The sequence below is a fragment of the Ursus maritimus genome, unplaced genomic scaffold (assembly GCF_017311325.1).
Source record: "Ursus maritimus isolate PB19 unplaced genomic scaffold, ASM1731132v1 scaffold_23, whole genome shotgun sequence".
Lineage (NCBI taxonomy): Eukaryota > Metazoa > Chordata > Mammalia > Carnivora > Ursidae > Ursus > Ursus maritimus.
The window spans coordinates 170,967-242,264 of record NW_024424786.1 but is presented as its reverse complement, the minus strand read 5'-3'; the positions used below and the strand labels follow the sequence as shown (position 1 = coordinate 242,264).

At 41.6% G+C, this 71,298-nt stretch overlaps 2 protein-coding genes and 1 non-coding gene across 3 annotated transcripts in view; 2 read left to right on the top strand and 1 right to left on the bottom strand.

Moving 5' to 3' along the window:
* EIF4G2 (eukaryotic translation initiation factor 4 gamma 2) overlaps nucleotides 1-8,379 on the top strand; it is an 11,465-nt gene extending 3,086 nt beyond the window's left edge. Inside the window, exons 6-23 of the mRNA XM_040639794.1 lie at nucleotides 533-635; nucleotides 1,390-1,521; nucleotides 1,609-1,675; nucleotides 1,762-1,913; nucleotides 2,285-2,395; nucleotides 2,573-2,656; nucleotides 2,741-2,839; nucleotides 3,103-3,244; nucleotides 3,341-3,501; nucleotides 3,855-3,968; nucleotides 4,514-4,639; nucleotides 4,788-4,892; nucleotides 4,979-5,194; nucleotides 5,295-5,553; nucleotides 5,853-6,057; nucleotides 6,179-6,390; nucleotides 6,472-6,593; nucleotides 7,552-8,379. Coding sequence (XP_040495728.1) covers nucleotides 533-635; nucleotides 1,390-1,521; nucleotides 1,609-1,675; nucleotides 1,762-1,913; nucleotides 2,285-2,395; nucleotides 2,573-2,656; nucleotides 2,741-2,839; nucleotides 3,103-3,244; nucleotides 3,341-3,501; nucleotides 3,855-3,968; nucleotides 4,514-4,639; nucleotides 4,788-4,892; nucleotides 4,979-5,194; nucleotides 5,295-5,553; nucleotides 5,853-6,057; nucleotides 6,179-6,390; nucleotides 6,472-6,593; nucleotides 7,552-7,617 — 2,476 coding nt within the window. The 3' untranslated portion in view covers nucleotides 7,618-8,379. The remainder of the gene's footprint in view (nucleotides 1-532; nucleotides 636-1,389; nucleotides 1,522-1,608; nucleotides 1,676-1,761; nucleotides 1,914-2,284; nucleotides 2,396-2,572; nucleotides 2,657-2,740; nucleotides 2,840-3,102; nucleotides 3,245-3,340; nucleotides 3,502-3,854; nucleotides 3,969-4,513; nucleotides 4,640-4,787; nucleotides 4,893-4,978; nucleotides 5,195-5,294; nucleotides 5,554-5,852; nucleotides 6,058-6,178; nucleotides 6,391-6,471; nucleotides 6,594-7,551) is intronic.
* Nucleotides 4,021-4,160, top strand: LOC121104880. The gene has a single exon (XR_005837254.1). It is a non-coding gene; the product is annotated as a small nucleolar RNA SNORD97 (small nucleolar RNA).
* Nucleotides 8,380-25,356: 16,977 nt separating the features above from the next.
* CTR9 (CTR9 homolog, Paf1/RNA polymerase II complex component) lies at nucleotides 25,357-54,001 on the bottom strand. The gene is made up of 25 exons (XM_008711941.2): nucleotides 53,788-54,001; nucleotides 52,459-52,557; nucleotides 50,257-50,496; nucleotides 48,906-49,023; nucleotides 48,353-48,442; nucleotides 44,926-45,074; nucleotides 43,505-43,612; nucleotides 39,726-39,833; nucleotides 39,350-39,586; nucleotides 39,023-39,112; nucleotides 38,781-38,909; nucleotides 38,490-38,673; nucleotides 37,028-37,116; nucleotides 36,355-36,540; nucleotides 36,157-36,244; nucleotides 35,829-35,977; nucleotides 33,954-34,070; nucleotides 33,643-33,788; nucleotides 32,310-32,381; nucleotides 31,693-31,828; nucleotides 31,396-31,542; nucleotides 30,834-30,991; nucleotides 29,670-29,766; nucleotides 29,325-29,437; nucleotides 25,357-26,434 (listed from the first exon to the last, which is right to left on the bottom strand). The coding sequence occupies exons 1-25, from the start codon at nucleotides 53,830-53,832 to the stop codon at nucleotides 26,008-26,010; spliced, it is 3,522 nt and encodes a 1,173-aa protein (XP_008710163.1). The 5' UTR covers nucleotides 53,833-54,001; the 3' UTR covers nucleotides 25,357-26,007.
* Nucleotides 54,002-71,298: the final 17,297 nt, after the last annotated feature.

Below are 71,298 nucleotides of genomic sequence, written 5' to 3'. Positions count from 1 at the left end.
AAGGAGGCGGGGAAGAATGGGTTGTCTATGTTTTTCTTGTGTATGTGCTATATTATCTAGAAGGCAATGTTCATGTCCAAAGTGTATATTTTAATAAATACCAGTGTTGGCAGTTTTATCTTAAATTGAAGATGGAAACATATAGGTATTTTGAGGCTTAAGAGTTGCTTGTAGTCATGGGATTAAAATCCACAAGCCTTTTGTCCTGATGTTTCCCATGCCTGGTGTGTAACCCACTGAAGCATGGAACATAATGGTCTTAGTTCCTGGATTTTAGTAAGGAGATTCTTGTTCTCTGGGTTTTGAGGTAGTGAGAGAGATAGTCAAACAGCTGGGGATTCCTAAGCAGGTACAGACAGGATCTAAATAATAGTGAGAGGTTTATTTTAACATATTCTTGGCTAGATGGGTAGGAGGATAGGTCTTAGATACTCAGTGATGGAAGAAAAAATCTTACATAATTTAAAAGTAGTTTTTCAACTCTGATTCTTTGTGTGTTGCCTGACACTTAGTGTGATTCCTTTCTCCCCAGCATACTAAATAAGCTTACTCCTGAAAAGTTTGACAAGCTATGCCTTGAGCTCCTCAATGTGGGTGTAGAGTCTAAACTCATCCTTAAAGGGGTCATACTGCTGGTAAGTTAAAAGTTAGCTTAACTGAAAGAGTAAAGTAGTTAAACCCAAGGTTTTTTCCGCACACTTGTATTGATGCTTAAAACTCAGGTGTGAGCTAGATACGTGTATCTTTGAATTGTGATGGTGATTTTTAAAAAGAACCACTAACTTTCAGCAGCATCAGACTTTGGAGGTGGGTGTTTATTTTTATATTGAAGTATAGTTTGACATACAATGTTACATTAGTTTCAGGTGTATAATATAGTGATTTGATAATTGGACACATTACACAGTGCTTACCGCAAGTATGGTTGTCCTCTGTCATAAAAGGTGCATTTTAAATTGTTCATACTAAAAAAAATACATGTTCATACTACGCTTGCAGAGTTAGGGGCCTAGCACAGGCTAGTCAGGTTTTGGGGTTTTATGTTGTTCTTTCTGTGGAAAGCCTATTTTGGTGTTGGAAATGAATCATAGACTAGTTGATAGTGAGATTCCAGTGTCCGTTTATAGTTTCAATATCCAAGATACTTTCAGCCCTTGGTGGTGGGGGATGACTCGTATGAGATCTGTACTATCTTCAAGCTAATATTTAAGCGCTTGTATTCTCCCAGGCTGTGTGCTAATCATTTTACATGTATATAAGGCCAAGATTTTGTCAGAAGGTTATCAAAAGATTTAAGATCCTTAAGACTTGCAAGGAAGTATTAAGTTAAAGCAAGGGTTCTTTCAAAAAGTTGTCATATTCAGTTTAAAAAAATGCCATTTTCTGCAGATTGTGGACAAAGCCCTAGAAGAGCCAAAGTATAGCTCCCTGTATGCTCAGCTATGTCTGCGATTGGCAGAAGATGCACCAAACTTTGATGGCCCAGCAGCAGAGGGTCAGCCAGGGCAGAAGCAAAGCACAGTAAGTACTGGTGTTTGCTTACTTACTTTAAAATTGATTTGAAAGATTTCATTAACAAAATCTGCCAAATGTCTTTGTTTCCTATAGACATTCAGACGCCTCCTAATTTCCAAATTACAAGATGAATTTGAAAATCGAACCAGAAATGTTGATGGTGAGAGTTTATATTTGATACTTACGTAGTCTGTGTATTTTCAACTTTATTTTGAAAGTTGACTTTTTTCTGCTGTGTATTTTCAGTCTATGATAAGCGTGAAAATCCCCTCCTCCCCGAGGAGGAGGAACAGAGAGCCATTGCTAAGATCAAGATGTTGGGGAACATCAAATTCATTGGAGAACTTGGAAAGCTTGATCTTATTCATGAATCTATCCTTCATAAGTGCATCAAAACAGTAAGTATGGGAATTAGGTTTAGATCAGTCACTGGGTACATCTTTATTTGGGGGAAAGTTCCATTATAATTGCTTCATGCCATCAGAAAATGTTGGTAGGCTCATTAAATAATTCAAAGGGCTAGCAAAACTTACTTAAATGTTATAAATAGGTACTTAAAGTACACAGTGCATTTTGTAAAGTGTGGGTAGAATTACCTGTCTCTGTTAAAATTGCGTAATTTGGAAGGATTTCTTCTATACACACCGAATAGTACTGTACTTAGTGCTGTATATGAGGGTGCTCTCCATCACTGCAAACATAAGGACAAGTGTTAGAACTATAAACCAAGTAAGATTTTGTCAACCTGTAGCATTTACTTCTTTGGTAGCTTTTGGAAAAGAAGAAGAGAGTCCAACTCAAAGATATGGGAGAGGATTTGGAGTGCCTCTGTCAGATAATGAGGACAGTGGGACCTAGATTAGACCACGAACGAGCCAAGGTATGTGTATTGCTGACAAAAATGGTATGAGTAGCTTGTCTTAATTTTATTTAAATGACTTGTTTTAGGTGATTGTCCTATTCTTGATTATAAACCAGGAAGTCTTAAAAGATTTAAATAACTGTATATATTTGCCATAGCAATTGTTTCTAATTAGGTATTTTTTTATTTTACTAGTCCTTAATGGATCAGTACTTTGCCCGAATGTGCTCCTTGATGTTAAGTAAGGAATTGCCAGCGAGGATTCGTTTCCTGCTGCAGGTGAAACTGATTTAAATATGCTGATAAGCTGATTTCTTCTCTTTGGGAATATTAAAAGTTACTAAAACTGTTTTTAAATTACAGGATACCGTAGAGTTGCGAGAACACCATTGGGTTCCTCGCAAGGCTTTTCTTGACAATGGACCAAAGACGATCAATCAAATCCGTCAAGATGCAGTAAAAGTAAGATGCTGGTGGTTTTTTTGTTTTTTAATCGAGTGTTTTTTAAGTTTATCAAACTGCGAAGATCTTGTTAACATTTGAGACTCCTCTTACTGGTGGAGCTTAATGTTTTTAGTTTCTTGTATAACATGGAAAGAAATTATATGTAGAAATTACATAATTAGCACTCTAGTAGCCTAGAAGTAGTTTTTCTCAGTATGACGATTTTAGTTTTATGTAAGGTAGTATCTAGAATCAGATGTTTATACACTTTATTTTTAAAGGATCTAGGAGTGTTTATTCCTGCTCCTATGGCTCAAGGGATGAGAAGTGACTTCTTTCTGGAGGGACCGTTCATGCCACCTAGGATGAAAATGGATAGGGACCCACTTGGAGGACTTGCTGATATGTTTGGACAAATGCCAGGTGATTTGACTGAAACTGTTACCAATTTAAAAAAAATTCAACATTTTAATAGTAGCAGAGTTGTAAAGAATTCTTTGTTCGTGTGTGTATTTTAAGGTAGCGGAATTGGTACTGGTCCAGGAGTTATCCAGGATAGATTTTCACCCACCATGGGGCGTCATCGCTCGAATCAACTGTTCAATGGCCATGGGGGACACATCATGCCTCCCACACAGTCGCAGTTTGGAGAGATGGGAGGCAAGTTCATGAAAAGCCAGGTATGAAAACATTGAGAATTCTTAGGTAACAAGTATCAAATCCAGGAATGTGAATTACTTTTTGCTTTCTTAAAACAAATATTTTAGGGTCATGTGTGTTTTTCTAAACCAAATTTATATCTGACAGTTAACTTAAAACTGGGTAAGATGCTTATCCTTAATATTAATAAAATCACAGCACTTTATTTGACAGTTAGTCTAGATTTTTATTCTTCCCTTGTTTCATCTTTTACTTCCTCTGGGCAAATTCAGTTTAAACTTTCCTTGTGGCTTGGCTCATCCCTTTGGTACTTGATTACCATAATTTGTGGACCCCTTTTTATCTAGACTTTCTTTCTCCCTTTCTAAAATAGGGGCTAAGCCAGCTCTACCATAACCAGAGTCAGGGACTCTTATCCCAGCTGCAAGGACAGTCGAAGGATATGCCACCTCGGTTTTCTAAGAAAGGACAGCTTAATGCAGATGAGGTACATTCGCCTATGTTACTTCTATGCCAAAGTTTGTCAATTTAGAAATCTACTGCCCGATGATTATAAATAAGACGCGTTATTAAGAGGACTTAATGCTGGAGCTCTTCACCTTCTTCTTTTCTGTACTTCCTTTTTCTTTCTTTGGATGTCCAGCGTCCTGTGAGCGAAGATTATGAGATATGAGGGCAAGTCTCTTAAAGTCTTCAGTTAGAGCAAAGAAAATGGTTGTCAAGATTTTGATTGTGATTTTCCTGTAAATAAACTGATTTTCTGGTTTTTAACATTTCAGTGATGCATCTCCTAGGAGAATTCTAGTACAAATACAAAATTTGTAACAGTATCTTATTTTTGTGTGGGTCAGATCTTTAGTTTTCTTGCCTGAAGTTATGTTAACATGGAGCAACTTTTTCAGCCATCAGTTCTCAAATTTCTGCCTTAGGTTCTAGGATGTTTGTATGCTGATTTAGTAATTGTAGGATGTTGGATCTAATGTTTGCCAACTGCATGGTGTCGATTTTGTTTTGATTTGTTTTCAATTCTAGATTAGCCTGAGGCCTGCTCAGTCGTTCCTAATGAATAAAAATCAAGTGCCAAAGCTTCAGCCCCAGATAACTATGATTCCTCCTAGTGCACAACCACCACGCACTCAAACACCGCCTCTGGGACAGGTATGACTGTAGTATGACAACATTTTCTCTTGTTAGAGTACTTTGGAAGATTTTTTTAGTGTCTGTCTTTTAACTTGATGAGTTGTTTTTTGTTTTGTTTTTTAGTTAAACATTTGTACCTGGTTTTTGTGTTTTTGGTTTTTTTTAGACACCTCAGCTTGGTCTCAAAACTAATCCACCACTTATCCAGGAAAAGCCTGCTAAGACCAGTAAAAAGCCACCACCATCAAAGGAAGAACTACTTAAACTAACTGTAAGTTTCAAATAATCACAGTCTAATTCACGGAGTCTATCTGAGATGGGAAAACACTAAAGATACTTGGATTGTGTTCTTTTCAGGAAACTGTTGTGACTGAGTATCTAAATAGTGGGAATGCAAATGAAGCTGTCAGTGGCGTAAGAGAAATGAGGGCTCCTAAACACTTTCTTCCTGAAATGTTAAGCAAAGTAATTATCCTGTCACTAGATAGAAGTGATGAAGATAAAGAAAAAGCAAGTTCTCTGATCAGTTTGCTCAAACAGGAAGGGATAGCCACAAGTGACAACTTCATGCAGGTACAACACTTGTCTGATTCTGTGAGGGGTTTTTTGTTTTTGTTTTTTTTTTTGCATTCCTATTTTGAGAGCTAATAAACTGTTACCTATTCCTTCAAAGGCTTTCCTGAATGTATTGGACCAGTGCCCCAAACTGGAGGTTGACATCCCCTTGGTGAAATCATATTTAGCACAGTTTGCAGCTCGTGCCATCATTTCAGAGCTGGTGAGCATTTCAGAACTAGCTCAACCACTGGAAAGTGGCACCCATTTTCCTCTCTTCTTACTTTGTCTTCAGCAGTTAGCTAAATTACAAGATCGAGAATGGTTAACAGAACTTTTTCAACAAAGCAAGGTCAATATGCAGAAAATGCTCCCAGGTAAGAGAATGCTGGGGACTTTGTTATTTTGTTTTGAATAGTAAGTCTAGAGAGGCTTAGTACCTTGAGTGGATTTATGTAAATCATCACACTGTGTGATGATCCTGTCCAGATAGTGATAAGCATCACCTTTTATAACAAGTGATTGATTTACTAACTTCATTTGATCCTTTGCTGGGTTCTTTATTCTTCTACATTAGTCTCATACATTTGGGAAATAATTTGTGAAGCTGTTCTCTAGACAGGCCAACTGGCTAAAATGAACAGCCTGATGATGGAGATGGTTTTTGTCTCTTCAGAAATTGATCAGAATAAGGACCGCATGTTGGAGATTTTGGAAGGAAAGGGACTGAGTTTCTTATTCCCACTTCTCAAATTGGAGAAGGAACTGTTGAAGCAGATAAAGTTGGATCCATCCCCTCAAACGATATATAAATGGATTAAAGATAACATCTCCCCCAAACTTCATGTAGATAAAGGATTTGTGAACATCTTAATGACTAGGTAAGATAAAGTCCAGAGTTCATGCTTTATATTAGAAAAAGGTCTAAAGCAAGGACTAAGAATTATCTTTCTTGAGCTGGAAAATGTTGCTTTTGGATTCTAACAAGATCTTTCTTTGCAGCTTCTTACAGTATATTTCTAGTGAAGTAAACCCACCCAGTGATGAGACAGATTCTTCCTCTGCTCCTTCCAAAGAACAGTTAGAGCAGGAGAAACAACTGCTGCTTTCTTTCAAGCCGGTAATGCAGAAGTTCCTTCATGACCACGTTGACCTGCAAGTCAGTGCCCTGTATGCTCTTCAGGTGCACTGCTACAACAGCAACTTCCCCAAAGGTGAGCGGGAGGAGGGCGGGTGAGCGGGCGCGGCATCTGCCAGCAGCGCACTGGATCATGGGATTGCATGTTGTCTTGTAGGCATGTTACTCCGCTTTTTTGTTCACTTTTATGACATGGAAATTATTGAAGAAGAAGCTTTCTTGGCTTGGAAAGAAGATATAACCCAAGAGTTTCCTGGGAAAGGCAAGGCTTTGTTCCAGGTAAATCTTTAGTTAGAGGAATTTTAGTCTGCTTTTTTCAATTTACTTGGTATTTTGTGTCCTGTATTTGTTTTAAAGGTTCTTCCTTAGATGCTTGGTGTTATCTGTACCTCTCCTCCTGCACTGTTAGAAGCTGCGGTAAAGTAGGCAGTTAGCACAGGGACGTAAAGCCATGAAGTGATGAAAGGCTTCAGTCTAGTGATAGGTAAGGGGTTATTGATGGCTAGCATTTTGTAGAAAGCTGCTTACAAAGGTTGAATGATGGCGTAAGATTGGATTTAAGCTTTTTTTAAAAAAAGGAGAGATTGCTTCTGATTTTTCACACCTTAATTTTAGATCTTACAGAGTGGACTTCTAGCCCTAGGGGAAGAACTTCATACTTCTGGGGATTTTAAAACCACAGTACATATATCACACACAGTGGTTTAAAAGCAGGTTTCAGAGTTCGATTTAGTGGGTCTGTGGTTTCCCAGGGGACCAGGGTTTGAGAAATACTGGTCTCTAGTGTCTTTTTGTGAGGAACATCCATGAAGCATTTACCATTAGCCCTGTCCTTGGGGAATCTGCTTGGGCAGTTTCGGAGCAGGGCTGGAAGTCTACATTAGGAACCATTCTCCCCTCTTTCCCCATTCCTGCTAAACCTGTCTTAGGTTCGGGAGGAGCCCGTCCCGCTCAGAAATGAGCCTGAGCGGTAACGGAGTAGTGTCACGGACCGACGCCCGGGCTCCCTGGCTGTAAAACTGCTTCCCAAATCCAACTGCCCACACCTTTTACAATAACTTGTAGCCGACAGTATCAGCAGTATGGTCTGAAGGCTGCTGCAGTCATGAAAGGGATCTGCTACCTAAAACTTGTCTCCTTCGGTGGGTTTGCCAGCTCAATCCTAAATCAAGACTATTGGGTAGAGTTTTTGTATCTTCTGTAAGTGCGGCTTAATTCTGTGGAATGACATTCACAGGTGAATCAGTGGCTAACCTGGCTAGAAACTGCTGAAGAAGAAGAGTCCGAGGAAGAAGCTGACTAAAGAACCAGCCAAAGCCTTAAATTGTGCAAAACATACTGTTGCTATGACGTAACTGCATCTGACCTAACCACTGCGAAAATTCATTCCGCTGTAATGTTTTCACAATATTTAAAGCAGAAGCACGTCAGTTAGGATTTCCTTCTGCATAAGGTTTTTTTTGTAGTGTAATGTCTTAATCATAGTCTACCATCAAATATTTTAGGAGTATCTTTAATGTTTAGATAGTATATTAGCAGCATGCAATAATTACATCCTAAGTTCTCAAGCAGAGGCAGTCTATTGCAAGGACCTTCTTTGCTGCCAGTTATCATAGGCTGTTTTAAGTTAGAAAACTGAATAGCAACACTGAATACTGTAGAAATGCACTTTGCTCAGTAATACTTGAGTTGTTGCAATATTTGATTATCCATTTGGTTGTTACAGAAAAATTCTTAACTGTAATTGATGGTTGTTGCCGTAATAGTATATTGCCTGTATTTCTACCTCTAGTAATGGGCTTTATGTGCTAGATTTTAATATCCTTGAGCCTGGGCAAGTGCACAAGTCTTTTTAAAAGAAACATGGTTTACTTGCACAAAACTGATCAGTTTTGAGAGATCGTTAATGCCCTTGAAGTGGTTTTGTGGGTGTGAAACAAATGGTGAGAATTTGAATTGGTCCCTCTTATTATAGTATTGAAATTAAGTCTACTTAATTTATCAAGTCATGTTCATGCCCTGATTTTATATACTTGTATCTATCAATAAACATTGTGATACTTGATAGAGTTGTGTGTGACTTTTACGTAGCAGCCACAAATTTATGAAGAATTACTCTCTTAGATTTTGAAGATTCAGAGGTCTCATGAATTTAGATGCGTAGCAACAAACTTTACATTTGCCTAGGTAGATTTCTAAGTCAAAACACTAGCCTTGGTCTACACTGCCCTACAGCTGATCTAGTCGGCGCTCCTGGCCTTATCCAACACCCTGTTAATCTGATGAAATTTCCTGCAACTTTTGCCTTTACTCATTCTGCTCCTGCCTCCCGGGACATGCCATGCATTCCTCTCCCCCCCCATAGCTAGAGGACTGCCCCCCTCCCCGAGTCTGGGTTGAAAAGTCAGGTTAATTAGTAAGGGCCCCACCGTCTGTCTGCCCTCTTGAAAAACTTAACAACACATCCTTGCTCTGCCTCTTACCCTTTTACACACTGCCACACCCGCCGGTGAGACTTACTGCATGTTTATATCTGACTCCCTCCAGCATGTGAGATTGAAGTGTTCTGTTCACTGCTGTTTACCCAGCACCTTTTAGAACAGGACTTACACACAGTAAGCATATTTATTGAACCAAATCACAAATTTATCCTACATGGCAGGATCTGGCCATAGAAGGAAGTAGCGGAAGGAATCCAAGAGTTAAGAGAGCATTCATCCCTACTACTACTACTGAGCAGTGTGAGCTAGGCAAGATACTCTGCCTCATTCCTCTGAGTTGATTTCTTTTGAAAATGGGGCTAAGGCCATGATCACTAAAGGCAATATAAATGTCCCTAGCAAGAGAGCCTCGTAGGTAAGAAGGCCTTTGATACATGTGAATTCTTGCTCTACCTTCTCAGTAGCTTTTCCAACTCAGGAAGAGCTGCTTCCATCCTGAGCTGCCAATCAGCAGATAAATCCAAGGGGCCTTTCTCAGTCTTCACTGACCTATCAAAAGCATTCAACAGCTGGTTATTTCTTACCTTCAGGCTTCTTAAGGCTTGGCTCTAGCCTGCCTCATGCATGTTACTGTTTCCTGCTCCCCACCCCCCAGCCCTCCTTCCCAACTGGTCCACACATTCTGTCCATCTTCCATGATTACTATCTGAAGCCCTTGACTTCAACCCCATCCCCATTGTACCACCCTAGTCCAGGCCCCACTGTCTCATGCCAGAGCTATTGCAATGACTTAAGGGTCATCCTCCAGTTCATGTTGCTCTCCTTCCAGTCCCTTCTTCACATCAGTGGTTCTAAAGCTCTGGTCCTTCCTCTGCCCTTCAGTGGCCCCAAGTTTTCCTCCGAAGAAAATTCAAATTCCTTAATTTAATAGTGGAGTTAGCTGCTGTTGGCCCCTTTACATTTTTCCCCCCTTCCGTCTCCTGTCTGTGGGCCTCTCATAGGCTGTTTTCCTCTTCCTGGAACATGGCTCTCCTTAACTCTTTACACCTCCGTCCATCTAGCTTATTCTTACTCATCCCTTCAGGTATTAGCATAAATGCCCCACATTTGGAAAACTTGCCTTCTGCCAAGATTGAGGAGTTTGGACCAATCAAGAGCTCTTGGTTGCAAAGAGAAACATACCGCGGACAAACTATAAATTTATTGGCATCCCGTTTAAGGGATGCAAAGGAAGCCCAGAGAAGCAGGCTTAGAAATGAAGGGGGAAGAAGGGACACTGGGTAGCTTGAACCACAGAACTTGCCTGGCTAGGGCAGTGCTGTGAGCATCCCCATCGAACCCCCGAGCCTTCTGTGCTGGGACACCAGGTCCAGGTGCAGAGCCTCAGGCAGAAGCCCCCAGCGGCCTGGGCTTGGATCTCTGTGCTCACCTGTTGCTGCCTTTGCTTTAGTAGAGCACCAGTCGGCCTTTGCAGCCCCTGCTGTGTCAGGCAGGCGCTGACCCCACAAAGACCGACCTTGTAGGAGGGAAGGAAGAACTCTGGAAGGGAACTTGGGTAGACAACCAAAACAGTTGTCTGCTGTGAGGCCTCTCTACTCCAGCTCCCAATCTAGCACTTACCACGCTGCCTTGTGACCACCTGCTTACTGCCTGACTTTCCACACTGTGCTGAGAAGCGCTCCTGGGGGCGGGGGTGGGGGGTGGGGAGGGAGTGTCTCGTTCATTCCTGTTCCCAGGGCTTAACACAGTGCTGGACACAAGTACCAATAAATAGGTATGGAATGCAACAATGAATTCGGGTTTTGTGGAACCTGAATTTTCTATAATTGGGGCATGAGGAAGAAGGTCCAATTAGAAGGCAAGCCTGTCCACTGTGGTGCTAACCAGCTGAAGTTTGCCTGAAGCCTTCGGTCTGTTGCAGAGGAGTGAGCTGGACACCACTATGCGGCTCACAGAGTCTTGAATCCTTACTGGGTTGGCGAAGAGTCCACATACAAATTCTTTGAGGTTATCCTATTGATCCATTCCATAAAGCTCTCAGAAGAAGTCCTGACACTCAGTGGATCACCAAACCAGTCCACAAGCACAGGGAGATGCGGGGGGTGGGGGTGGGGGGGTCCTGCAGGCCGCAAGAGCCAAGTTCCACCGCACTACTGGTTCTCGCTGAGCGGCCTGGAGAAGACGCGATACTCTCCAGCTCCAGCGTTACTGCTGATGTAAGTAATGTTTGTAGAGTTATTACCTAATAAACAATTGAGGACAGTTAAAAAAATTAAAAAGGTGCAACTCAAAGAATACAAACTATAAACTTGGGGTCAGGGTCCAGATAGATCCCTGTGTAAGAGGCCGGTTTCGGACTTAACCTCATTGACTACAGGGCAACTCTAGGAAGAAGTGACTGTAGGTGATACCCTAAGCACAATAATTCTTGTCCCGTTCTGTACCAGACCTGCTTCCAATCCGATTACAAAGCACAGCTCCCCACATGTATTCATTCAGACGTTCGGAAGTGAGCACCTGATCACCGCGGGCCTTGTGCTCCGCCGGGACCCAGCAGGAGTAAGACACCATCGCTCCTCCCCACAAGCGCCCACGGGCCAGCGGGGGAGACGGCCAGGAGTGGAGCATGCTGCCATGGGCAGGTGATGGGCCGCCCGAGCCCAGAGGAGGACACTCGCTGGAAAAGCTGGGACTTCAAGGAAGAGTCACTCCTGACGAACGTTTGCGGGAGGGCTCTCCAGGCAGAGGCAGGGAACCCGGCATCACCTTCCTTCTGGCTCCACAGAGCCCCCATCTCCCTTCTCTGCAGAGCCCACCGACACTTCTGAGGGGACATCGGCTGGAGGTGGCAGAGCACGGCAGCTTCGGGTACCAGCTCTGTGATGGGGCCAGGAAGACGGAGACTCCCAAAGCTCCCTCACCTCACTAGATTTAGAGACAGCCTTCCAGGGGTGTCCTCCAAGGAAACCCCGGGCTCTGGTCAAGGAGATGTCTGAGCACAGGGCAGGGAGGAGCAGAAAGAGGACCCTGAAGCCATACAGGCTGCCCAGACCCCTAGACTGTCCTCCCACCCCCACCTCGGCTGGGGTTAGTCCCGCAGGAGGGGTCAGAATCACAATCGGGCTTCCTGTCTCCATCGCGCCCTCTGCAGGGCTCCCAGGAGAAGACACCCCACCCCTCCTCCTCTCGGGAGGAGGATACAAGGGTACTTGTCTTGAACATCCCAAGAGAAAAGAGGCCCAAAACCTACTGGACATGCTCATCAAGGGGGTAGGGGAGAGTTAGAACTGGCTCTGGGTTGGTGCCCCTGTCCACTGCAGACGACGCAATAGTGTGACCGAGAAGCAGTGAATCCTCAAGGGCTGCTCATGCCTGCATGGGACTCAGAGCCTGGTCTGGTCTGTGACTCTAATTACTAATTACCTGGGAATCCCAGCTTCCCAAGTAATTAGTCCCATGAGCTTAGGCCAATTGCTTCACCTCTCTGGGCTTCATCTGCCTTATCTGTGAAATAATCCTTGGTTTGGCCCCCTCCTAGGGCCATCGCAGGAAGCCAGACAGGTCATGAAAAACCGTGTTCGACAGGTGTGGGGTTGCTCTACGGGACCATTCATCTCAGAAATATTTATGGAGTTCCAACTACATGCTGGGACTACCCCAGCGCTGAGCATGTGGCCATGAACGAGGCAAAGGCTTTTTATGGAGCACACATTCTGGCTGATAGAGAAGAAACAAGTATACCAGGTCCATCAGAAAGTGCTACACATAGAGAAATGAAACAGGGAGTCATGTGAATGCTCGCTGAAGCAGGGCATTCAGGGAAGGCCTTCTGTGCTGTGCCCCTACAGCAAAGAACTACATAAAGTGAGGGAGTGAAAGATGCAGGTATCTGAAGGAAGAACCTTCCAGGCACTAGGGGAAGCAAAGCCAAGGGCCCTGAGATGGAAACACACATGGGCGTCTGAGGAACAGTGCGGGAGCACGTGCAGCTGGGCAGAGAGCAGGGGCTGAGGCTGGAGAGTGGCCAGGGGGCACGTGAACGAGCCAGACACAGTGAGGACTGTGGCTTTTATTCTGAGTGGGGTGGGCTGCCTTTGGAGGATTGCTAGTATTATTTATTAATAACATTAATCACTCATTAGTACGACACATGCTTTGCTATGGCATATTATTGTGACTATTCTCACTAACATTGCTTGAGCATGTGGTACACGCAGGCTGGATTAGGCCCATTCAGCATCCTGTTTAATCTTCCCAACCTCTTTGAGGCAGGGACTTTATTATCCCCATTTTATTGATGAGGAAACCGACTCTCAGAAAAAATGAAGGAGCTTGCCTAAGGTCTTTCGTTTACTCAACAAGTAGTGGTGAGCACCTTCTGGGTGCTCCTTTGAGGAGCTAGGACACAGCGTTGTCACGGGTTACCATTCACACCTTGCACTGCATTTCAGAAGCCCGTACTCATCATGGGTAAGCCTGATGTGGGGACAGAAGGAAAGGAAAGAAAGGAAAAGATTCACCCAGAGGCAGCGAGCTTCTCCTTCCTGGGAGTGTGCGATCAAAGGGAGCAAGCCCCTGGATTAGCAGGTGCCGCGGAAGGCTGGGCCGTCGGACCTGAGGTGAGGAACAGTCAGCCTCCAAATCCCCCTGGTACTGGCTGTGTCCCACCCTAAAGATACGCTGAAGTCCTAACTGCAGGCAGCTGTGAATGTAACCTTCCCCGGAAACCGGGTCATGATCAGAAGTAATCAAGATGAGGCCGTTAGGGTGGATCCCAATCCAACAGGATGCTGTCCTTACCCGAAAAGAGACACAGAGACACAGGGAGGCCACAGGATGGCAGAGCTGGAGCGGAGTGATGTCTCCACGCAAGCCAAGGGAGGCCACGGACCGCAGCAACACCAGAGGCTAAGAGAACAGCCTGGAACACATTCTCCCCTACAGATTTCAGGTGTCCCGCCAACATCGTGAGGTCAGACTCCCAGCCTCCGGAACTAGGAGAGAATGCGTTTCTGTTGTTTTACGGCACTCGGTTTCAGCCCTAGGCAACGAATGCGCTGCACCTGCTGTAACAGCACCCCCACCCCCGCCCCCATGATGCCTTCCAGTCCCCCCTTCCGGTCCCCCCTTTCCAGTCCCCTCCCCAGAACCTGCTTCACTGCTCAGCTGGGTGCAGAAGAGGGAAGCACTTGGATGAACAAATGAACGAACAGTGGAGCTCTATTTAGTTCTGAGAAAACTCAGCTCTGAAGACAATGACTAAACTGGTCATCCATTTTAGCACTGAAAACTTAGAAAATAAAAATAAGGGAAGAGATATAAAGTTAATCATATCAAAGGTTTTCTAATTTGGGGCAAGGTGGTCATTCTAAGCATGATATCGGTGGCAGGTCCAGATTTTGTGCGGCCTGAAGTTTAAATCATTTGAGGGGCCCTTTTAGGAAAAAGAATCCAAAATTACAAATACAGAATTAGGTACAGGGCCCAAGGAGATGGGGGACCCTGAAGCATAAGCTTCTTCAACTTCATGGAAAATCCACGTCTGCACGAAAAAAAAAAAATCCAGAAACCACAAAGGAAAGTGTTGATGGATTTGTCTAATTAACCTGTTTTTCCCCAAAACAAAGGACAAACTAAGAAAAATAGTTGCCATACTTACAATAAAAGGTTAACCACAAAAAGCTCTTAGAAATCAATAAGAAAAAGGCTAACTCTGGGGAGCCCAACTGTGTGCCTGGCGCAGGGCTTACATTATTGCACTGGAGTCTCAGAGCAGTCCTGGGATGCAGACATTGTTACCCCAGTTTAATCAGTAGGAAATCAGGGCTAAGGGACATGAAGCCACCATTGAATTGAAGCCACCGTCCAAAGTCATATAGTTCGTCGTTGAAAGAATAATCTAAAGCTCATATGTTTTCCATCAGATATGGTCAAAATTGGAGCTGATTTCCAAAGGGGGGCGAATAAAAGATGGCGGCCCTGCAGTCTTTCATACCCAAATTACCCCCGAGAGAGGGACCGGCCTGACGTTTTAGTGCTAATGATTTATTTCCAATGATACGAGACCCTCTCAGTTACTGTTTGTGCACGAGGATGTACTGTTTGGGGATGACGCATGAATCCGAAATGGTCCAACCAATGCTAGTTTTCCACATGTATGGAGATCCCCCATTGGGCTCAGTGAAGAAGACAAAACAAAACCGAAAAAGCACAGAGAAATTTAATGCAGATTTAATCATTATTCCTGGGGACATGATCACACAATCCAAAGCGGGGAGCCTGCTTTTCCCTCTCCCTCTGCCCCCTGCTCATGCTCTGTCTCTTGCTATCTCTCTCTCTTAAATAAATAAAATCTTCAAAGATAAATGAAAACCGGTACGCTAAATCAGGACGACACACACCTAGTAGACAAACAGAACAGCCAAAAGGCTTAATGAGACGTAAGTGAGCACATTTCCAGCCAAACACAGATTCTCAGGCCTGGACCACAACCAATGCCAAGGAAGGGAAGGCTACATTCTCTTAAAAACCACGGTGGGCACGGCTGGACACCAAGGCCCTGGTCAAAAATCTTTGTGATGAATCTGAGTAAAATTATTTTATGAAGTGTGAATGGAGAAAAGCATAGCTGGTTGGTTTTTTTTTTTTTAAGATTTTATTTATTTATTTATTTATTTAATTTATTTATTTATGTATTTATTTGACAGAGAGAGAGAGAGAGCGAGCGTACAAGCAGGGGGAGAGGGAGAGGGAAAAGGAGACTCCCCACCAAGCAGGGAGCCCGATGCAGGACTCGATCGCAGGACCCTGGGATCATGACCTGAGCCAACAGCAGAGGCTTAACCAACTGAGCCACCCAGGCGCCCCGAAAAGCACTACTTCTTAATCAATGTTTTGTTTTATATGCAGTTTTAAATGTTTGTAATAAATATATTAAATATTATTAATAGACATTGAACTATTTCACCTATATACCAAAAGTCTATAAACTTAAGTTAATTAAAAACCTTTTGAGCAGGGGCGCCTGGGTGGCACAGTCAGTTAAGCGTCTGAATCTTGGTTGTTTTGGCTCAGGTCATGATCAGGGTCCTGAGATCAAGCCCCCCAATTAGACTCCCTGTTCAGTGGGGAGTCTGCTTTTCTCCTCCCTCTCCCTCTGCTCCACCCGCCCCCATACACACACACTCTCTCAAATAAATAAATAAAACCTTAAAAAAAAAACTTTGAGCAGTGAAACAACCTCAAAAGTGGGAATGGAGTTACACTGTAACTCAGGCTACCTTATATCTGGGCATATATGGTATTTGGGACTCAAAACACAATTATCGCTTTAACTTTGGAAATGCTGAGCAGGGAATCCTGTCACCAGTGCAAAGTGGACCTGCATTGCCTAACCACATGGCTTTTAAAAAGTGACATCAGTAATAACGTGCCATGGAGACAAGGTCACTGCCACACGCCTCCTGCCCAGAGCCAGTGCAACAGCCCCTTGGGAAGAGGCACCCCAGCCTCCAGGTCCAGGAGTGACATTGATCCTGTAGTTCCTATGCCCCTCCCCTCCCCCAGCTTCCTCCAAGGACGCCAGCCTGTCTGGAGCTGCCGGAGACCATACTCTTGCTCTATGCAGCCTAAACTGCGCACCTTTCTTCCCATCCTGCCTCACTCCCACCCCAGCCCTCTAAAATCCCGAGGGCCCCTGGCCCTCCACCCTGGCCCCTCACCCCCCAACTTTTCTGTATATATGCTAATCTGTCCCAATTCCCTACCCCTGCTCTCTCATACCCTTCCTTCACACCCTCTGGGTCCCACAATCATCACCAGCAAATGTCTCCATATCCCCAGTCTCTCTCTGAACATTACACTTATCTTGCTCTGAAGGAACACAGGCTATTCCCTGAGCCCATCACATCCCCTGCTGTTTTTCCTCTCATGCCAGTAGCCACCTTGCTTCCCACCAGCACTTTCCAGCCACCTCTGTCCTCTTTCCTTCCAAGGACCCACACCCTTAGACACTGACACCATCGGGCTTACTACTCCCAGGTATGCGCTCTCCTGCTCTTCAAAACCACAGTTTCCTCTCTTCTGTTTCCCTAAGCCTTCCTGGACTCTTCCCTCCCCCCTCCAGGTCTCTCCATACCACAGCCCCCATGAAACCACAGTGGGTGTTCCTCCGGTGCAGTGTACAAGGGTACACTTGTCATGATGTACGACCTGGCTACTCAAATTGTTGTCTTTGCAGTACCGTCTGGGAGCTTGTTAGAACTGCAACATACCTGGTCTCGCTCCAGACCTCCTGGAATCTCTAGGTGATCTGTGAGCCCATTAAAGTTCGATAAGCCCTGATTCACAGCATAACACAGGCTCCCTTGCTGACCACCAAGGATGGTACTGTGTCCCCGGGTGTGGTGGCCTGGGACTCAGCTTCTACTTCACGGAGGAGCAATTCTATCTCCCAGGCCTTCCTACCTTCGGAAAGACCAACTTGCCAACAACGGCCATCCCCTCCTTTTACTATGGATGGAGTTCCAGCTCTTTCCAAAGGCCAAACCCTTTCCCCATTCTCAGACCCCATTCCCTGGGGCCAAAGAACTGTAAAGCACTTGCCTTCCCCATGACAGGGCGAAAACGTCAGGGTCAGTGGCCACAGCACAGAGGTCACTGGGAGTCAATGGGAGGCCATGCCAGCTCATAGGACAACTGAGAGCCTCCAATCTGCCTTGAATTGAGGTTTTTGACAAGATCAGCTGTTTGCAATGTGAGATTCCAGCAGGAAGAGTCTCTGAGTCTTCCTGGAGGGTGGGACGGGTGAAAGAAAGCTCAGCTCTGTGATTTCTGTGAGCTGTGCAAAGGAAGGGTGTGCACGATCCGAGGCCAGGGTGTTCAGGGTAGACCAACAAGAGGGCCGCCAGCGCTGAAGCAAGGCTTTACCGTTCTTCACACCACCCCCAGCATTCATCCCTCACTTAATTGCTCAAGGTTAAGGACTATGGTGATGTTCCCTTTCCACACCTCCTTGGTCCAAGAGCGCTCCCTCACTTCGCTTCGCTTCTGCTGCCCCTTCAAGCTGGAAACAGCAGGAGGAGAGGTAGGGAGGAGTGTGTCTACACACAAGCCGGCCAGGACAATCCAGCAGCGGGTGAAGGCAGGAAATGAAGTCTCCCCTTCTCTCCAGCGACGTACCTTGGAGCACTAGCTCTCATTGGAGAAACCAAAGCAGTATTGTTCCCAAGAACAAAACAGTCCAGGAGAGAACAAAGGTTTTGGCCTCGATCCCTCTCAGGCAGAAGATGCTATCAGAGGCGCTCCACCCTACTCAGAGAAAGGCCGCCTGTCTGGCACTAGGACCAAGGCACAGGTTCATTTATTAGGATCAGGCTCAAGAGTAGTGACCTTTCAGCAGTTTGACGAACACTCAGTACCTTCACTGTTGTAAAAATGAGAACAAAATCTGCGTGCTGGGCGGCGGCCGCCACGCCGGTGAGGGGCACCTGGACTCAGACCCAAGGGCTGCCAGTGGCAGGTCAAAGGGACACAGGACTCCCAACAAAATGAATTTGCTGAAATTCTCGTAGGGGAGGAATAATGGAAGCTACCAGAGACCTCAGTCCTTTCCTGCAACACCCAGTTTTAGATAAGAGATTGAATTTTAAGAACAAAAATATAAATGAGTACCTACTTTTTGCCAAGTCTTAGGTTTGGCTCTTGGAAAATAGATGAAAAAGACAGAACCCCTGCCCTTGAGTTCACTCGCTCGTGGGGACCTACGAAGAGATTACTTCAGTCCATATAGTCTGAGGTCGTTTGGGGCAAAGATGGGGAGTCTGATGTACCTCACTTTCTGTAAGAGCCCACGACAATAAGCAGTGTTTGAATCATGACCCTGGATCATCAAAAGAGGGGTACACACCTCATATGCGGGGTGGAGTGGGGTACAATTGAGGAAGAGTATCCAGGCAGCCTGTGAGGGGCAGAGGTACGGTATACGTTCATATTTATTACAGCTTCTTCTGTATGCGTGATCAAATGAATCAATGAAGCGGAATTTTTGACAATCCTGTCTTTGGATTGAACTGTCCCTTCCTCCTCCCACCCCCACACGTCCAGCACAGGACACAATCATCTTAATTTTTAAATCAGTTTGAAATAGCGTTTTCTGTGGTTTATCACCAAAAGCATCCTAACTGCAAAGGACTATGGAATTCACCATTTTCCTCACTTATTTGGCTAGAGAATTCGTTTTTAAGAAGTCTATTTTGGGACTAGTGTTTTGGGGACATCATGCTGGGGAGATACACTAGATTAGAGATTAAGGAGACAGAACTGATAAGAAGGTGAATTTACTAATTTAGCGATTTCCGGATAAGACACTTCAAAATCTAGCCCCGATGTCTTGCACCCAGTAACCGTCCTCTTCACCACTTAGCTGCGGACCGCATGAACAAGTATGGATCCGCCCCTGGAGGCTACAGTAGTGGCAATGTAGAATAGATCAGCCAGGTCAAGGAAAAGGCATAAAATGTTGAGATATTTTCTAAAACTCAATATGTCCAGAAGGACAAATGTTACAAAAACATTTTGGCTGTAGTAAACAGAATAAAGAAAAGCAAAAATCAAGTGAATATATATAGTTCATATACAAAAAATATAATCAATCTGTATCTATGGAAAAACTAGGCTTGAAACAGCAGACATCATTTCCAATTCCTTGGAACAGAAAAGCCTCAAGTTACCCAGGCCGTTGCAGTAGACTAGACAGTCTATTCAAAGTTCTATGCAATGACCCTAGAATGCTTAACTTAAAAGAATCTCAAACAACCTCAAACAAGCTATAAAGCTGGGGATACTGAGGCTGAAAAGTGAAGTGCTTCATCCCAACAGTGTGTGTCAGAGTCGGGCTGGAAGCCAGGGCCTCACGCCAAGTGAGGCCCCATGACAGTCTGTTGGTTTGCTCCTCCCAAATCAGTGGATACACCGAGGTCTAGATGAACTTGATTTTCCGGCAGCGTATACCCCTCCCCGTGTTCCAGCGAGCATTGCCACGGATCTGTAGAGTGCTAACACTACCCAAAGAAACTACCTTTAGGGAAAAAAACCAAACCAAACAACCAAAAACACCACACTGGGCTGTGCTCCAGATTCTGGTTTTAGAAGCAGATACTAGTCTCCTTTAAAAGGTCTATCTTGACTCTATTGGGTACTTACTCTCCCAGGGAAGAAACTGTTTGTTAGTAGAATCAAAACAAGGGATACTTAGAAAGCTCCAGGAAAGTCACATTTCCTGGAGATTAAAAATATTTTTCTCCAGGGGCGCCTGGGTGGCTCAGTCTGTTAAGTGCCTAACTCCTGATTTCAGCTCATGTCATGATCTCGGGGTCCTGGAATCTAGCCCTGCATCGGGCTCCACGCACAGCCCCATTCTCCCTCTGCCCCTCCCCCTGCTTATGCTCGCTCTCTAGTAAATCAATAAAATCTTTAAAACAAATATTTGTTTCCAGAGGAACTAGGCAGAGTCAAGAATTTTTTTTTTTTAAAGAATGATCTATGAAAGAGTAACTGACCTAGTCCTCACTCAGCCTACACAAGGACCACCGAGCTTGGCAAACACTGCCAGACGTTCAGACCCGATCCAGTCACAGGAAGGACTTTCCTGGGAGCCCGTCACAGGCTCCTCACTGAACCTGCTTCACAATGCTCACAGCCATCCCAGGAGCCTTTCCTACAATGGAAGAGTTGCCCACTTCGGAACACTCATGCTATAAAAACAGCAATTTCAGCAGAGGAAGTGATTGAGTTTCAGTCAGAATAACAAAGTAGGTTTCCTTGCCTAAACGTAAGCAAAGTTTATTTAAAAGTTTAATAGCTCCAAAAGTTGTGGTACTTGGTCTAGTTCTGAATTAACTGCAGAGCCAACGCAAATCACCTTCTCTAACTGTGACAGATCACCTGAGGCTCTCAAAACCTAGGGTGTAGGAGAGGGGTGCCTGCGCAGCGCCGCCGGTGAGGTGTCTGACTTTCGATTTTGCCTCGGCTTATGGTCTCAGGGTCATGAGATCGAGCCCTATGTTGGGGGCCTTGCCATGAGCACCGGGCAGGGAGCCTGCTTGAGATTCTCTCTGCCTCTCCCCCTCCCTCTCCCCACCACACACGCTCTCTCTCAAATAAATAAATCTTAAACAAAGTATGGTGTAGAAATGGCTTGTTTTATAAAAAGGAGAGTGACCTAACTAGGGAAGTAACTTGCTCGAGGCCACATGGCTTGTCGGCGTCACAAAGCGAGATTCCCTTCGAGGACGCCTGGGTTCCAGTGTCTCTGCCGGTGCCCAGCACCCCCTGCTCCTCTCGTGCCAACAGCCACCCCACTGAGCGCGAGGCTGACGTGCGTGGTCAAGATGGCGACGTGGGAGGCTCCCGACCCCACGGGTCCACTGAATCCACAGTTACTCATGGAGCAGCGTGCTCTGAAAAACCCCAAACGAGCAGAGCTACCCCTTCACATCCAGCACATGAGCGGGGAAAAAAAATCATCCCATCAAAGTGGGTAGGAAAGGCTGAGAAACCCCTCACCGTTAACCCCGCACCCCCCACCCTCTCACCTCCCCATCCCCCACCCTCTCACCTGCCAGCCCCCTCGCCCCTCACCCGCAACCCCCTCTACCCCCACTCCTCACCCTCTCACCCCCCAAGCCCCTCACCTCCCACCCCTCAACAGCAACCGACAACTGGGAGGAGACTCAGAAACCCAGAACTTCTCCCTGAGTTGGTACCCCATATTGGGCACCCCAACTTTAAGATCCGCTCCTGAAAGACAAGCCGCCCCCCCCCTCAAAAAAAACCCAGCCAGCTTTGGAAACCAACGAGGCTCAAGCCCACACACCCCGGACGGCCGCGGCACACAGAAACAGCCCCTGGAGAGCTCGCACGTGGGCTCACTCACCGCGCGGCCGGCGCAGAAGCGGCCTCTGAGCGCTCGGTCCCCTGCGGGGCAGCGCATTTACGGCGTGGGGCGGCCGGGGCCTGCGGGATACTCCCCACCGGAAGCCGCGGGCGCGCTCTCTCGCCGCCTCCTGGGCATCTTGGGCGCCATCTTCGCGCCCCGCTCTGCTCTGCTCCCCGGAGACGAGCTTCTGCGCACATCGGGGGTCTGGTCTTTACGGTGACCCAGTTTGGGGGCCGGTAGCCCAGGGGACGCCCCTTGATCTCCTGCTCTGGGCGCCAGGGGGGCCTGCGTTCCGGATCCCACGGGACTAGGCTTCGGACACGTTCTGGCCGCTGCAGAGGCAGCACGGTGTCGCATGACCCCGTCTTTCTGAGCCAGAGGCCCGCTGGCGTGTTCGGTAGCTTGGGCCTGGCCACCAGTTGGGGTCTACGGAGCTGCGTTCAAGGAATGGAGGCCGGTGGAAGCAATCTTTGTCCCCTCTGCCTGGCTGCAGCTGTCTGATAAATAGCTACCACCCTCAGGGCACAGCAACAGGCAGTGAACCCAGAACTCAGTCTTCCTGTGAAAGGGACCTATTAGCTAGTCATCATGGCTGCTGCCCGAGGCTCTGCTTCCAATCGGCCTGAACCGAGGTGTCGTCTGGGATCAACCCCTTCAGGACACGGACACGTCTTGACAAACCCTCAAATACTGGGAGCTATGAAAAATGAAATAGGCTGCTTGGATAATCACAAAGCTTTGAGAACCAAGAACTAGGGCAGGATTGAATGAGTTTCAAGAGTCACTGTGCATAGTTACATTTTTTTCTTGTGATTGTAACTTTTAAGATAGATACATTCTCTTGCTGGCTTTCAAATATGCATTACAGTATTATTATTTTTATTTTTTTAATTTTTTAAAAAAAGATTTTGTCAGAGAGAGATCGAGAAAGCACACAAGTGGGGAGAACAGCAGGCAGAGGGAGAGGGAGAAGCAGGCTCCCCGCTGAGCAGGGAGCCCAATGCTGGGCTGGATCCTAGGACCCTGGGATCATGACCTGAGCCGAAGGCAGACGCTTAACCGACTGAGCCACCCAGGCACCCTTATTACCCCATGATTTATTTTATAACTGTAAGTGTATACCTTTTGAGCCCCATCACCTATTCCCCCCAGCCCCCTACCTCCAGTGATCACCAATCTGTTCTCTGTATCTTTGAGCTTCATTTCGTTTTTTAGATCCCACAGATAAGTGAGATCATATGCTATTTGTCTTTTTTCTCTTATTTCACTTACCATAATGCCCTCAAGTTCCATCCATGTTGTCACAAATGGGCAGATTTCATTCTTTATGGCTGAATAATATTCCATTATGTGTATATAATGGAATATATCTCACATTTTCTTTATTCATTCATCCATCCATGGACACTTAGAATATGTCCATATCTTGGCTAGTATAAATAATGCTGCAGTGAACATGGGGGTGCATCTATCTTTTCAAGTTAGTGTTTTCATCTTCAGACACACAGAAGTGAAATTGCTGGGTCATATGCTAGTTCTATTTTTGATTTTTTTGAGGAACTCCCATACCATCCTCCATTTTTGTCATTATGTGTGGTTATGGATGTTAACTAGACTTAATGTGGTGATTATTTTGCAATATATACAAATAGCAAACCATTATGTTGTACACCTGAGAGTAGTAAAATGTCATTTGTCAATAATACTTCAAAAAAAAAAAAAAAAAGAAAGAAGAATGAAAGAAAAAGAAAGAAATTGAAGGCTGATCCGTTCATGCAGGCCCCAGGACAGTGGAGCTACTCTGAGTTCCTGAGGGTGATGGGCGGCAGCAGAGCAAAGATTTGTCAGAAAGGCCTTACCCTTCCTCAGTGGGGCATTCCCCAGTTCTTGGTCATGTCTGTCATCTCCGGTCTCCAAACCGTGGCCAGAGGGGAGTTGTGCCAGAAGAAACCTCACAGTAGCTTCTGATGTGGGCCCCATGGCCAGAGGACGTTGCTGCTCAGCTAATCTGAGGGCACACCTGGAAGAAACACCCAGATTGAGGAACTGCCCAAAATTACAGATCAGGACATGTACTAAAAAGCACCTTTGTAGCCAAAACCTGAAGCAGTGAAACAGCATTATGTTAAATCCCTCCTCCATAAATAGCTCTCCGAAGTTCCTTCTCCCACATACTCTAGTTACTGCTTGATGTCAAAATTGGGAAATGTTTTTAAACTTAGATTTTTGTCTCTTGGGGATTAAATAGTTCACCTCGTTATACATGACATATTGAAAGAGCAGAGAGACCTGGTTCCTGGTTCGAATCTCACCTTTACTAGCTGCAGGAACTTCTGAATCTCAGGCTCTTCACCTTTCAAAGGCAGAAATTCATATTGCCTCTTACATTCTAGTTCCCAGAGTTGCACATGTGCCTCCCACGTCCTTGAGCACCCTCCCGTGATTCTCCACTTGCCCGGTCCCGAGTTATTAAAGGTCTCCCGAACTTCAGGAAACCTTGCCTTAACTTCATCCTCCCTTCTGCACCCACAAACTGCGCAAATATTACCCTTTTCACACCATAAGGACAATGAACTTACTTCTCCATTATATTTTTGGCAGGAAAGACATTTTATCTCTGCAATTTCAATGCCTAATGATACTTATTGACTAAATTAATTACAGCTTTTTAAAGTTATTTTTTATTTCTTAATTTTTTTTTTTAAGATTTTATTTATTTATTTGACAGAGATAGAGACAGCCAGCGAGAGAGGGAACACAAGCAGGGGGAGTGGGAGAGGAAGAAGCAGGCTCATAATGGAGGAGCCTGATGTGGGGCTCGATCTCATAACGCCGGGATCACGCCCTGAGCCGAAGGCAGACGCTTAACCGCTGTGCCACCCAGGCGCCCCTTATTTCTTAATTTTTAAAAAGGATTTTATTTATGTATTTGAGAGAGAGTGAGAAAAGCAGGGGGGAGAGGGAGAGGGAGAGGGAAAAGCAGACTCCCTACTGAGCAGGGAGCCTGATGCAGGGCTCAATCCCAGTTCTGGGATCATGACCTGAGCCAAAGGCAGACGCTTAACTGATTGAGCCACCCAGGCATCCCAAAAAGTTTTTATTTTTAGAGAGAGAAAGTGTGAGGGGAGGTGGGGAAAGAGAGAATCTTAAGCAGGCTCCATGCCCAATGTGGAGGCCGACATGGCGCTTGGTCTCACAACCCTGAGATCATGACCTGAGCTGAAATCAAGAGTCAGACGCTTAACCGAGTCACCCAGATGCCCCTAATTACAGCTTTTTTACGAACTGTACGGTGCAACATAAAAACGTTAATCATAAATCATTAATCACTGAATTATTGAAAATAAACTAGTACTATTGAAATTAGTACCAGTACGTATCTTAAAAAAACTCCACAAATCTATGAAGAATTGTAAGTTTTAGGGCACCTGGCTGGCTCAGCAGTAGAGCATGAGACTCTCTTGATCTCTGGGTCATAAGTCTGAGCCCCATGTTGGGTTTAGAGATTACTTAAAAATAAAATCTTTTAAAAAAATGATAAAACTTTCAAGTAAACAACCTTCAGCTTAGTTCAGGTTCTTCCAAATACTTGCATAGTTTGTTTATGCTAAATTTTCATATACAAATGTACTGAGCAAATACAAAGGACACGATGTTACCCATAAAAGTTGGTAAAAGAATTTTATTGTGTGGCTTATGTAGATCTTTGCATTCTACTAACAGAAAAGCATTTTTCCACATCTTATTTGACCTAACAAATTGTGATTTTATCTACATGGCTGCGGTATTACACTATTGAAGAAAACCTTCCTTTCACTTGTACTTTGGTGCAATTATATAGTAGATACCTCTTCGTCCAGAAAATAAAAATATTATCAATCTCAACTTAAAATGGAACAAAGACATTAATACCAAGTTTCTTGCACCACTCGGTAAAAGATTGCAATAAAATCCAAAACAGTATGCTGCTTAACATACAAGATGGTGAGACGTCTGCCAGTTTGTCAAACCTCTGTAGGAATGATTTAGCATCTGGGTTTGTTTTTACTGCGGTTTTCACATACGACAGGTGGAATTGTACCATAATGAAGAATAGTCCCATTCTTCATTTGCTCAAGAGACTCAAATATTGGACTCTAGCACAGGAAATATCTCTTGGGGCTTAGTAATATACAAATGGGTAGAAAAAAAAAAACTGCCTTAGGAAAAATTTCACAATTTGACCAAACATCTGAAACGTTTTTTTTTTTTTATCACAGCTTTCATATATTAAAAAAGTTTCCTCCAGAGATGAAGCTTATTTATGAAATAAAACCTAGTCGCTATCATCTGACCCATGTTCTGAGCCCCGATCCGAGGCCTCATTGTTGGATCCCTCTGGTTCGGATTCATTTCCAGAGCCTTGGCCAGAGCCCTCATTATCAGAGCCTCTCTCGGAATCGTGATCGGACTCGGCACTCGGAGACGCGGGGCGGGAGTCCATGTCTGAACCTCCAGAGCGGCTTCTCCCGGACTGCACAGACTCATTGTCAGACTGCTCAGAACCCGAGGGCCTTCTCTTTCTGGCTGGCTGGTCACTGTCTGAATCCTCATCTGACTGCTGTCTGCGGGGCCTCCGGGGACTGCCGGCCTCGCTGCCAGACTTGTTTTGGTTCTCATCAGAATCGCTCTCTGAAGAGGCACGTTTTTTCCGCCGCTCTCCGTCGTCCGAGTCGCTGTTGCTGTTGCTGTTGCGGTGATGTCTGGGAAAGACAAGCACTGGTTAGACTGGCCAATGGGAGACTCGACAAGCAGAGAATGCTTTTAAAATGTCATGGCATTTAATGTTCTATTTCTTGACCTGGATGGTGTTTACACAGGTGTTCATTTTGTGATACTTGTTTGTGTCCTGTTTTGTAAATTTGATCTATTTCACAGTAAAAAAAGGATTAAAAGGAAAAAAGAATATGGCACTTTGGTTATAACAGCATTTAAACAGTAAACGAGGAATCTCATTGGCTTATATCAGGTACATTTCATCGGAATGAAGCACTTCTCAATTTCATACATAAAATTACAAAAAGGAAGGAATGATTTATTTTTATAAATAAATTCATAACAGCAGAAGTGAAACCCAGGATCTTGCTTGGCTGTAGACCCTGAGGAATTAACCCCCTCCCACGGCTGGATGAGTGGGACTCATCCCCGTCTTATCAGACACCCAAAGAGCAAAGGCACCTTTTCTATCCATTATCTGCTGCTGCACTAGGGCCCTCCACCAGCACAAGACTTACTTAAGAGAAGAAGCTGGGGCTAAAAGGCTTCTGTAGCTTGCTTACTTCTGCTCTGAGTTTCCCTCTACTTATCAGTTGATGGGTTAAAGGGAAAGGGACTTGTACCTATGCTTGAAATAGTGGCGACACCCAGGAAATCTTGGCTTCCTGGAGGCTCTGAAGGAAAGAGCATTCCCTTAACTGCTGTGACAGCTGCTCACAGCCCAGAGCTTTGGATGGGAGGACATACTTCTGTGGCATATTCCTGTTTTGGTTTCCATGACAAATATTCCTGGAAAGGAGTATTAAATCCTACAGGGTTCAGTCTAAGAAGGGAGAAGACGATGAAATACATTCCTCTGTTTGGAAATGAAACCATCTCTGCATCAGTGAAGAAAGCGTCTTTGTGCTTAAATCTGAAAGAAGAAACCTAGACATACAATATGTAATTCAAGTCACTCTGCGTGGACATGAAGAGTGACGAAGAGGAGGACACTGTATTTCCATTCTGTATATATACACTAAAGGCCAGTGGGCCTCCTGGGATCCAATTCCCACCACTCTACCTGGCCAAATGAGCAAACACTTCATGATGGTCAGGACCAAGTTTAACTGATAAAATTGACCCAAATCAACTTGTTCTTGACCTTGGATATAGTTTAGCAGCAGCTCAGCCTCTCACAAGGAACCTTCTGCCTACACACTTTAACAATGCTCATTCCAAACCAGACATCTCATTGCTCTGCTCACACATGCCTCTCACCACTGGCAGGGTAACACCGGCCACAAAGGGCAAAGCAACCCCAATGTATGTCAGCCTTCAGAGAAAAGGGGAACTGCAAGTCATATACAGATGGTTCCCTAGAGCTCGCTACGTAGGAGGCCAGCACCCCCGCTAGCACCCTCAGCTCCCTCAGCATGCTAACCAAGACTCAAACAGCCTTCCTTTTACAAAGCCTGTCTCCTACAACCCTCCCCTCAACTCCAGATTAGGTATAGTCCCTGGAGAGCAATAAATGAAACCTTAAGTGATAACGCTTATCCCATGATAATGTGGTTTTTGGTTTATCTGTTACTCTCCACTGCCTCTAAGGCATAAACTCCTTGACGGCACAGTCTGATTCTTTCCTCTGTATCCCCGGCACTCAGCACACTATCTCATGGAATTCTTAGTGGATGTTCAAGTGACTGTGGAATGAAATGACAGCCATCAGAAGAAATACACAGTGTGGTACAGCATTCAGAGTCCCAGTCTGTGGATCCAAGTTGGGGGGAACCTCCAGCTTGAAGGACAAGCTTAGGACAAGTAAAATCAAAGACTGCTTCTCCAGGTGCGCCATGAGCTAAAGGACAGTACTGGACAAGCGGTCTAGGAAAAGCCCTTCATGGAGCAGGCAGAGCTGAGTCACCACCGCAAGAAAGTCCCATCTCCATGTGACCAGGATCAGGCTACTCTAACAGTTTTAGCTGGTCTGGTAGTGTAACAAAGTGATACATTTCACTTAGAAGGATGCCATCCAGGGGCGCCTGGGTGGCTCAGTCCTTGAGCATCTGCTTCGGCTCAGGGCGTGATCCCAGAGTCCTGGGATCGAGCCCCACATCAGGCTCCTCTGCTGGGAGCCTGCTTCTTCCTCTCCCACTCCCCCTGCTTGTGTTCCCTCTCTCGCTGGCTATCTCTGTCAAATAAATAAATAAAATCTTTAAAAAAAAAAAAAGAAGAAGAATGCCATCCAAAGCTCGAGCGTATTAAGCTAAGTGAAATAAGTCAGTCAGAGAAAGACAAATACCGTATGATCTCACTGATATGTGTAATTTAAGAAAGAAAACCGATGAACATATGGGGAGGGGAAAAAGAAAAAGAGAGGGAAACAAGCCATAAGAAACTCTCAACAACAGAGAACAAATTGAGGGTTGATGGAGGGAGGTGGGTGGGGGATGAGCTAGATGGGTGATGGGCATTAAGGAGGGCACTTGTGATGAGCACTGGGTGTTGTATGTAAGTGACGAATCACTGAATTCTACTCTAGAAATCAATACTGCACTGGATATTAACTCCTTAAAATTTAAATAAAAAAATAAAAAAAATAGCAAAAAATAGTAATAAAATACAGTAAAATAAAATAAAATTTCACTATTAAAAAAAATAGAAGGATGCCATCCAGGAAATTTCAGCTAATACCCACAGAGAAATAAGATTTCAAAATAGGTTTTTTTCTCTGAGGGACGAACATGTGACAGGACAAAATGACAGTGCTAGAATAAGTTGTGTGCTGAGATTTCTGCCAGCTTTGACATTCTAAGAAGCTGGAGGGAAGACATTTTGTCATAGTGACCACTCTTATCTTTCATTAGAAGAATACACTAAGGGAACAATTCCTACCCTTCATCAGCAATTTTAAGTTTATCTTCGTCTGAAGAATCATCACTTGACGATATGATGGCTTTCGATTTTATTTTGCCCTTCATTGAAGGAGGCAGACGTTCTGGCTTGGGCTAAAGAAAGAAGACCAAACACAACAGATTATTCAAGACTCTCAGGTTACATTACATTAGGACACCTTGTTAAACTAAGTTTGCAGTGTAATGATAACAATCAAACAACAGCCAATACACTTCAAAAAGAAGCATCTGTGCTTCAAGAAACTGCAGGGAAAGAATGTATTCTGATGTAGTGTGATCATTCCTGCCTACAATGGGGATGAAAACCACAGTATTATAAACTCACAGCCTTCTTCTTCTCCGCTCTTGGGGGACGGCGCTTTTTCGGTTTGGGGCCATTTTCGGTTTCGTCATCGTCAGATCCTTCTTCTCCCTTTGGAGGTCTTACAAAGTGGACATCAAGAGAAAGTCTGTCAAGATTCACTCATACCTAGAAACTCTAAAACTACTTTGTCATCGACACATATTCATTCTGAATACTATTCTCTATGCGTGCTCTCCTCAACCACACTGTCCCTCCTCAAGGGCAGAGGCCATCAGCTACAGTCGTTGTACATAGCTCAGGAGTGTGCAAAAACCATGGATTTCTGTGACGTCTACCAAATAATTACGTTTCTGTCAAGTCCTCTGATTAATCTAAGATAAGCTTGAATCTTGCACTTGGTGGAGGGATGGAGGATGTGACAAAAGACCCAGGCTCCAGACCTTACATTTTTCCTCTCCTCTTCCTTCCTTCCTTCCTAGCTACTCATTCTGGGCCTACCGGTCCTATCATAGCTTCCATTCCACAGGTCTGTGTCTGGAAGAATTCACGAGGCACTTCCCCAAGTAGAGGCAGTGAAGGGCTGGGAAGAACAGGTCTCGCTAAGGTAGCTGACTGGAGGTTCCTGGACAGGGGAGCACCACAAGAGAGGAACGGGACACATCAGGGGCACCTCCAGCTGAGGGATGGGCAGGGTACCACTTAACAGCAAATGGCACTGGGAAGATTCGAAGTCCCTTCTTTCACATTAATTCACATTTTATACATCTAGCAAAACTCAAGGTGGGCATCGTTATTACCATTTACACAAAGGAAACTGAGGCTCAGTGACTTTCCTAAGATTGCACGTGGACAATTAGTGTGGACACACCCAGTTTTCTCATTCTAAATTGCATACATTTTCCCACAAATAAATATTACAATTTTGAAGACATAAGAAAGGAAATGATGACTAACTTGCAGCTCTCACAGGAAAGCTGTGGAGATGTGTGGAGACTCCAAGTTCTCAGGGGATTTGGTGGTGGAGTCTATCTTAGGATTATTATGATTAAAGTAGAAGTGGGGGAACAAAAAGCTTCACTGTCTGGAAAGATCAAGTGATCACCAGGTTTCACGAATTCTAACACAAGATTCAGGTGAGAGGTCATTTGTCACCTTTATGAAGCTAGTCACACACACTGATAATACCTTCTCCTCTTTTTCTTCTTTCTCTCACCACCCTCGTCTTCTTCGCCTTCTTGTTCACTACCACTGCCCTTTCTTCTCTTCTTCTTTTTGGATATAGGCAGGTCATCGTCGGTATCATCGTTGACAAATTCATCAAACTCTCCTCCCTTTTTAGAACGCTGAAATCCAAACATGACTACAATCAGTTCTCTCCTGGCTGGTGGAATGAGGCCAGATCCTATCAGTCATTTGACAAACAAAAGATCTTTTTTTACCAAGTCACAAGGAAGGGGTGCTTGATGAAGCCCAAGGTTAAAGACTTCTAATTAGGATGAACTGTTCAGATGTCAAACATCATCAACTACTTAGGCCTCTACGAGGTACAGCGTGCTGGACTAACCCTGGAATGCATTTATAAGTACTGGATACCACCAAAAGCACTGTGTTGGAAGAGTGTCTCTCAGCAAAGGAGGAAGTCAAACTTAAGAATTAAGCACTGAGTAAACACAACCAATGATATTTAGCTCTAGGAGTCAAACAACAGACACTGCGGCCATCAGTATGAGCAGGAGTCCCATCTTACCCGTCCACCACCGCCACCTCTTTTCTTTTCTTTTGTTGCTTCAGTCTCTCCAGTAAACATAAGAATATTTTTGGTCTTCTCTACATACTGGGCCCGCTGTTCCAAAAGTTTCTTTTGCTCTTCCTTTTCTCTGAGACGTTTCTCTTCCTATGAGGGAGAAAGAATAGGAAAACACTGCATCAAAATGTTATGTTGAAAAAATATCATGACCATCAGAAGGACTTCTTTTTTAACATACAAGGTGTATGTCTGCACACAATTCTTTAGTTCTAGTATAACTGCAAACACAATAAATACCTGTTCTTTAAGAAGTTTCTGCCTTAACAGTTCCTTTTCTTGCTCTTGTTTGGCCCGTAATTCCCTTTCCTCTTCATCTTGTTTGCGTGCCCGGGCCACATGGTACTGGGCCTGGCTCAGTAAGTCAGAGCATTGCCTACAACATTTCAGATTCACAGAGACATGAATGCAGTTGGTACACTTTTTGTTCAAAAACTCAGAGCATCTGTTTTCCTTATACTAACTAAAAAGTCTGAAGCAGGATCATTAGCTGATATCTAAGGGATATTTTAATTAGCAAAATTAACTCACTTTCTCAAAACTCAAGACTGTCAACTACAGTAACTTTCCAAAGTATAAGCGTCCTCTCCAAGTACAAATATAAAAATTTTCAACATTATCTTCACATGTGACTCAAAGAGTCAGGATAGCTAGAAAAGTATTTTTTCCACACAATTTAAATACTTGTACTAAACTGACTTTGTCATATTCCCTGAAAGGACCCTTAGAAAAAAAGCCTTGACCCAGGCTGGGGAGTCCCACAGAGGAGTGGGAAAGACTGACCCCTGGAAGGCCACCCAGCGCACACTGATATCACTGCCTCACCCAAAGTCACCTTCCAGAAGTAGTAACATTACCTGGCTTCTGTAGCAGCAAGGGCCAAATCGAATCTCATTTTGTCTCCCACTTTACTCAAGTAACTGAAGTATCTAAATGGAATGAGAAAATAAAATACTTTGCTTAAAAAAAATTCTAATGAAACAGGCTCTTTACATTTTTATTTATATATAGTGGAGTGGGAGAGGAAGAAGTAGGCTCATAGCGGAAGAGCCTGATGTGGGGCTCGATCCCGGAACGTTGGGATCACGCCCTGAGCCAAAGGCAGATGCTTAACGACTGCGCCACCCAGGCGCCCCTGGCTCTTTACATTTTTAATCGGCTCTACAAAAATAGTCTGAGAATAGGTTTACATATTGACTGACTTACATGAACCTGTTTGATACATGAAAGGCTATCATCTCAATAAAACTATAAATGAAACTCACTTAAAAAAAGACTCTCATCAATATAACACTCAATATGTTTAATAAAAAACAAGTTCACAAAGTTAGTCATATTTAATATTTTCAGTAAATTCATAAATAACCAAAAATCAGCTCAAGCAACAAATATTTACTAAACACTGTATTTACTAAATATGCATGGAGGTTAGGAGGTGTAGGCCATGAAAATACTTGCAACAAATGTACCAGGCAAGGCAAGAAATGCTTATTTAAGAATTTAAATAAGGTTGGACAAAACCTGAAGAGATGTCAGGTTTTGATTTCACCACTAACTGAATTAGAAACAAATCCTATGAAGGTAAATTTTGAGCTAAGCTCAATAAACCTATTCAACATTTTAAGAGGACAGGCCTTAATAATCTTAGCCCAATAAAAATTAATATCCCATGAAAGACACACCAGTATAAGTAGTAAAACCAATATAAGTGAAGCCTAAAAATTTCAAGTGTGTAAAATGCTGGGTCATTTTATTGTCAGATTAATGAAAATCTAGGGCAAGCCTGCAAGGCTAGCCAGCCAGTTCTAGCAGAGGCTACATGATCCAAACCTGGCAAGAACTGGGCCAGTTTGGTGCCACCTGGTGGCAGCTGTCTGCTTTGGCTTAAAAATCACTGGAATGCTTCTAAATAGAAATTCTCTTGAAGGGAAATGATTTTCAGCACCTTTTGAGACAAATGGATTGATTGATTAATGATTTTATTTATTTATTTGTCAGAGAGAGAGAGAGCACAGCAGAGGGAGCATCAGGCACAGGGAGAGGCAGGCTCTCTGCTGAGCAAGGAGCCCAATGTGGGACTCATACCCCCTGAGCCGAAGGCAGACGCTTAAGTGAGCCACCCAGGTGTCCCGAGACAAATGGATTTAAAGAAAAAAAGCATTTCAAAAGTTGTTTCTACAAAATCTTTACCTATGTGCAAGCTCCAGTTCTTTCACAGCATTAAGTACTTCCTTCAGATTACTCTTTTCATCTTTCAGAACAGAGGTAGCTAATCTTTGCAGGACCAAGGCCACATTAAACATAAGTACTGTATCACTGGGGGCCACATGTCTAGCCTATTAAGAAACAAAGCAAATACTTCATATAATCGAATGATGTGAAAAGGATTTTAGCCAAATAGAGTGTTACGTATATATGTATATGAACATGCATAAAACAGAACTGTAAAAAAATACAATGCACCACAGAACTAAATGAGAATAATGAGTTTTTCTTCTTACCTTTAGCAATGTCTGTTTGCACTCTTGTAACTTGCCACACTTGAAGAGGGCCCGGGCCAAATACAACACAACTTCAGTGTTCTGGTGCTTATAGAACTTTCTGAGGCAGTTTTCATACTATAATAAAAGAAAAAATTAGTTAAAATACAAAAAGGATTAAATAATGTTGTCATCATATAACAAGATTTCAAGTGATTTTAAAGCTATGTGAAAAGGTATTTTACCTTTTGAGTGGTTAATTTAATTTAGTTAATTAATTTATTTTTTAAGATTTTATTTATTTATTTAACAGAGAGAGACAGCCAGCGAGAGAGGGAACACAAGCAGGGGGAGTGGGAGAGGAAGAAGCAGGCTCTTAGTGGAGGAGCCTGATGTGGGGCTCGATCCCAGAGCACCGGGATCACGCCCTGAGCCAAAGGCAGACGCCTAACAACTGTGCCACCCAGGCGCCCCATTGAGTGGTTAATTTTAAAGAATAATTTGAGAATGATTTTTGACATTCGCCAGGATACACTTTCACAACATGTATATCTGCTTTAAAAAAACCCAAAAAACCCACAACTAGATACTCAAAATAGTTTTTCCATTTGAAACTCGGACCAACACTGAAAGGATAAATAGATGGGAGGGCCTTTTTCATATCTCTAGCAATATTATCTAGAATCAGCTGACTGACAACTTACTAAAAGTTACACGCCTGGCTCCTCTGGGTTAATCTCTCTACCACCTTTCTTTAGGATCAGTGGAAACTACTGCCAATGAGCATGTGAAATCTCACAGTTGTGGTTGTTAACTTCTTGGCAAAACCAATATATAGCAATACTGGTGTCAATTTTGCCATGAACACTTCACTTTTGACCATGGAACCTATCCTGTCATAGGTAAGATCTTTTTCATGGAAGGTGGTTAGAGAGTTTCCCCTTGAATATCCCTGGTAATTAATTTGCATTTTTAAAAGGCAACATTATCACTCTGCAGATCAGGAAGGCCCTACCTCCAAAAACACCACCCCTGAGACTACCATATGCAGTCTGGATTTTATAAATCTTTGTGACTAGTGCCTTTCAAATATTCTGAATTTGATAACAATATCCACCCTTCTTAGACAAAAGGTTAACCACTTCCAGGAGCCTGACTGCACTTGTCTTCTACCTCTAGTAAGAACCTTGTTTTTTCTGACCATACTATTTCCCATAGAGCCTAAGAACCTTTTTACTTTTTAATATGCTATAGATGCTAAATATATATATTTTTAAAGATTTTAAACTTACAATCCTGAACTCAAGAATCACATGCTCTACCTACTGAGCAAACCATGCACCCCTAGATGCTAAATACGATTTTTTAACTTCAAGCTCAAGCTCTCCACAAATACAAAAAGCCTAACAAGATTCTACAGTGATGAAAACTAATCCCTATGGAGTTTTTCTTTTTTTCCAAAATGTCATTTAACCTTTCTGAAACTCGATTTCTCCCATCTGAGAAAGAAGAGTGTAAAACAAGGAAACAAATATTAAATCCTCCTATCTTCTGGGTACTTACTGATATACTAGGCATGTTAGTACCAAGTATGGTATCTAGTACTCTTCATACTGGATCTTCATACAATTCTGTGAATTTAAGGTACACGATCTCCATTTTATAAATGGGGAAACTGGTTCAGAGAGGATGTCCTTTGCCCAAGGCATGCGATTAGGGGTAGCACCAGGACTCATATCTCTGTTTGAACACCAAAGACTGGCCTTAACATTATATGACTGTAAGTCTCTGAACAGACACAGTATCACATGCTCCACGGCAGGGTCAGAATGGTTAAGAAAACATCTGTTCAACGATCAACACAATATAAAAACATCTTGGAAGATAAACTGTTACCATCTGAACGGCACTGATATACTGCTTCTGTTCCACGTAGATGTGTGCTAGGTTCAACCACACATCACTGATATCTGCTGTTGCTTCTCTTACTTGGGCAAATACATCACGAGCTTCACGAAAATATCCTTTGTGGGCCAAAACAGCTCCTAAAATTATAAAAAGGCTCACATTTAAGAATGTTCTAATTGTAGCCAGAAAAACAACTGAAAGTCATATTTTAAAACAACTATGTTTATTACTTTTAGGGAGAAATTATGATCTACAAACATTCCTGTGAAAGCACTTATTTCACACATCACTACAGTTGCCCGTGTCTTATAATCACCTATGCCATTAGCAGCATACAGATTCTTTGCATCATTTCTGAGTACTTGTTTATAGATGGCCAGAGCACGATCCTGATGGCGCTTTTCCTATAAAAAGAAACAAGCATTATAAAACAAAATTCAAACAGGAGTCAAGTGTCAGTTTTGTTTTAAAGAGACAAAAAGGAAAAAAAAATGAAGAGACAAAAAGTAATTACCTTTTCTCGATCCCGGGTGGGCTGATGCAAAGTCTGGAGCCAGACGTTGCCAAGCGCCAGCATAGAGTAAGTATCACTCTGCGTAGATGGTTGTTTTAATATCCTCTCAAATTTCTTCTGTCCTGGACCCCATTCTTGTTTTGCTAAATGAAGATTACCAATCAAAGACCAAGCATCTGGATGGTCCTGAAACACACATGTGTTAAGAATCAAAATCTGTAATTTGGATTCAGAGTCATCAATCACCTTTCCATGATAGCTGATTACTGAAGAGGTTTACAAGCTACATTTACAAATCGAGAGTGGAGATGGATTCATGAATTGTAAAATCAATTTAGTGTATAATTATCAGCATAAGAAATGCAACAGAATGGAATATAGGAAGGTCATGAGTGTACAGCACATGGCGACAGCACATAAAGATTTGCAAAACTTTGATTTTAGTTGTTTGTATACACACGCGTTCTAGGCTATGATGTAAAGGCTATTTCTGTGGGCCACAATCAAAGAGGTTAGATGACTTTTATTCTCTAGTATCTTTAACAAGTAAAAATAAAACAGGGAGATGTCAAGATATGAGACATATGATAGACATTAAAATGAGAAACTGATTTACTATGAAAATAAAAGGTGAGAATATTATTTTTCAAACCTGAGAGTTAATACTACCAACCTGATTAATTTGAAGAGCTTCCTTAAACCAATCTGAAGCCTCATAAAAATTTCCTTTATCTCTAGCCATGGCTCCTAGGCGCAGATAGCCTGAAAATATACATTTAGAAGTTTTTATGTTTAAAATATTAGCTATAAAAGATCATAATTTTTAACTCATACTTTCAAAATGATTGTATTTTGTTAATTCATTCATGCAATGAACAGAAATCCCACAGGTGAAAAATACTAAGCACCAATAAAACTAATTAATAATCTAACAAGTTAAAGAGCAACTCTGTCACCATCAAGTCTCACTCTTTGAAATCTCAGATTTATCTCTGCCTGTCTATTCCCAATGTTAGCACCCTGGTCCAAGTTCTTATCTCCACCACAGTTACTTAAAAAGCTTGGAGCAGTTCTGTTTCCAGTTTCTCTCTGATGTACCACGCTGTCACTTTTTCTTAAAAAGCTGCTTGTCTTCTGGCAAAACAGTGAAAGCATGGACTACTAGGGATTACTAGTTAGAAAATCTGGGCTCTAACTGTGGGCTTCCACTTAAACAACAATAAGAAAGTGTCACACAAATGCAAGTTGTTATTTTCTCCAGAAAATGTCACTCTCCTCAGGCAACTAACAATGGCTTACTATTGCCTATCAAACCAATTCAAGTTCAGCTGGGCATTCAATTAAAATCTTACTTGTTTTAAATCACTTTTGCATCCATAACAGCATGATCAGGGCCAAGTTAATAGCTCCTGATTTAACCAGAGTCAAAATATCATAGCTTTAGGTTCTTTCAAGGGAAGTATAGTATTATAAATTATTTTTAATTAAAAACTTTCCAAATTTTACAATATGTGTAAAAACTCAAGGTAGGACATTTTAGTAATAATTATTTCCAAATAAAATAGTGTTCTTTCTTACTATTATAAACATTGCAAAAATGTTAACAGGAAATCAGAGCAAGAGCAACATAAAGGTACATCCATCACCAAGTAAGCCAAGGAGTTCTTCAAAGTCTAATAAAGGTAGCTTACCCACTGAAGATCGCCTCCCCTATGAAATATATGGTTCAACTGGTTTTTAGTTATTTCTTTTAGTTTCTAGCGTAAATTTAAGTGAAGCTGCATTGTTTTGTTTTGTTTTTTTAAAGCCATAAATTTGCCTTCAAGGGAAAGGGGACATTATAACTTTCACATTTTTTTACTATTGGTTCTAAGAAAGATTTTTTTCAGGCTGAATTTTGCTGCTGTTGTGGGAATTTTAATTCATAAAAAAAGTTTACAATTCTTGGGACGCCTGGGTGGCTGAGCCTTCGGCTCAGGTGATGATCCCAGGGACCTGGGATTAAGCCCTGCATCAGTCTCCCTGCTCAGCGGGAAGCCTGCTTCTCGCTCTCCCTCTGCCTGCTGCTCCCCCTGCTTGTGCTCTCTGTCAAACGAATAAAATCTTGAAAAAAAAAAGAAGTTCACAATTCTCACAGTCAACATAATTAGGATGTTCCCGTAAGATGTTTTTATATAATTTTTCTGCTTCATGGAATTCACACATTGCCTCATAGAGCCTGGCTAAATTATATGATGTTGTAACAGAAATGGCATTATAGTAATGCTCGTCATGCTCAGCTTCTGCCTTTGCGCGATCCAATGACGCCAAAAAGTATTTCTAAGAGAAAGAAACGAAAATTACATTGTTAAAAGATAGTTAATCCATCTAAAAAAGTGTGCATCAACTTGACAGTATGTAAGAAGGGAATATTTCCAGTTCCCTACCTTTGCCTCCCCGAGATTTCCAAGTCTAAAATGCAGGGCACCCACATTATTCAGAATCTCTGGCGGGACATCGGCCTGCACTTTCTCCTGAAGGATCCGTGTAGCTGTTCCATAAGCTGAAAGGGCACCCTGTATTTTCATGGTGGAAACAAGAAGGTATAAGTGAAAATGAAAGGGAGAAATACTACACCACACTTTCAAAAAACACATCAGATAGAAGACCAAAAACATTGCTAAAATACCTGTATATCAGTCTGTTCTAAGATCTGTGCCAATTCAATCCAAGCTTCAACATCATCAGGATACTGTTCTGTGACCTTTTTCAAATGGCCCTGGGATAAAAGAGATCATTAAGCTGAAGCAGGCTTACTGCAGCAACTATGGGCTGTCAAGGTAAATAGTGGTAGCTACTCTACCTTGTTTAATACGTCAACTGTTTGTTATTTCAACCGGAACAAAGCTCGGCTAACAAAACCGCTTCCATCATATCTCTACTAGCAATAACAAGAATGAGGCATGACAGTCTAGTGATAACTATCAGAAAATAGCTACAATTTTTAAAAATGTACCTTGGCAATATCTCGTTTTTCTTGATCTTCTGAGGCAGCATATAGCGAGCCAAGAATTTTCATAGTTTCATAATTATTAGGATAAGCTTTCAAAACTTTCTCAAAGCACTGAGATGCATTTTCTTTGTCACCTCGATAAATATACATTTGTCCTAAACCAAAAAATGGCAGCACAAAAGAGGATGAAGCAAACTGTGTGGCTTGATAGTAGTACTGGAAGGCTTGGTCATAATCTTCCTAAAAGATGAAAATCAAACAAGACCAAGAGTATGTACAAAAGTTTATCTTCCTTTTCATGTGCGAAAGCTTTTAAAAGACTTGAAACACTATGAAACAAAAGAATTAGATATTTAGAGAAGGTTTAAAATGATCTTACCTGAACGTGGAATGATCTAGCCAGCTGATAACAACTTTCTGCTTGCATAGCCTCCACTTCTGTATTATGGAATGCATGGAGAGCCAAGTGCTGGACTTTACTATAATCCTGAACAATGGGATCCAGAAATCAACTGAGTCAATTCAAACAACTCTAACAGTCTCAATCATAAGGCTTCCTCAAATTTCATTTTTAAAATGTGTTCACTAGGGGCGCCTGGGTGGCACAGCGGTTAAGCGTCTGCCTTTGGCTCAGGGCATGATCCCAGCGTTATGGGATCGAGCCCCACATCAGGCTCCTCCACTAAGAGCCTGCTTCTTCCTCTCCCACTCCCCCTGCTTGTTTCCCTCTCTCGCTGGCTGTCTCTATCTCTGTCGAATAAATAAAATCAAATCTTTAAAAAAATAAATAAATAAATAAAATAAAATGTGTTCACTAAATTACCAATAACAGTGCTGTATCCAGAATTACGAATCATTTTTCTCATTCTCCTTGCATATACATTCATTTACATAGACCTTAACACCTAGCCATCACATCTATTACTTTATTTAATCCCACAACAATCCTTTGAGGTATCAGCCCTATTGTTGTGATGAGAAGACCTGAGAGGTTAAGTCCCTTATTACTAGTAAAGGGAACAGTTACAATTTATTGAGAACTAGTATATACTAAGCACTGTGGTAGGTATGATACTTACAATTATTCTAGCCTCCGTCGAAAACCCTTCAAAGAGTATCATTATTACCATTTTATTGATGGGGAAATGGAGGCTTAAAGAAATAAAGTGTGTTGTCTAAGGTGGAAAAGCTAGAATCTGGATTTAATTTTTTTCTGACTCCAAGGAAATACACAAGGGTAGCAAGCTTAAGTGACAGGATTTGAATTCAGCTCTCTTCAGATGCATGGGTCATGACTTTCCCATTAGACCTGACTTAATTTGGATTACAGAGCTAATCTTCTGAGAGTTTCAAATTCAGAGTTCATATGTTGGGAGTAGGAAACAACTTTCTGGTTTTAATAGGGATATATTTTATCCATTTGATAGTAATCTGGTCTGGAGAGCCTTTGTTTGGTCAATGGTCAGTTTCAACTTTTTAAAAAAATATTAGGAATAATAATGTGATTGCTGTTCTTAATAGTAACTGTTTTCCATTAGATAAGTACTTAATATGCGCATGACATTGAATCCTAACTGCCACTACTCAAACCCTATAAAGTAGGTTTTATTATTGTTTTACAAGTGAGGAAATTAAAGTTTAGGGAAATTATTTGCCCAAAGCCACATAACTATATAATGGTGGTACCTGAATTTGAACCAAATGATTCAAACTCTACACTTGGAATTAGGTTGCACAGCCTTTCAGCTAAATTTATATATTGCTCCCTGGGATGAGGGTAAAGGTCAAATGTTGGGTTTGGAATATACTTTAATTTTTCTATTTTTATTACTCTTTGGCTCATGACACACCTTTTAGGGAATAAAATGGTTCCATTTTGAAATTTAACATAAAATGTATTGGAGATTACATTCCATTTTAAAATCCTTATTCACATCTCTTTGGTTCCTCCAGTTTTTGTCCCCAACCCCCTCTGCATTCCAGCTGCTTCTCTTTCTGATCAAACAACCAACCTTAATTCTCAGTTCTTTCTGGAAGTCTGTGTTAACTGCTCCAGGAGTCACCATAGCTCCCAGCTCTAAACCCACTTTACTACTTAATTACTGAAGTATCTGGGATGTTAATTTATAATGCCTTTTCTTCCCAGCTAAATGATTCTTCTACAGGAGAGGCAATGTAGTGTGGTGGGCAGAGAATTAAAATGCCATATCTCAACTGTACTACCTGCTAACTGAGTGAATTTGGGCAAGTGATGTTACCTAACTTTGCTGAATCTCAATTTTCTTATTCATAGCAAGGGAAATAGAAATACCCTGCTTACCTCCTAGGGCTGCTCTGATGACAGATCAAGAAAACATATGTAAGCATGCTCTGTAAATCTTTAGGACATATATTCACTACAAGATGACTTCACAGTGTTGATCACATATCAGGTGTTCAGTAACACTCAAATAGACTGGCTTGATTTACATATTTCACATATATAATCTAAAAGGTTTTGAGCTTGTTAAAAAGCAAGACTTTATCTTCAGCAGTGGAAGGGTGACTAGCATTGAAAATTAAAAACTGAATAATTTTCATTTGGTTCAAGGAAGCTGTCCTAACAGCTGTGAGCAATGATTATTAAATATGTACTCAAATATTTAGGATTATTAGTCCTTTGTTTTTCTTTTTAGTAAAAAGCATACTTGTGTAACTCTTTTATCTGAAACAGTAACACTTCAAGTACTTATAAGATACATTTCCATCTTCTTCTATAACAGTTACAGCATAAAGCTTAATTAATAATTTATTAGGAATGGGGAGTATGCTGCTATAGCCAGAAGGCATAAGGCATCATGGTAAACAGCTGTGTGACCTTAGCCTATTACCTCTGCCTCAATTATTCATCCACAAAATGGGGATAATATTAACAACCTCTGACTATTACCTGACTATTCTACAAATTCATGGAATGCATTTTTTTTTTTTTAAGATTTTATTTATTTATTCGACAGAGATAGAGACAGCCAGTGAGAGGGAACACAAGCAGGGGGAGTGGGAGAGGAAGAAGCAGGCTCACAGCCGAGGAGCCTGATGTGGGGCTCGATCCCGTAACGCCGGGATCACGCCCTGAGCCGAAGGCAGACGCCCAACCGCTGTGCCACCCAGGCGCCCCAGGAATGCATTTTTTTTAAGTTTTATTTATTGAAGTAATCTCTACACCCCACATGGGGCTCCAACTCACAATACTGAGATCAAGAGTCCCATGCTCTTCTGACTGAGCCGGCCAGGCACCCCCATGAAATTCATTTTTAGTAATACTTGGTATTTAGTAAGTATTGACTGCGTATTAATAGCAGTAATAACAGTGATATGCTATCACTTTTACCTAAATTGCTATCTAATTAAAGTTCCTAGTACAATTTAGTACCTGGTTTCCATATGGCAAGTAAAACTTTCATACTTACTATATAAAAACTTTGCCAATAAAATCTTGGATTTAGTATTCAAGAAATCTAAAATACCACTGCTTCTACAGAATTAGTAGCAACTCTAAAAATTATATCTTGATCAATATGCAAAAATAAAAACTTCAATAACTCCTTGGATACCTATGTAAGTAGGTCCAAACCCCTTAAATGACACAAGTGCCTCACTACCTGGATCCAATGCATTGTCTAGCATGAGCCCACCATATGCCATGCTTTTACTAAACTAGAGACTATTTCTACATCTGTGCCTTTCCCCTTTCAACTACCTAAAGACCTCCTCCTAAAAACCTAGTTCAAGAGCTTTTCCTTCTTGGTGAAAACCCTTCTTAACCACTTGGTCACCTCCTCTTTCGTTTCTCTACCACAGCAAGATAGAGGCCTTTATTTCTATATTTACATTTGTTTACATGTCTGTGTTTTCTATGAAACTGAACCGAGTGCAGAAACCACACTTTTTTCATCTCCACGTCTCTACTGCAGTGTTGGGTAGAGTATAAAGGGTCAATAAATATTAAATGAGTAAGTGAACAAACATACCCACCCCCAATTAACTAATACAAATTTTAATTTGAAAAAAACTCGACATTTTCAATTTTATTCCAAGTTAAAAAAAGTATCAACTGCAGAACAGAAAAACAAATCAGGATTTAAAAGCAAACAACTTTAATAAATTGACTTCTCTTACCTTTTTGAAGAAAAAGTGATTTGCCAAGTGGTTCAATACCATGGGGTTGCTAGGATCAATAGTATAGGCTCTGGAAAGAAGCTGGACACCATTTTTGATGGAATCAGCCTAAAAGAAAAACAATGACAACAGCGTCATTACTTACTTAGCATTTTTCTCAAAGTTTTCTTTATAGTCTGAAGAAATAAGGTTATATAAATCTAAGTTCAGATACCAAAATATAGCTCGTTTCAGTTAACCTTCAGCAGGGATAAAAAAAAAATTTCTAATAGTGAATTAAATTGTTAGAACTTCCCTCACAATCAGCCACCTTTGGTATTTTTATAGATCCTGGCTGTCTTCTTGATGTGGCAGATGTCTGCGGATTACCCAACAGCCAGTTTACCCCCCTTACTGTGTTAATAGAGTCCAGACTTTGCAGCTTGTGATCTTTTAATTTCAGGAAGGAAAATTCCTTCTTCCTCTTCTCAAACCCCAGGGGATGAATGATGATTGATCTAAACCAGTCAAGATAATCTATTTCCCTTCTCTGGGGATCAGCCTAAGGCAGTGGTTCTAAACTGGGGGCGATGTCATTTTTCATTATCACAACAGGTAGGACACGCTGGCATTTAGTGGCCAGAGGTCAGGGATGCTGCTAAACGTCCTACCAATGGGTAGGATAATTTCCCACAACAAAAAATTACCTAGCTCCAGAAGTCAATAGGTAGCTTAGCTAAGGCTAAGAAACTCTGACAACCCTGTCTAGACAATTACACACAAGGGGAAGCATGACGGGGATAGAACTGCTCTAAGAGAAAGCCGTTTATCCTTTCCCTTTCCTCCCTCTATATAAGGTTGATGAAATAACAAGAGCCTGGAAAGACAGCAGCTATCTTGCAACTATGAGGTGACAGACATGAGGAGGAAAATCCACATACTAAGGAAGGACAGAAAGATGTAAAATTCTGGGTTTGAGGATACTGAGGTGCCAAATCCAAGACCTTAGATAGCTGGTTTGGTAGACGATAAAAACCCTCATGTTTAAGTCACTGCAGTAGGCTTTTTGTTACTTGCGATGGAAAGCATTCCAAACTGACAAACGTCGTACAACTGCTTACCTGAAATTCTGAAATTCAAAAACTTCTTAAAAAACAAGTTGTTTGGTAATCTTAGAGCAAGCTTACATGGGGGCAAAACTTTACCTAAATTGTGGGGTTATCCTATTAGTGTGAACAGTCACTCATTCCAACACAGAAATATAAGTTTGCATTTGGGGTGGTGTCCTAATACCTGGGTGTTAGATATTATGCAGTGCAGGCATCATATGACATTTCTATTATCTGCAATCTTGACGTCTAAAACACTCTGGTCTCAAGAGTTTTAGATAAGCATAGTGAGCCTGACAGATCAGTCACGAAAGAATTTTTTCATTCACATACCTCTTTATTGTTGAGTTCTAGTACAGCCAATCCAACCAATGCTCCCACACATTTGGAATTGAGTTCCAGGGCTCTGCTGAATGCCAGACGAGCTTTCTCCAGTTTGTTAAGTTTCACAAAGCAATGGCCCATTCCTAAACGAACTTCCGCTAAAAAAAATAGTCAATCTGTCAAACTGGGACATTTTTAGGGTTTGAATTAAACAAAATGATTAAATATTCTCTTTTAGTTGCAAAATCTCAAAATTAACCTCAGTATAACTACACTATAAAATCTTTTGGTATATCATGAATTTAGTTTCAGTGGATATTATACCATACTGCCCACCCCCTTTCTCACCATGAACAGAATACCTACAATACTGGTATTTTTCTTGCACTCCTGGCTACACTGTACCTTCAAGATCTAATTTTCAAAGAGCAATTTTTAAAGACAGCAAAAAGTTTCATGAAGGCATTCAACATTGTGACTATGTGCACATACTGTCATTCCTTCAGAGCTATGCTTATACTTGCTACCCAACTTCAAGGCCATGCCAAAACTCCACCATGTTCCCATGAAGGGCCAACCTCCCCACTGGTCACTGGATCTTACCCTTCTCATCTATTTAAGGACACTGCTCCAGCAACCGTCACCTATTTTTCCTGCATTATCAAATTTTCTCTCTCTACTACATCATTCTCATATACATACGTTCTCCCATCTTAAAAAAAAAAATCCTCTCTTGATTCCATTTCCCTTTCCAATTGTCAACCCATTCCTATTCTTCCCTTGATAGTAAAACTGCTTGAAAGATCTAGCTATAGTTGCTGCCTCTCTAACTCTCCTTTTCCATTTTCTCTTAAATGTATTCCACCGAGGATCTCACCCCCACCATTCCAGTAAAACTGCTTTTATCAAGGTCACTAACGATTACTATGCTGCTGAATTCAATGGTCAATTCTGGGTTCCTATTTTACTTGACCTAACAATAGAATGGGACAGTGTCTGACCCTGTCCTGGAAACATTTTACATTTGACTTCAAGGACACTGCCCTTACTCTCTTTTCCTCTTACATCTCTGGCTGCTCCTTCTCAGGCTCCTTTGTTGGTTCTTCTTCATTTCCCTAACCTCTACAATGTCACAGTGCCCTAGAACACCATCCTCGGACCTTTTTCTATCTCTACTCACTCCCCTGGTGACCTCATAGTTTCATGGCTTTATGTACCACCTACATGTTGATGACTTCCAAGTTAATTACTTCAGCTCAGACCTCTTTCCTGAACAACAGCACTCCTGACCTCTCCACTTGTAGGTCTAAAAGGTATTTTAAAATTTTCATGTCTAAAACTAATTTGTCTTGAACTATTTTCCAGATGTACTAAAATGTAACTCTACTCTTACAAGGAGTTACCCTTTGATTCCTCCTTTGTCTCATACATCACATCTACTCTGTCAGTTCTTCCTTCAAAACATATAGATTCCAATCACTTGCTCCTCTACTATTACCTAGTGCAAGCCGCAATCATCTCTGACCTACACGACTGCCAAAGCCTTCTACCTGGTCTCCCCATTTCTGTCCTTGCCCTCCTGACCCACTCTAGTCTCAACCCAGAAGCCCAAATGATCCTTTTAAATATAAGTAAGATCAGGGGCGCCTGGGTGGCGCAGTTGTTAAGTGTCTGCCTTCGGCTCAGGGTGTGATCCCTGCGTTCTGGGATCGAGCCCCACATCAGGCTTCTCTGCTAGGAGCCTGCTTCTTCCTCTCCCACTCCCCCTGCTTGTGTTCCCTCTCTCGCTGGCTGTCTCTCTCTGTTAAATAAATAAAATCTTTAAAAATATATATATAAGTAAGATCATTCATTACTTACTCCTTTGCCCAAAGCCCTCGAGTGGCTTCCTATGTCTATCAAAGTAAAAGCATAAGTGCTTATAATAATAATAATCTATGACGCCTTACATGATTGGTCCCTGGTTCTATCTTTGACCCAATTCTTACTACTTTTCCTCTTCATTTTCTCTCTCCATTCCAGATGGAGAGAGCTTTTTCACCGTTCTTCAAACTTGCTAGACCAACTCTTTTCTCAGGACCTTTATACCTCTTGTTCTCTCTCTCTGGGAATAATCTTCTTCCATATATCTATATGTCTATTATTTTAAGGTCTTTACTTAATTGTTACCATTTTCCTGGTCAACCTTTCTTTTTTTTGGTGGCGGGGGAAGCAGAAGGGGAGAGAGAGAATCTTTTTTTTTTTTTTTAAGATTTTATTTATTTGAGACAGAAACAGAGCATGAGCAGGGGGAGGGGCAGAGGAAAGAGGGAGAAACAGGCTCCCCACTGAGCACAGAGCCCAATGCGGGGCTTGATGCCACGCCCCTGAGCTGAAATCAAGAGTCAGATGCTTAACCGACTCAGCCACCCAGATTCCCCAAGAGAGAGAATCTTAAGCAGGTTCTACACCCAGTGCAGAGCCCAACGCAAGACTTGACCTCACAACCGTGAGATCATGACCCAAATCAAAATCAAGAGTCATATGCTTAACTGACTGAGCCACCCAGGCACTCCCTGGTCAACCTTTCTAAGCAATCTCCCAATTCTTCTCATACACCTTTTCTGCTTTACTTTCCTTTTACTGCTATCTTATGCAGGATATATTTTACTCATTTTATCTTCCCCACTGCAAAATGAATTCCACGAGGGCAGGGAATTTTTTTTTTTTTAGGATTTTTTTATCCATTCCAGAGAGAATGAGTGAGCAGGGGGAGGGTCAGAGGGAGAGAGAGACAATCTCCATCAGACTCCCTGCTGAGTGTGGAGCCCGACATGGGGCTCGATCCCATGACCCCAAGATCATGACCTAAGCCAAAACCAAGAGTCTGACGCTCAATCCACTGAGCCACCCAGGCACCCCAAGGCAGGGACTTTTGTCTTTTTGGTTTACTGCTGCATTCCTTCGGTCTAGAACAATACCTGGCACAGTTGATCAATAAGATTTGTAAATGACTGAGATTTTCAATAGACAAATAGTATAAAGCAAAAAGATTATAATATGATCTGCTAGGGATGCCTGGGTATCTCAGTTGGTTAAGCTTCTGAATCTTGGTTTCAGCTCAAGTCACGATCTCATGGGTCATGAGATCAAGCCCTGCATTGGCTCCATGCTCAGCAGGGAGTCTACTTAAAGATTCTCTCCCTCTGCCTCTCACCCCCACTCATGCATGTTTGCTCTCTCTCTCTCTCTAAAATAAATAAATCTTAAAAAAAAAAATAAGATCTGCTATTCAGCTTTTGGATCAAACATAATATATTTTTTTAAATTTCAATTCTGTCATTTCAACAACCCCATAGCATCTTTTCACAACTAACTTCCTAGGCAACTGCCAAATCCTCAATATTTTCAGTTGGATCACATATAGCTTAGACTTCAAATAAAGTTTTTTTCTTACCTGGACATCCTGGGTTAGTACGCAATGCTTTCTTATAGTAAGCAAGAGCTCCTCTGTAATCCTTCTTGTTGAATGAAATGCAAGCTTTACCTGTAATAATTTTAAAAAATAAACATGCATTGATTAAAGAACACAAGTCTCACATGTTCTATATAAACTCACCTAAATCCATACATCTCTGAATAATACTTGAAAATGGTGAAAATGATTTCATATTTAAACTTGTTTTCCGTAAGGATATATTAATTTATGCCTATAAATAAAAGAATCCTGTTAAATGGTATAAAACAATTAAAATAGCTTATAGTTGTCCAAATAGACATTGCTTGTTGACTCTTTAGAACTGGATAATATAATTAACATATAATGTATTATTTGTTTCAGGGGTACAGGTCTGTGATTGTAACTTCAAAAGAAACAATGATGTATTGCAGATAGTTTCATTTTTATAAAGTAAAGCTCTTCTACATTGCTGTCCAGCCCAGTCAAAGAAATATATTACAGGCATATGATGAAAGATAGTTTCCTAAGATGGTTGCCAAAAATGACTTACCAAGAAGGGCTGGGATATTATTTGGAGACTGGTTGAGTACAAAATGAAACTGCGCATCAGCCTGATCCATTTTGTCACCTTCAAGTAGGCAGAAACAGGCTCTTCCCAACAAATGGTTCTGAAAAAGTAATATATCATCTTAGACTTGACTTTACCAAGGAGCAAACACAATTTAACATGAATGTGTAACACTAAAATGAAAACCATATAGGAAGGAGGTAGAGTATCACATAAATTCCTCTATCAACTGTAATGTGTTTAAAAACTACCAATGGGCAATTCTTAATTACAAATCAAGAAATTATCCAGAAATGCAAGTCTTCTGTGCCAGGAACAATGACAAAAAGAAAAGTTCATTCTTCCACAATAGCCAAAATATGAAGCCCAGATGTCCATCAACAGATGAATGGATAAAGATGTGGTGTATATATATATATACAATGGAGTATTACTTAGCTACCAAAAGGAATTAAATCTTGCCATTTGCAACGACATGGATGGAACCAGAGGGTATCATGCTAAGTGAAATGAGAAAGACAAATACCGCGATTTTACTCATATGTGGAATTTTTTTTTTTTTTAAGATTTTATTTATTTATTTATTTGACAGAGAGAGACAGCTAGTGAGAGAGGGAACACAAGCAGGGGGAGTGGGAGAGGAAGAAGCAGGCTCACAGCAGAGGAGCCTGATGTGGGGCTCGATCCCAGAACCCCAGGATCACACCCTGAGCCGAAGGCAGACACTTAACGACTGAGCCACCCAGGTGCCCCATATATGTGGAATTTAAGAAACAAATCAGACAAACACAGGCGAAGGGAAGGAAAAATAAAATAAGATGAAAACAGAGAGGGAGGCAAATCACAGAGACTCTTAATCACAGGAAACAAACAACTGAGGGCTGCTGGAGGGGAGGTTGGTGGGGGGATGGGGAAACTGGGTGATGGGCATTAAGGAGGGCACTTGATGTAATGAGCACTGGGTATTATATGCAACTGATGAAACACTAAACTCTACCTCTGAAACTAATACAGTACATGTTAATTAAATCGAATTTAAATAAAAAATTTTTAAAAATATGCTTGAAATTCACCCGGAGATGACGGAATTACTGACTCAACCTGTGGATAAGTTTTATACATGCTAAATTTGCCCACATTACTTCAACAGTACAACAACCAAAGAAATTCCAATTTTAACAGGGAATTCTTCTTTTGATATTTTTATTATCGACCATGTTAAGAAAAATTCTTTCCAAAAAAAAAAAAATTCCATTGCCTATCACACACACATTTTACTCTCATGTGGTATTCTTTCCTCTTTCATGAATTCAAAGAAATCTGACTTATTTACCTGATCATACATAATAATTTTATCAGCCATGGTATACAACAGGGTTGCCTGTGTAATAAGATCTTTCTTATTGTCCTTATTCTTTTCCTTCCGAGCCTGTTGTACATAATAGGCTGCCAATGTATCCAAGCAAGTCATCTGGTCTTTCTCATGGTCTCTATAGTCCAAATTGCCATCTATACGTGCTGCTTCCAACAACTTTACAAACTCTTCTGTTTTTCCTTGCTTGTAATATTCCAGCTAAAAGGTAAAGAATCAAATTAGAATTAATTAAAGCATATGTCCATACAAATAGCTACACACAAACATTTATAGCAACTCTGTTTGTAATAGCCAAAAACTGGAAACAACTCAATTGTTGATCAACAGGTGAATAGACAAACAAGCTGTGGTCTATCTGTACAACGGCTGCTGCTCGGCAGAAGAAAGAACCACTGATACATGCTACAATGTGGATAAGTCTCAAGATAATTATGCTGTGTGAGAGAAGCCAGACCAAAGAGAGTACATACTGTAATGATTCCATTTGTATAAAAACTGTAGAACATGCACTCTTTAGAAACAAAAAGCAGATCAAGGATTGACTGAGCACTATGGGGTGTGGGGAAGAGTTTGGAGGAAGGTTTTGGGGGGTGATGGGTATATTCATTATCTTGAATGTAGTGGTGATTTCACAGGTGTGAAATATGCTAAAACTTCTCAAATGGCACATGTCAAATATGTGCAGCTTATTGTAGGTGAATTATGCCTAATAAAGTTGTTAAAAAAGTGATAATCACCATATGTTTCCAAATTACTACTTACCTAGCGATAGTTGATTTCAAACTAAATCAGAGCCCAAGAGAAAAAGCAATAATGAGGGGGATATAGAATTCTAAACAGAAAACTTAGGTTCTGGTTCTAGATCTATCAAAATTATCCATGACTTAGGGCCTGCTGGATAACATCCCTGGGCATCTGTTTCATTCAATAATACTAAAAGGAAGATCCATCATTTATTACCCACCTACTGTGGGCCACAGATTATGCCAGGAGCTTTATATACTTATTTCTAATCTGTATAATCACCCTTAAAATGAATGCTAAGATCCCCACATTTTAGATGAGAAGGCAATCATTTGTCTAAGGTCACACAGCTAGTTAGCAGCCAAGTGGGAATTTGCACAAAGGCCTCTCTAATTCCAAAGCCTATACACTCTTTTCTCTGTAACACTCTACAGCCCACGATGTTTCATCAATCTTACCACAGGTGCACTAACCCTACAATCCCCCATTTTTCCTGTAAGTGCTGCTCAAGGAGGCATTTGTGCTAAAGAAAATCTAAATTCCCCTCTGACTTTAAAAACTGCATGACAAGCATTAGTGGCTGGTTCTCCATAGACCAGGAAAACTTCACACTTCAGAAAGGCACTATTGTCACTAAAAATATTTCTCTGCAAATCCTTATCTAATAAATTCTTAACAGTTAAGCTTGAGCATTGGATATAAGCCCAATTGTAGATCAACTTCTCCTTTCAAGATAATAGGAGGAGCCTCCTATGTATCTTTACACAAAAGGGACCTGGGCACACTTGCTTAAAACAAATGATCTTAGTATATCCTATATTACAGTACCAGAATAATTTATTATGATGCTCTCATAAAAAGGAAACATTAGGCAGTTGGTGCTGGGGAGAGTGAAGGGTGTTAGAATTTTAGGCTGAGGTGATTCTCTTGAGAATCTCCAGTAGGGTTTATGTTATGGAAGGGACTGAACAGGACAAAAAAGAAGCCTGAGATAAACTTCATCCAAAGGGATTTTGTGAGTTAGCCTGGAATATAATCACCTTCTACACTATTTTATGGGAAAACAATGTTAAGTAACAATGTTTACATGGTAGCACCTTGTCTTTTCTCAGATTATCTACAAATCATAAGCCAGTCTTCACAGAGTAATTTATAAATAATCAAATACACAGTACAGAGTACTATTTAACTTAAATGAATTTTGCTTTTACCAACATATACTAATTTACCAGTGGAGTAGTATATCATTTAGGAAACTGGCCTTCTTATTCCATAAATGGTAATACAATTAACTTCCATACATATGGTACAATTTACTTATCCTGCTCCCAAGCTGGCTATTACTATATCTGAAAATAGAAACCAAATATTTTTCCCAGTCAACATATAAAAAATATTTGTTACATAAACACTGACCGCCAAAGCAATCCATATGTGCAGTTGTGTGTGTTCCTGTTTCAGAATACTGATAACTTCATCTCCCTCCGGTAACTGATCGAAGTCAAGTTCAATGACCTAAAACACAAAATACAGGTTTTGACTCTTATTTCTTCAAATTCACATATCTTCTTTTCTGCTTTTCAGAATATACATCAATATGGATATACATAGGGTTTGTGTTCACTTGCCATAAGGCTGAGCAAGTATATATGTTAAGACATATTTAAGGCACACATGTCAAATAGGGCATATGAAAATATTAAGGTAAAAGCATAGAGAAGCCAACAAATACTGCTAGATGTCTTCAAATCACCAGAACTATAAAATGTTACAAAAGTGTTGCTTACTCAAGAAGAACAAAACAAAACCCTGCCTAACATATAATCCCGGTGAAGTGCAGACAAGCACCCCTGAGACTCTGATGCCATAGGCCTGACTACTTGAGAAGCACAATCCTAGAGGCAATGCGAAGTTGAATGTCACTGGACACATTCATCAGGGAGACAGCATTTGTGTGTCACACACACTCCTGAATGTGGGCACAAAAATTAACAGTAGGCAAATGTTCTGGAATTTGATAGATGATGATGGTCACACAACTTTACAACAATACTACTGAAAACCAGTGGATTTTATGCTAAGTCAGTTATAGCTCAATATTTTATCTCAATCAAACAAAAATGAGAGTATGAGATATACTGGATATAGACAACATCAATGCTGAGGGCTTTACTCAGACAAGCCACAGGGTACCCATGCTGAGGCGAACCGAAGGGGAAGAGGGTTAATTCTATCAGCACACCGTGGCGGGTAGATCTCGGGGTCTCCATTTCGCCGTTGGAGCCGTGTGTGGCGGACACAGTGCACCATGACAGGCTCGAGTTTCTAAGGGATGAAGGGCGACATCCTATGTATCCTCAGGGAAAGATAGTTTGAGCAGCAGAGACCACGGTGACATCAGCGCCCACCTTTTACCTGTGAGGCGCCTTAACAATTTATGTGCACTCTCACACCCCTGCGTCCGACAAATTAGGAAGAGCAGAGTGCTGTCACATACGAACAGGTAGGAAAGGAACTTTCAAGAACTCCTCGGGGTGGCCCCAAGGCTGCGGGGACGTGATGTTGCCAGCCTGAAAAGGGGCAGGAGCTGGGGTAGGAGGTGATTGCGGCTTCGGTCGGGGATTTCGACCTGGGATCCTGGGGGAGAAGGTGGGGATCTCGCTTTGGAGGCGAAGTGAAAAGAAGGGGGAAGGTGTGGATCGTCCAAGTTCACAGTCCCCACCCTCCCCCATACTCGACACTTACCTCGTCAGTGTCCCGGAGGGGAATCTCGATGGAGCCCCGCGACATGATGAGATCAGAAGGCGAGCGGGCGTCTCGCCCCTCCGCTCTGCAGCCGGTACTCCTGGCTTGTGGCTCGTCCAGAGGTTAGCAGCGGCCCCGGCTCAGGTCGTGACTGCCGCCCCGCGGCGCCGCAGGAGCTTGGGCTTCTCCTTCCCGTCAGCCGCTTAAACAACGAACCACAGACGGCTGCCGGCCACTTCCGTCAGCCCCGCCCCCTGCCCCGGAAGCATTCCCGGCGGGAGGGTCTGTCAGATGGCCGGTTCAGCCTGTGGCTCCGGCGTCTCCTTGACTGTAGGACGCCGGCGTCGAGGTTTTCGTTAGCGGGTCAGATCCTCGGTGGGTCTGCGGATTTTGAATCAGACCCGCACTGGCGCAGCCTGAATAAAAACGCTGAAGGCGTAGCCGACCGACCCGCGGTGGGCGGGGCGACGAATGAGGCGAGGGTTCGGGGCCTGGCCACTGACTGACGTGGGACCTCCGGCCAATTCTGGCAGTCGGGTCCGACCCGGACTCCGCCTCCGCGCCCCGGGCTTGGCCGCTGTCTTCTGCTCCAGATTGCCGTGAATAATTCAATCATTCATTCCTCAGCCCCTCCTCCTTTAGCAGATATGAGGCGCAGTCATGCCTGTGCTACCTTTCTGATCAGTTTAAATATAAATGTTACAATGAATTCTGTAACCTTGTGATAGTTCCGGTATTGTGTGTGTGCGTGCGCGCGCGTGCGTGCGTGCGTGTGTGTGTGTGTGTGTGTGTGTGTGTCTTTTCGGTTCTTAGGATATGAGAATCTGCTAGATTTGTGATTTTAATAAAATTGTTGAAGAATTTGATTAAACCTGTAATCAGTGTTTTGAAAAAATTACAGAATTTGATTAAATACATTTTAATTACTGTTTTCATTGTAGAACATGATTAAACTGTAGTCAATGTTTTGATTCAATCAGATAATCTGATTAAGTAGATTTTTAAACTTTGTCAGTTTTACGTCCCGAGTGTCTCTCAGATGTAGCTTCTCTTCATCTCACCACCTCCATTCTAGCCCAAACCAGTATCATCACTTTTCTGCCTGGTTTACTGCAGTAGCCTCCCATTTTACCCAATACTCTGGCCACTCGCCTTAAATTCCAGTCCAGCTTCGGCATCTTACACAGTTATCTTTTAAAAATACCAGTTTGATGTTTGTATTTCCTCCCAACTCCCTCAAAAACTTTAACCGGAAATTTTGTAAGCCTTTACCTGGGAACTTTGTTAAATTTATGTTTTTGATTAGCTGAGGAGATATTTGGAGCTGTGCTGTCCAACATAATGCTAAGTCTGTAATTAGCCATGTAATTTAAAATAAGCTAGGTGATTTAAAGTTTTCTTTTAGCCACATACAAAAAACAAAAACATAGATGAAATTAATTTTAGTAACGTTTTATTTAACCCAATATATCCAAAATATAACTTTAACATGTAATCAATATAAAAACAGATAATTTACATTTTTTCATACAAGTCTTGGAAATCCAGTATGTACTTTACACTTATATACTTTATTCTTTTTTAAAATTTCATTTTTTAATTTAAATTCAATTAATTAATATATAATGTATTATTGGTTTCGGAGGTAGAGGTCAGTGATTCATCAGTCTTATATAATACCCAGTACTCATTACAACATATGTCCTCCTTAATGTCTGTCACCCCGTTACTGCATTCTCCCACCTCCCTCCCCTCCAGCAACCCTCAGTTTGTTTCCCATGATTAAGAGTGTCTTATGGATTGTCTCCCTCTCTGGTTTCATCTTGTTTATTTTTTCTCTCTTCCCCTATGATCCTCTTTTTGTTTCTTAAATTCCATATATCAGTGAGATCGTACAATAGTTGTCTTTCTCTGATGACTTGTTTTGCTTAGCATAATACCCTCTGGTTCCATCTGTATACTTTATTCTTAATTGCTTAATTTCAGTTAGAAATACTGGAACTGTATTAGATTTCATAAAATTTGAAGTTGAAAAGATAGATCCATATACTTGAGTTTTTCCAAACACACTTAAAAATTTTTCAATAACTGAAGCAATTATCAGCTTTAAATTTTAATTAAAAATAAATAAAATTAAAAATTTAATTCCTGAGTTGCATTAGCTGTATTTCAAGTGCTCAATAGCCACATGTGGTTAGTGGATACTGTTTTGGACAGCACAGCAAAGTATTTCCAGGAAATACTGTTTACTAGGTATTAAGGTTTGTATAGTGAGCTTTAAACAAAAGTACACATAGTGCTGAGTGTTCTTCTCCATGCTCAAAACCTCTCTGGCTTTAAAGACACTAGCAATACATTTGAATTAGTCTTTGAGTTACCGACAACCAAAGGCATCCTAACTGATAATACAGACACTATGACTGATTTAATAATAGGAGTATTGATTCAGATTGGGATTTGGAGGAAGTGACATTTAAGTTGCAACTGGGAAGATGAGTAACATTGGGCTAGGTAAAGGTTATAGGGGAGTGTGTACCAGAGAGAGGGAATACCGTGCTAGGGAAGAGCTTGGGAACCTGAAAGAAGGCCAAGTGGCTGGAACATAGAAATGAGGGGGAGAGTAGCATAAGTTGAGGATGAAGACGTTAGAAGTAGCCAGATCATGCCCAGATTTATCCTTGTAAAGCAAAATCGGCCCCTTGCCTTGCTTCCAATATGAATAAGTATAAATGTCACATACCACAGTTAGGAAAAACAAAACACTTTGTGCTCTGAGGTAAGCCAAAAAAGAACAGTGTCATACTATCCATAGTCTCCAAGGTGAATGAAACCTTTAGCCTTTTTCACATGTTTCTGATTCCTTAACAAAAATAATTTAATCACTGGCTTTTGTAATGCTGACTCTTGTCTTTTATAAGTCTGATGATATGCAATAATTTGGGGGAGTATGGCAATCATATGAGAAAGTTATTTTTTCCATCATGAACCATATAACCTTGGGGTGTGTGCTGAACCAGTCCTTTTAAAGTTGATCTCACTTGTAAACTTTTACAAGTGTTTTTCCAAGAAAACTTTTTTTTTCCTAAATGCTTTTGTCTCTGAGACTTCTTTTGACATAGGATATATTAAGGAATTTGGATTTTATTTTAGGTGCCATGTAACTGAAAAGTTTGAAGTGATGTTTATATGTTTCAATCAGTATGTGTGTGTGAAAGTGAGAGAGAGAGAGAATTGGTTCTGTGGTTTTAAAAGATTGTTCTGGCTACATTGTACAGAATGGATTAGAGAGTGTTGGAGAGGGTGTGGGCAGACCACTTAGGAAACTAGTCCTGGTGACTGTCCAGGTGACACATGATAAATATCTAGGAATAGCTTTAAGGTAGTGGAGGTGGAGAGAGATATATAATATATCTCCATTTCTCTCCACCTCCACTATAATCAATCAAGCAATAAATAAATCTTAATCACTAGGTCTTGATAATGCATTGGAAATATGGGTCATTGAAAAAGTAGTGTCAGGAAGGGCTTCCAGAGTTCTGCCATGAATTGCTGGGTGAATGAAGTGTCATTTTCCAAGATAGGAATGATTATAGAGGAGTACATTAGGGCAAGGCTAGATCACAAGTTGAATATCAGAGATATGTCTGAGACAGATATCAGACAGACAGTTGGATATTCAAATCTGGAGGTCAAAAGACAGTTTCTGAGCTGAGAAATAAGTCTGAGAGCTGCTGACATATAGATGAAATTTAAAACTCTGGAATTGTATGAGATAATCTAAAGAGGGTATGTAGAGTGACAGGACAAGGCCCCGGACCAAGTTCTGAGGCATTCTAGCATATAGCAGATAGGTAGGGGAAGAGGGTCTGCAAAGAATCAGGATCGGACAGAGAAAAACCACCTGACAACAGTCAGGATGGAAACTGCAACTCACTCTGTTACCTATAGGCAGCTTTTTATTTTTCTCCAAGTGTAGCAGATCTGGATGAAATTAGGCATTTTTAAGCTCTAACATCCAGTGTTGGAGTGAATACAAAGATTTTATTTCAGCTGGCATGATTGTGCAATGTCCATTCACAAAACATCATTCTCCACATTGGGCTCGAGTGCACCAGATCCAGGTAAAGCAGTTAGTGTGTTTGATCAGTATGGGCTTTGTTGAATGCATATGAAAGACAGCTAAGATTCTTTAGTTTTCTGTTATTGATACTGTGGTTGGTTGTAGTATTGGTAGATACATATGTTTAGGCAATCCAAAGAGTGAGCTATTTTTTTAAAAGATTTATTTATTTTGGAGAGAGAGAGAGAGTGTGTGTGAGCAAGAGGAGGGGCAAAGGGAGAGGAAAGCAGACTCCCCACTGAGCGAGGAGCCCCAGAAAGATCTCACAACCCTGAGCTCATGACCTGAGCCAAATCCGAGTCTGACACTCAACCAACAGAGCCACCCAGGCACCCCCAAAAAGTGAACTGTCTTTTATGTTGATACAATATGCCAATTATTAAAAAGGAATAAAGAATATTTGATCTTAACAAAGAACGTTAGAGACCTTAAATTAGATATCGTTTAAATAGCAGAACACAAAGGGAAGTGTTTTAAGTAGTTTGTCTACATTAGTGAGAAAGAATAGGCAGCTCTATTAATTCGCTAGGGCTGCCATAGCAAAGTACCACAGACTGCTTGATTCAAGCAATAGGGATTTATTTTCCTACAATTCTGGAGGCTGGAAGTCCAAGATCAAGGTGTTGGCAGAGTTGGGTTTCTTCTGAGGCCTCTCTACTTGGCTTGTATGTGGCCCTCTTCTCCCTGTGTCTTCCCTCTATGTGTGTCTGTGTCCTAATTTTTTCTTCTTATAAGGTTACCAGTCATATTGGATTAGGACCCACCCTAATGACCTCATTTTAACTTAATTATCTCTTTTAAGATCCTGTCTCCAAATATGGTCACATTCTTAGATAGTGGAGGTTACAAGTACAGCATATGAATTTTTGGAGGACACAATTCAGCCCTCAACAGAGCTGATGAATAGAATAAGTCTTGGAAGGTGTATTTTTAAATTGTGCTTTTCTCTCTCTCTCTCTCACAAATAAATAAATAAAATCTTTAAAAAATTTGAAAAAAAAAAAGGGACATCTGGGTGGCTCAGTCGGTGAAGCATCTGCCTTCAGCTCAGGTCATGATCCCAGGGTCCTGGGATCAAGCCCCGCATTGGGCTCCTTGCTCAGTGGGGAGCCTGATTCTCCCTCTGCCTGCCGCTCCTCCTGCTTGTGCTCTCTCTCTGACAAATAAATAAAAAATATATATATATTTTTTAAAAAAGAATCAATTGTGCTTTTCCCCATAAAGTATTAAAGTAAGGCTTGTTTCTGAAATATTAGGATATATGATCTGTAGTAAACCATTTTAGGATAATAATTTGTCATTATATTTGTCTGGACAGTTTTACAATTTATGCCATAGTTTCCTCTGGGTTTTCAACAAATATTCATCTCTAAAACATGAGCTTGTTTTTAGGAATTTAAAACCACATAAAATGCTCCCTTAGGTAAGGACTGAGAATGAACAGGTAAACAGACCTAATTTGATTGTCAGTGAAAAACTATGATGGGAATCTTAGTTCTGGCAAATTAGAAAAAACAGACAATCCTCCAGCTATAAAACACCTAGATGTGCTGGATTAAAAACCAACAAGAATAATCTAGTAAATGTCCTTATAAATGCATAGTTAAGAGATCTAATAATCTGAGTAACAGTAATTCAAGCCTATACAAAGACTACCCAGATGGTGGTGGGTACAAGAAGGATGTTGTTTTTCATTACTTCAAGGACTTGAGTTTTAATGTTCACACAAGACAGAATTAGAGGCTTTGGGCCCATGCTGCAAGTCTTAAAAACTACACCCTCAGTAAAAGGGGTGGTGGAACTAAAGAAAAAAAATCCTACCAAGACAGATGATGGTCTGGCCTGTGCATTTACAAGTTGCAGATGGCGGTGGTCGTGCTGCTGGAGGTGGCCAGGAGAGGGGTGGGAGAGTGTCCCTCGAGAATTTGCAACCACGGGTCTGTATCTCAGGTCGGTTTGATATCTGACATTACCTAGTTTGGGAATTCCTGAGGCAAGAAATTAGCACAGGAAATATCCCTAAGTGTGTGGTATCTCTGGGGTGCTCGGGCAACTTACTTCACCTTCTTGATTGATTCTTATTTCTCCCAGTAACTAAAAAGGTATTGAAAGATTATTGTGTTAGCACTCTACACGCCGAAACTCATTAATCTTCAGAACAGCCCTATGTCATGGGTACAGTAATCTGTTAATGGTGTGGGGCAACGAGGAGTGGTCATATCTATCTCCTAGGATTGGTGTGGAAGTAAGATAAGGAGTAATGAGATAGGTCAATGCTTGTGTGCCTCGACTTTGGAAACTGTGACCATATGCTTTATCCCTTGGGATTTTCTCGATTCATGTAGGACACAGACTCTCAAACTCTTCTCTTCCTCTCTTCCTTGTTGTCCCCAAAGAGAAGAAACATAAGATCCCGTCTTGTTTTAAGGATTTTATTATTGATTCTTGTTGAAGGAAGGAAAGAATTTGAGGTGGCCTTAAAAGATGGGTGGAATTTGAATAGGCCGAATTTGGGAAGAGTGTTTCAAGCAGAACAGAAAGTGAGCAAAATCTTAACAGCAGGAATAATACTCTTCAAAGGCCAGTGATAAGTAAACACATCACAGCATTAAAACTTGATAATTCCTAAAAACAAAAAGCAAAAACCAAAAGAAAACAAAAAATCCTTGATAATTCCTTGATATCCGTCAGTGTCCCATCTCCTCCCAGAAGCCTTCCTTGCAGGCATCCTTCAAGATACTCTGTCCTTCCCATGTTTCTTATTGTCTCCAAAAGAAGCTTGGTATGGTGCTATATTCAGCTTGGAAGAACAGTATTTATCACAGTATATTTAAAATACATTAAATATACATTAAAATACAAGTCTTTTCTTCCCTCTGACTTTGCCCTGCCTGAAGATCATAAAACTTCTGGAATACACCCTTCTCCTAGTGTAAGGAAGCTAGAAGGTGCTCAATACATCGTTAGATTTGGGGTTGCTTTGTCAAAGTCACAAAGTATAGCAGACAATTCAGCTTCCCAAAGCAAACGTACTAATGGAATTTGTAGGCTATTGCTTTGTGTAGACAAAGCTTTCTGCTTAGGTGTTTAAATAAATATTTTGAAGATATTTTCAGAACCTTGAAAAGTGAAGATTGGTCTTCACATTCATTCCTAAAAATTGCGGGAAGCATTACAAATTCAAGAAAAGATGGATTATTTTGACTGAATTAGCTGAGGTTTTGTATATTAAAAGTTCTTTGTTTATAAAATGAGTTTAGCACTGTTTAAAAATACTTTTACCTGATTCTTTTTTTTTTTTTTAAAGATTTTATTTATTTATTCGACAGAGATAGAGACAGCCAGCGAGAGAGGGAACACAAGCAGGGGGAGTGGGAGAGGAAGAAGCAGGTTCATAGCAGAGGAGCCTGATGTGGGGCTCGATCCCATAACGCCGGGATCACGCCCTGAGCCGAAGGCAGACGCTTAACCGCTGTGCCACCCAGGCGCCCCTTTTACCTGATTCTTTATCTATCTTTATGTATGTTATAAACACATCACTGTGCTCTGGGACTTGTTAGGGCAAAGAAAAATTAATGTGCGCTCCAGTGAGAATTCTTTTTACTTAACCCTGTGGTGACTTTATGCGGAAACAAGTATGTTATAACAACTTAGGAGATTCTTTCCCAACTATCCTCTCCACTTACTCACCTCTATGAGTGCGGAAAATCTGCTTGACCATGTAGTCTATGATTGGTCAAGTAGCGGCTTACACAGTATAACCAACCTTAGCCAATTTATCAGAGCTTTTGGCTGATGACGTGACAAGGGCAGGTCAGACTCCTGCCCGTGAGTCCTGTTTACAAAGACAATGGTAAAAAAAAAAAAAAAGGATCAACATTTCAGCACTATTTTCAATTTTTTAAAAATTTTTCATTTATTTTTAAAAAAGATTTTATTTATTTATTTGTCAGAGAAAGAGAGAGCACAAGTAGGGGGAGAAGCAGGCAGAGCCAGAAGCAGGCTCCCGCTGAGCAAGAAGCCTGATGTGGGCTCGATCCCAGGACCCTGGGACTATAACCCAAGCCAAAGGCAGACGCCCAACTGACTGAGCCACCCAGGTGTCCCAGCACTATTTTCATTTTAAAATAACTTAATTTCATGGAGGAATAAAGGGAGAGCATTTCAAGTTTTGGAGAGATTTTCCATTTTCATATTTCAAAGATAGGACTGTCCCTGGGAGCGGTGCTTTCTAAACTTTTTAGTGTAACAAGCATCACCCAGAGAGCTGCTTGAAACTCAGATTTCTGGGCCTGACCCCAGTTTCTGATTCAGTAGGTGTTAGGTTGGGGTGGAGAATTTGCATTTCTAATGAGTTCTTAGGTGGTGCTGAAGCCCTTGGTCCAGGGAGCACACTTTGAGAACTACTGTTTAGGGAGCCTGGGATTAGAGAGTCCTAGAGTCCCAACTCCACACGAAAAGTTTTACTTTCTTGAATACTTACACTGTGCCAGGCCCTTTGCAAGTCACTTTGCATATATTCTGTCTGACCCAGACAGCAGCCTCGCAAGCTGGGAATGAGTGTCTCTATTTTACAGATCAAGGAGTTGAGGCTCAGAATGTTAATTAGGCAATCCAAGATCACACAACTAGTAAGTGGCAGAGCCAGAGTTTGGACCTGGGCTTTCTGTCTCCAGGCGCATGCTACTCCTGCTAAAGTCTGCTTTTTCAGCTGGATTCAAGTTCTAGCTCCAGCTCCTTTCTCATAACATCCTGGAACCGTGGTTTTTCCAGCTTCTGCTCAAACCCATCACAGAAGGGCACTGACTACTTCAGGAAGGAGGCCTGATTGGGGGACAGCTAGAGTGACCAATCAATCATCTCGTTTGCCTGGGACACAGGGTGGGACTTTCAGTTTTAAAATGCAGACATTGCGGGGCTGCTTGGGAATAATGGGTCTCTCTGGGTTGGCTGGAACCATATCAAATGCATTCTAATGAGCCCCACCTTCTTTCCTATAGTTTCCACTTCTGTTGCAGTTTTGCCTACAAGGGTCTTGTCCACGACAGTCCTTCAGATATTTGAAGATGATGATCTTTCCACCAGTCTTCAGACTGTCTTCATTCTTTCTCCATATAACATCATTTACATAGCATTTACGGTGTGTCAGGAACTCCCCCAAGAGTGTTATGTATATTAACTAAATCCTCACCAAAGTCCTATGAGGTAGGTATGATTATTACTCCATTTTATAGATGGGGAAGCTGAGGCATGGGCAAGTACCCTGGCCAAAGCCACACAGTTATCAAGAGGCTGTCAGGATTTTAACCTATGGAGCATGGCTCCAGAATCCAAACTCAATCACTACACTTTCCAGCTTTCCCCTCAGTCAGTAGGGCTTTACTGAGCACCCACTATGCACAGAGTGAAGAGATACAGAAAAGAGACAGGGTCCTTGTCATCATGGAGTGTATCGTTTATCAGGAGACATGAGCAATAAGTAAATAAATAAAAGAAACAAAATAATTACAAATTAGAATATGTGCTGTGAAAGCAATAGTTGTTAAGACAAAAAATGTGGGTGAAGCAGTTTGAGTCCAACCAGGAGACAGAAACTACACAGCAGGTAAAATGGGGGCAGTGTAGAATAAAGAATTATTAACTGTAATAAAAGAGTAACTACAGGGTGTGAGGACACTATCTGGGACCCCAGAGCTGAGGGACTGTACCCAAAGGACAGACTTGGAAGGGATTCAGCTTTCATTAGGGAAGGTATGGGTGTTAGCTCAGGCTGCCATAGCAAAATACCATAGACTCGGTGCCTTAAACAACAGGCATTTATTTCTCACAGTTCTGGAAGCTGAAAGTCCAAGATCAAAGGGCCAGTTGATTAGGTTCTCTAGTGAGGGCTTGCTTCCTAGTTTTCGGCCTGCTGGGTTTTGGCTGCATCTTCACAGTGAGCAGAGAGAGACAGTGAGAGAGAGAGAGAGAGAGTGCGCTCGCACGTGAGCACGAGGGTTGGGGGGTGGGGAGAGACAGAGACAGTGTTCTCTAGAGTTCTTCTTACAAGGCGCTAATCCCATCATGACAGCCCCACCCTCAAGACCTCTTCTAAATGTAATCATCTCCCTAATGCCCTATTTCCAAATATTATTTTGTGGGAGGTTAGGGTTTAACATATGAATTTTGGGGAACACAATTCAGTCCATAGCAGTGTGGTTCAGACATGTGATAGCAGAGAAGCTGGCTGATTTGGCCAGGCTGGGGCTAGGCTGGAGCCACTGAGCAAGCAGTAGGCCACCTTCTGGAATGCAGGTGGGGATGTAGGCGATCAGCACCTGGTGGTCTGGGTGGTCTTGGGCCCAGGAGTGGGAGGAGGCCTTTATTTTTATTTTTTTCTTTTTCTTTTTTCTTTTTATTTCTTTTAATTTTTTTAATAATAATCTTTTATTATGTTAGTCACCATACAGTACATCCTTAGTTATTGATGTAGTGTTCCATGATTCATTAGTTGCGTATAACACCCAGTGCACCATGCAATACGTGCCCTCCTTAATACCCATCACCAGTCTATCCCATTCCCCCACCCCCTCCCCTCTGAGGCCCTCAGTTTGTTTCCCAGAGTCCATAGTCTCTCATGGTTTATTCCACCTTCTGTTTACCCCCCATTCATTCTTCCCTTCCTTCTCCTACCGATCTTCCTATTTCTTATGTTCCACAAATGAGTGAAACCATATGACAATTGTCTTTCTCTGCTTGACTTACTTCACTTAGCATAATCTGGGAGGAGGCCTTTAGAACACGTGGAGTGCATGGGGCTTAGTGCTTATGGAGATGCTGTGGAAAGGTTATCAGTCAGAGGAGGCTTCAGGGTTACAGAGGGATGGTGCTCTGGGCCCGCACTGGGGTAAGCTTCAGCATGCATCCTCTATTACCCCCACCCTCATGCCCTCAACCCCCCCGCCCTGGAAAATGGCAGGAAAGCCTCTTCCTCCAGCAATGTCCCTCCAGTGCCTTCGACTGAGAAAGTTCACATCTTACTCACTTTAAAAGAGAATGCATAAAGGAATCCTTTTGTTTAGCACAGAGCATATTTTGAAAGGTGCATCCAGAGCTGAGAGGCCATAACATGATTATGAACGATTTAATGCCAAATTTTAAAAAAATTGTTGATAATGTAAATCCAAAGTAAAAATTTCAGAGGTCTTCCACTTGACTCCAAAGATACAAAACGAGAAGGGAGAATCTCATTCCTTTCATATCCCATTTTCTCTCCCCAAAGGTAACAAGGCATAGTTTCCTGTGGTTCCTTCCAGAAAAAAAAATGCATTTAAACACGTATGCGTCAACGTTATAATTTATACAAAAGGGATCATTTTCCTCTATACTATGCTTTCTTCTCTTAATATGTCTTAAAAACCTTCCCCCCATCAGCACATCCAGGTCTCCTTTATTCTCTTTAATCGCTGCACAGTATTGTGTCATGTGGGTGACATATAATTTACTTACTTTTAATAGACACTTTGGGTGTTACTTTTATAAAAATTATGCCAAGAAGATTCCTGTACATATATGTGGCTGCATTTTTGCACATATAACCATATGTAAATTCTTTGCCATGGGAAAGGATATGTGCCTTCAAAACTTTGGAATGTATCACATTAATCTGCAGTAAGGCCCCAGTTTGTGGCCTCTCCCCATCACAAGTGGACTAGAGGATTAATTCTCTCACAGCCCTGCCAGCATCAGAGAAGCCTTGCAGCGGTCTGACGAGGGAAGAAAAAATATTTTCTTACTCTTTTGACTTGCATTTTAAAAATTATGCATGGCTTAGTCATTAAGCATCTGCCTTCGGCTCAGGTCATGATCCCAGGGTCCTGGGATGGAGCCCCGCCTCAGCCACCCTGCTCAGCGAGCCTCTTCTCGCTCTCCTTCTGCCTGCTGCTCCCCCTGCTGTGCTCTCTCCCGCTCTGTCAAATAAATAAATAAAATCTTTACAAACAATTATACGTGAAGCCGTGCACCTTTCCGTATGTTTACCATCTTTTGAATTTCCTGTTCCATAAGCTATTTCTATCCTTCATACGATTTTCTATTGAGCTGTTCTTTTCTTAAATATTCACTTATATCAATTCTATTTAAGTTAAGCAAATGAGCTCTTTGAGAAATACGTTTTAAATATATTTTCCTTGTTTTGGAACTTAGTCTTGATTTAAGTTTTAGGTGTTTTTTTTTCCCCTCTCTTTTTCTATATCAAATTTACCTTGCTACTTAGATGAATTTATCAGCTTTCCCTTTACAGCTTTCAGACTTAGATCTTTCTCAGAAAAGCCTCGTAGATTAGTGCTAAATTAATTCACATATTTATTTATTTATTTATTTTTTACAGAGTTTATTATTTTTCATTAATCTTTTTCTTGTCAAATAAAACACAGAAACAGAAAACTGCATGAAACCAGTGTGCATCTTAATTATTAAAAAGCAAGTACTCTTGTATCCATCACCTAGCTCAAGAAGTAGAACTTTGCCAGCCATCCAGAATCCGGTCTATATGCCCCCTTCAGCCGTAACTCCTGCCTTCCCCCAAAACAACACCATGATGACTTTTATGATGATCACTTATTTGAAAAGTGCTATTATTATTTTTTCAGGTGGCTTTTCAGAGGATATGATTGTGTACCTGTGAAGTCAAAAGACTCGACTGACGTATTAGAACTAATGAGATCAGTAGGATGGACATCGCTCCTACAATTATTCTACCACTTTCTATTTTTTTTACTTTTTAATTTTTTAAATATAGTATGTTAGTCACAATACAGTACAGCCCTGGTTTTTGATGTAAAGTTCGATGATTCATTAGTTGCGTATAACACCCAGGGCACCATGCAATACGTGCCCTCCTTACTACCCATCACCGGTCTATCCCATTCCCCCACCCCCCCCTCCCCTCTGAAGCCCTCAGTTTGTTTCTCAGAGTCCATAGTCTCTCATGTTTCATTCCCCCTTCTGATTACCCCCTTTTCTTTATCCCTTTCTTCCCCTACTGATCTTCCTAGTTCATATGTTCCATAGATGAGAGAAATCATATGATAATTGTCTTTCTCTGCTTGACTTATTTCACTTAGCATTATCTCCTCCAGTGCCGTCCATGTTGCAGCAAATGTTGAGAACTCGTTCTTTCTGATGGCTGAGTAATATTCCATTGTATATATGGACCACAACTTCTTAATCCAGTCATCTGTTGAAGGGCATCTCGGTTCCTTCCACGATTTAGCTATTGTGGACAATGCTGCTATGAACATTGGGGTGCATTTGGCCCTTCTCTTCACTATGTCTGTATCTTTGGGGTAAATACCCAGTAGTGCAATGGCTGGGTCATAGGGTAGCTCAATTTTTCACTTTTTAAGGGACCTCCACACTGTTTTCCAGAGTGGCTGTACCAACTTGCATTCCCACCAACTATGTAGGAGGCATCCCCTTTCTCCACATCCTCTCCAACAATTGTTGTTTCTTGCCTTGTCCATTTTTGCCATTCTAACTGGCGTAAGGTGGTATCTCAGTGTGGTTTTGATTTGAATTTCCTTGATGGCTAATGATTTTGAACATTTTTTCATGCGTCTGTTAGCCATTTGTATGTCTTCGTTGGAAAAGTGTCTGTTCATATCTTCTGCCCATTTTATGATTTGTTTATTTGTTTCTCACGTATTGAGTTTGAGAAGTTCTTTGTAGATCTTGGATACCAGTCTTTTATCTGTACTATCATTTGCAAATATATTCTCCCATTTCGTGGGCTGCCTCTTAATTTTTTTGACTATTTCCTTGGCTGTGCAGAAGCTTTTTATCTTGATGAAGCCCCACAAGTTCATTTTATCTTTTGTTTCTCTTGCTTTTGGACATGTGTCATGAAAAAGTTTGCTGTGGCTGATGTCGTAGAGGTTGCTGCCTATGTTCTCCTCTAGGATTTTGATGGATTCCTGTCTCACATCGAGGTCTTTCATCCATTTGGAGTTTATCTTTGTGTATGGTGGGAGAGAGTGGTCAAGTTTCATTCTTTTGCATGTAGCTGTCCAATTTTCCCAGCACCATTTATTGAAGAGACTGTCTTTTTCCACTGGATGTTTTTTCCTGCTTTGTCAAAAATTAGTTGCCCAAAGAGCCGAGGGTCCATTTCTGGGTTCTCTATTCTGTTCCATTGGTCTATGTATCTGTTTTTGTGCCAGTACCATGCTGTCTTTGTGATCACAGCTTTGTAGTACAGCTTGAAATCCGGCATTGTGATGCCCCCAGCTTTGTTTTTCCTTTTCAACAGTTTCTTGGCGATTCGGGGCCTTTCCTGGTTCCATACGAATTTAAGGACTATTTATTCCAGTTCTTTGAAAAATGTCCTCGGTATTTTGATCAGGATAGCATTGAAAGTGTAGATTGCTCTGGGTAGCATGGGCATTTTAACTATGTTAATTCTTCCGATCCATGAGCATGGAATATTTTTCCATCTTTTTGTGTCTTTTTCAATGTCTTTCAAGAGTGATTTATAGTTTCTAGAATATAGTTCCTTTACGTCTCTGATTAAGTTAATTCCAAGGTAACATATGATTTTTGGTGCTATTGTAAATGGGATGGATTCCCTAATTTCTCTTTCTTCAGTCTAATTATTCGTGTATAGAAATGAAACTGATTTCTGAGCATTGATTTTGTATCTCGCCACATTACTGAATTGCTCTATAACTTCTAATAGTTTGGGAGTGGATTCTTTTGGGTTTTCCATATAGAGTATCATGTCATCTGCGAAGAGAGACATTTTGACTTCTTCTTTGCCAATTTGGATACCTTTTATCCCTTTTTGTTGTCTGATTGCTGTTGCAAGGACTTCTAGTACTATGTTGAATAATAGTGGGGAGAGTGGGCATCCTTGCCGTGTTCCTGATCTTAAGGGAAAGGCTTCCAGCTTGTCCCCATTGAGAATGATATTTGCTGTATGCTTTTCATAGATGGTTTTTATGAGATTGAGGAATGTACCCTCTATCCCTACACTCTGAAGGGTTTTAATCAGGAAAGGATGCTGTATTTTGTCAAATGCTTTTTCTGCATCTATTGAGAGAATCATATGATTTTTGAATTTTTCTTTCTGGATAAAATCTAAGACACTGATAGATTTGCAAAGGTTGAACCACCCTTGCATCCCAGGGATGAATCCCACTTGATCGTGATGGATAATCCTTTTAATATACTGTCGGATTCTATTAGCCAGGATCTTGTTGAGGATTTTGACGTCCATATTCATTAGGGAAATCAGTCTGGAATTCTCCTTTTTGATGGGGTCTTTGTATCAAGGTAATATTGGCCTCATAGAATGAGTTTGGTAGCTTTCCTCTGTTTCTATTTTTTGAAATAGCTTTAGGAGAATAGGTATTATTTCTTCTTCGAATGGTTGGTAGAATTCCCCAGGAAAACCATCCGGGCCTGGAGTTTTGTTTTATGGAATGTTGTTTATCACTGTTTCAATCTCTTCATAATTAATTGGCCTGTTTAAGAAATCAATTTCTTCCTGTTTCAGTCTTGGTAGTTTGTAGGTTTCCAGGAAGGCCTCCATCTCTTCCAGATTGCTTAGTTTATTGGCATATAGCTGTTGATAAAAGTTTCTAATAATCCTTCCAATTTCATTGGTGTTGGTTGTGACCTCTCCTTTTTCATTCATAATTTTATTAATTTGGGTCCTTTTCTATTCTTGTGGATAAGTCTTGCCAGTGGTCTGTCAATTTTATTAATTCTCTCCAAGAAGCAGCTTTTAGTCCTGTTGATCTGCTCTACTGTACTCCTGATTTCTAATTCATTGATTTCTGCTCTAATCTTGGTCAACTGCTTCCTCGTGCATGGATTAGGCCTGTCCCTCTGTTGCTGTTCCAGCTTCTTGAGGTGAGAATATAAAAACTGCATTTTAGATTTGTCTATTCTTTTGAGTGAGGCTTGGATGGCTATGTATTTTCCCCTTAGGACTGCCTTTGCAGTGTCCCATAGGTTTTGGACCATTGTGTTATCATTCTCGTTGGTCTCCATAAATTGTTTAAATTGATTTTTGATTTCCCGGTTTATCGAATCATTCCTGAGCAGGATGGTTCTTAGTCTCCAAGTGTTTGAGTTTCTTCCAAATTTTTCCTTGTGGTTGAGTTCCAATTTCAGAGCGTTGTGGTCTGAGAATATGCAGCGAACAATTTCAGTCTTTTGGTATCGGTTGAGATCTGTTTTGTGACCCAGAATATGGTCTATTCTTGAGAATGTTCCATGGGCATTAGAATAGAATGAGTATTCTTTGGTTCTGGGGTGTAGTGTTCTATATATCTCTATGAAGTCCAACTCGTCGAGTATGTCATTCAAAGCTCTTGTTTCTTTGTTGATTTCTTGCTTGGGTGCTCTGTCTATTTCTGATAGTGGAGTGTTGAGGTCCCCTACTATTAACGTATTTTTATCTATATTCCTCTTTATGTGGTTAAGAGTTGGCTTGTGTATCTTGCTGCTCCCCTGTTGGGGGCATATATATTTATAATTGTCATATCCACTTGTTGGATACATTCTTTAGGAATAATATAGTGCCCTTCTGTGTCTCTAAGTATAGTCTTTAGTTTAAAATCCAATCTGTCTGTTATGAGAATTGCTACCCCAGCTTTCTTTTGGGGTCCATTGGCTTGAAAGATGGTATTCCATCCCTTTACTTTCAGTCTGAATGTATCTTTAGGTTCATAATGAATCTCTTGTAGACAGCAAATGGATGAGTCATGTCTTTTTATCCAATCTGCAGCCCTGTGGTGTTTTATGGGAGCATTTAGTCCATTTATATTGAGACTGAGTACTGAGAGATATGGTTTTAATGATGCCATGTTGCCAGTTAAGTCTTTGTGTCTATTGATTGTGAGTTTCTGTTCTGTATCACTCTTGGGGCCTCTTTACTTCTATAGAACCCCCCTTAATATCTCCTATTGGGCTGGTTTCGTGGTTATGAATTTGGTCAATGATTGGCGATTCTGGAAGGTCTTTATTTCTCCATCCATTCTGAATGACAGCCTTGCTGGATAAAGGATCCTTGGCTGCATGTTTTTCTCTGAAAGAGCTTTAAAAATGCCCCCCAACCCTTTCTCTCATTCCAGGTCTGTGGAGACAGGTCTGACATAATTCTGATACCTTTCCCCTGGTACGTGAGAAATTTCTTTGCCCTGGCCGCTTTCAATACTGTATCCTTGGATCTAATATTTGCGAAATGCACTATGACGTGACGTGGCATAGGTTTGTCATGGTTGAGCTTGGAGGGGTCCTCTCTGCCTCTTGGACACGAAAGCTTGTTTCCTTTGCTAGATTAGGGAAGTTTTCAGCTACAATTTGTTCAAATATCTCTTCTAGACCTCTGTTTTTCTCCACTCCCT

Excerpts from the sequence above, each read along its gene's own strand:
- CTR9 (XM_008711941.2), bottom strand. The coding sequence starts at position 53,832 with ATGTCGCGGGGCTCCATCGAGATTCCCCTCCGGGACACTGACGAG. Across the intron at positions 39,834-43,504 it reads ATCACTTTTTCTTCAAAAAG|GATTATAGTAAAGTCCAGCA; the intron begins GTAAGAGAAGTC and ends CCCATTGTTCAG. Across the intron at positions 36,541-37,027 it reads AAGCTCTTCAAATTAATCAG|GACCATCCAGATGCTTGGTC; the intron begins GTTGGTAGTATT and ends TGTGTGTTTCAG.